Consider the following 72089-nt stretch of genomic DNA (forward strand, 5'->3'; position numbering starts at 1 on the left):
TTGAACATTTTTAACGTTAATTTTTGAAAAACCCGCACAAATTTAAATGTACAGCCGTTAGCGGAAAAGAACCTCCCCATTTGGCGAGCTGAGCCGCAGCCAACACCCAAGTAACGGATCCGCTTAACAAAGGTGCACAATGAGGTTGTTACAAGGAATACGGAATTATTTAAACATACTGTGAACTATTGGAACTTCTGGGGTTGCCCTTCGGTTTCTTCATCCACCACATATCATAAAAAGTAACTACCGCGCACTTAAAAAGAAAAACAAGAATTATAACCCTCATAACACCATTACATTGTTTTTTGCCATAAAAAAAGGGGCAACTAAAATAAACAACAATCCATGGATGCAAGAATTCAGAAGACATGTGAGCAGTTCATATATAATCCGCGCCACCAAAGCCACACAGTCATGCGTGCAGGCTATGGCGCAGAGCTGTATCGAGGGTTCAGGCGCCCACAACAATTCACTACATCACAGCTCGAATTACGAGGGTCCTCTCTTGACACATAAAAGAACCCTTTTCTATATGTCCGTCTGTCCGATAAAGCAAGAAACAAACAAAATTCTCAAATCTTTAACTAGCAGCCCTTAGGGCATGGACAAAGAAATCTTGTTAATCACCTATGAAGCTATAGACAAATCATTGCTAAAATACGCATCTCCAGTGTGGTACGCAGTAAAGAAACTTGCACACCTACTAAAATGCACCGCTTAAGGAGATCAAAGGCTGTCCTCCAAAATCCTTAAAGTTAAGGATCGTTGTGAGTTTCCTTCTAAACAATTTCTTCTTGACTGTCATTGAAGAGATCACAGAAATTCCAAACACATCGGGAAATTCCCTCTGTCCCGGCACGGGATAACTATGAGAACCACACAGACTGTAACTATAAGCTCCGATCTTAATTGTTATCACGAGAAGCTTACCTGCGCAGGTTGTGGATAGTGGAATGAATGACATATAAGGAGTAGCTGCTTTTAGCGGCATCGAGCATAAATACTGAGTGCCTACGATGCTGATATGACAACAAGGCGAGTTATTAGGACCTTTCAATAACCAATGGTCACCCTGTCGCCGCGGCGATCGGTCCTTCCTCACCTATAGGAGCTAGACGAGGATCGTCACCTCCACAAATAGATATGTGGCTACAAAAACAACAACAACTCCTTCCTTTGTTTAGAAAAGCCATCCTCACCGATTGATTAAGAACCTTCTCAAACCAACAGGCTTGCAGGATATTTCAAACGCACCGAATTAGAACCCCCCCCCCCCCGAGGCATACCCTGGAAAATATTTGGATGTTTAGAGACGCGATTTGACAACACCTCACTGATCCATTCACAAACTCCACATACCGAACAGACCTGCAGCATATTCACCAATGCGATTTCATCCCACCAATGGATTATACTCTTCGTGGACGACAGTCATCCATTGCAGACGATAAAAAAGACCACCGGCAATTTAAAATTTTTGAGCTGAACGAGAGTAACTAGACAAAAAACTAGTGACCCCAACATGGAGTGCATGGGGATAGCAGTCAAGTCCGATACTGCCGAGATAGAGCTATACAACGTGTACATACCGCAGGTGGGTAGTTGTGGCCCAGTTAATGGCCAAGTATACATACCCAATATTAGTGACTTACTGTCGTGCCATAATCGCCTGGTTCGAGGAGACTTTAATGCGCATCACGTTTCACGCCATTCTCCAGTGGATAACAACCAGTGGGGCATAGCTTTGGCACAACAAAGCTCCCACTAGGATTACGAGGAGGTGCAGCTGTCTGTCAGAAATTTCCATTGCATACTCTCATCTCCTGAGTGACGTATCCTGGCAAGCCGTCATTTCTCTGGGATCAGACGCTGAAGAATCTGTATCTACCTGGAGTCGAGTAAATTACAACTGTCCTCAACCTGTCTTTGAACACTCGTATAGTACCCGACGCCTGGAAGATGGACAGAGTGATCCTGCTACTGAAGCCTGGGAAGGACCCGAGTAAGGGAGATTCGTACAGACCGATCTCCCTTCTCTCACCAGCAGCCAAGACGGGATTACTCCTTCCGAGCTGCTTTGGAGAACTTTCATTCGCCGAGCATTAGCATGAATTTCCAAAACTGTGGCCTGGACCTTTCGAAAGCATTCGCCACGGACAGCAATGACAAACTATTTCAGGACATCGCCAATACGTCCCTCCATCCAGGCCTGAAACACTGGGTAGCGAATTATTTGTGCGATCGCCAGCCACTTATGGAATTTAGGGATAAGAAGTCGAAGCACCGTAGAGTTAATCAGGGAGTTCCGCAAGGGGGGTGATATCTCCAGCACTGTTTAACCTCCTAAAAAACGTGCCAGCGTCAAACGTGACGTCGTAGACTTAACATTGTCATGATCAGTCAGGACTTCTATCAGTAGCCCAGATCATGCGCTGAAACTCCGTCTTCGTACCTAAAAACTTGGCCACAAGGCCTTGATCTCCCTAAAACCCATCGCATCAGTCTACTTGCCATTTGCGGTGTCAGCGTATCCTGCCAAGCAGTTCATACAGTAGAATCATCAATCCACTTCCTGCTAGCTCCTCAGCCGCCTCGTACTCTACCACGCTCCTGATGGCCTGTACCCAGCAAGTCCTGAAAGCTTTTCCCATTATTCGAATGTGTTCTTTGCATCTCCTACCCAATCTCGCATTACGGTGCCTAGAGCTATTACCGCCACTTAACTGTTCATGTATATCGTGGTAGTCCATTTGGGACAGCCGCTTCTGTATCGAAATTGTCTCCAGAGCTTTTGGAATAGCATGGACCTCCACCTGGAAGACTCTTCGCTTTAGAACCTCATTGCTAGAAACTCATTAAATACTTCTGCCCCTGTATCCCTCATCCAACCAGAACCCATTCGTGTATACATAAGGTCCAGAGAATGACGGAATGACCTGTATAGGATGGAAGAATGTCCAGACAGTTTCCCCACTCCCCAACATATCGATGCAAAGGCATTAAATTTCGTGATACGTATGTAATTCTGCTCTTTCAGAGGAGTTGAGTATAGAATTACAATAAGTACAACTTATGGTGTTGTCTTCAGCTGAGATATAGATAACAATCATCTATTGAATCCGACTGAGTGTTCTACAGTAGGTGAAATCTTGACGTACTTTCCTCCTGATAGAAGACCTAAACAAAACCATATAAGTCTGCTACCGGCAAAATACTAACCGACGGCTTGGTCAGTTTCTTCAACCAACGTCGACGTAGGGCGGATAGCTCCTTGAAGAATATTTCTAAATGTGCTACAAAGCTTTTTTTTTAACCGTAATAGATACGTCCTCTGCTTCTTGACATCTAACTTTTGAAGTTACCCTATCATGAATGCTAGAGTCCGAATGTTATTGTTGTTGTAGCCACATTGGTTGTTGTTGTTGTTGTAGCAGTTTGTTGTGTTCGAACCTTCGTCTGCTTGATTCTGTAGAGTGTCAAGACCCAGGAACTCTGCGACTAAGGTTGGGTGCGTCCACAGGGATCTTGGTCTGAGTCGAGTGGGTCTGGCTGGGCAGTTAAACGTGTTTCGTGCGGTCCTTGGTTACAATCGGGACGTACATCGTGCACTTCGGCATCAATCCATGCTCTGTAGGAATTGAGGCCGCTGCATCTGCCGAAACGTAATTGAGCCAAAACTACTCTGGTTTGCAAGGGGGAGGTCAGTTTCTTCAGGTGCAATGGAAGGCGGTCGTTCTCCAAGGAGTACATTCACCCAGTAGTCATTTACCGCATATGCTACCGTGTTTGCATGAATGTTGTCTAGACCTGCTTGATATGCCGCTTGATCTAGGCGGTGGATATCTATTCACATGATGATTTGGATGGTCTCTGCGATAACAGCCCAGAAGGTATTGATAAGACAGCATGTAGATATGTCTTCTCTCTGGTAGGATCTTTGTCTCCTGACGGAGGGGGTCCACATGACAACTGAGGAGACAGCCCGTCGCATTTCGGAGGGCGGCATTCTGACAGATCTGCATATTATTCCACTGCGTGTCACAAAGCTGATGAGACCACACTGGCGCTGCATAACTTACCACAGACCGGCCAACTACTTTGTACGTGGGCAGCAAGGTTTTCTTGTCTGCACCCCAAATGCTGCCAGCATGTGAATTGAGGACCTTGTTTCTACTTTTGACTTTAACGCAAATGGTTGTGGCATGTGGGGAGAATGTGTAAGAGTTGTCAAAAGTGACGCCAAGTGTTTTGGGGCACTTGATGGTCGGAATCCATTGACCATCACAGTGAGGTCAGTATTCACCTCACGCGTATTTGTAGTGAACAATGTGGCTGAAGATTTGGTGGCAGATTTCTTGCAGCGAAATATGACGCAAATTTGTTAAGGTAGACGTTCAACCTATCGCAGATGTCAACAATGGATGGGGGCCTGATACCATGATCGTACATTCGTACGCATATGATACGATTTCTATGCCGTCTGGAGGAGGTGGAATGGAGGATAGGTAGAGATTAAACAGTGCCGGAGATATCCGCCTTGGGAACCCCCTGCTTGACTCTACGGTGCTTCGACTTTCTATACGTAAATTCCACAAATGACTGGCGACCACACAGATAATTCGCAACCCAGCGTTTCAGGCCTGGCTGGAAGGACGTGTTGGCAATGTCCTGAAATAGTTTGGCATGGCTGACCGTGTCACATGACCTGGGTTGATTGTAGACACGGCAAATGTGTGCGGTGATGACATGCAAAGCAGTTGTTGTGCTATGCAGTCTTCGAAATCCATGTTGATGCTCGGCGAATGGAAATTCTCCTACGAGGCTCGAGAAGAGTAATGCCTCAAGCGTCTTTGCTACAGGTGAGAGAAGGGTGATCGGTCTGTACGACTCCCCTAAACTCGAGTCCTTTCCAGGTTTCAGTAGCAGGATAACTCTGCCTATTTTCCAGACATCGGGAAAAGAGTGTTCAAAGACAGGTTGAGGACACGAGTGTCGAGTTTTACGCAGATACCTGCCATCATGGCCCAAATCTGCGAGGCCCAAGGGTAAATATAATGCGTTTACCAACGCCCCCACATGTGGTTACCCACACATGAGTACCAATTTGATCCCACGTATTTGGACGTGTTCACCTCCTTGGTTAGGAGCGGAGCACTACCTAAAGCTCCTTCCGATCTATGGGTCACGGCACCCGTTTGAAAACGCAACTCCACGCCGAGCAGTAGTAAGCTACTCCAGGTAAATCCAAATTCTTCAACATCAATGTAGAGATTCCATCGGGGCCCAACGCCTTGAATGATTTGGCGCCATGTGCGAAATTCGTAACTTCGCCCACGGTAAATTGTGATGGCCCTCCATCGGCTCGGAGACCACGGATACGGCGAATGACCCTGTCACTCTCGGGATGCACAATAAATCGACGGTTGAACAACCTGGCGCATCTCTTCGGATCAGTCACGGTTACTTCGCCAAAAGTGAATGAGGTCCTGCCATCCCGTCTACCGGGGTTCGAGAGTGACTTAACAGTAGACCTCAGCTTACCTTAACCGGTGCCTAAGTTACATTCCTCCAAGTGTTCCAGCCACATATTCCGCTTATGTTCGTTGACTACCATGTTTATTTCCAGATTCGGCTCGCTGATTCTGTTAGTGGGGTCCATACAACGCATCTGGCGCATCTCTTCGGATCAGTCACGGTTACTTCGCCAAAAGTGAATGAGGTCCTGCCATCCCGTCTACCGGGGTTCGAGAGTGACTTAACAGTACACCTCAGCTTACCTTAACCGGTGCCTAAGTTACATTCCTCCAAGTGTTCCAGCCACATATTCCGCTTATGTTCGTTGACTACCTTGTTTATTTCCAGATTCGGCTCACTGATTCTGTTAGTGGGGTCCATACAACGAATCCCATCACACTCGTCTGCGAGTGCAACTGCCTGTGCTGGAAAATTGGGCCGCACTTGGGGTATTCGACCGTCTGGTATGAAGCGAGCGGCTGCTGTGTTAATGATGTCTCGAAATTTCCTCTCGGCAACTAGCACATCCGGTGGGGGGTGGCAGTTCACTGAAGCGGCGATTGGTATACTCTCTGAAGCCAGCCCAATCGGCCTTCTTTTGTTTGATAAACATCCGGCGCTCAGAGATTATAAAGTCGATGGTGAAAATTATGGGGAAGTCTTCTGACCCCAAAGAGATGACGGCTTGCCAGGATACGACACTCAGGAGATCAGGGGCGAGTCACATAGTCCGACGACGATGACGCTTGTGACCTACTGCTGGCTATGTTCGGCTATCAGAAATGTACCCTCACCGACACCGACCGATGATGGAGGCGGTTCTGGCAAACCGAACAGAACCAGGGTTCGGGGTCTTTTCAATCCCGGCACGGACCAGAAGGCACTCCGGGATGTGTCTCTCCCATGTGTGGAACTACCGGGAAGCTCTTAGCTGAGGCTTCCAATCAATGCTAATAGCTATTGCCCATGTAATAACAATATTTCACAAAACCTCAGTATGAATCCTCGAATGAGAATAGCCTAGAATGGAAGAAGTGAAAATGATATAATGAGGTATGTTTTCTCATTATACTGTTTCTCTCCCAAGATTACACTTGACCAACTAAGGATATTTAATCAAGTCCTGAAGCGAGACACGGGATTCGTCAGATCTTAGGTCCTTGAAAAGTATTTTTTTTCTTTTTATTTCTCTTTACTCTTATTCACAATTATCTTAAATCTCGAATGAAGATTGCTGGCTAAATGTTCCAATACGTTCAAGAAATACGTTTCCCTAGAAGAAAAACTTAAAGAAATATTATTTTACTATACTTTGTTAAATTAAAAAGACTTTATTTACATAAAAAGAAAGGACAAAAATAAGTTTTTTTTTTCATTTTGGAAGAAAAGAATTAGCAAGAAATCAATTTGGCTACATTGATACCAATAACTTGATTAACTTCATCGTACAGTTGTAAAAAATGCCAAAAATATATATCTATGTAATATGGATAAATATGCGAATAAATTAGGCGATGAAACAAAAACGAAAAAAAAAATATGTAGTAAGAGAAGGGGACGAAGGGAGAACTTATCCTGACTGGTATAAAATATGATTTTTTTGTTTTTCATTTAATGGGAGCCAAAGTATCAATGATTTCTCCTACAATTTCCAGATTTACGAAAAAACAAATATAATTTTCTTTTAATTTCCATGTAAAAGTAGCATTTAAATATTAGGTGGTAATCGTTTTCGAACAAAAGAAAGTCTTTGAGATGTTTACTTAGAAAAAAATGATATTTTACCATGTTTTTTTTTTCTCTTCTATAATTTCCACTTTTCTTAAGATTTTAAAGGCCTTACTTTTCAAGAGTTCTTCATTGTTTTCTTTTTTTTTTTTTTTTTGGTACAGATGAATGAGTAAATATGTGGGAATCGCAGGGGATGGGGGGAGATTGATTGGTCAATGTTTTCGTGTTTTTGTTGTTGATCTACAACATGCCAAAACCTTTGGAGTAATTGATGGCTTTCAAAAGTCTTTCTTCTAATTTCTCTTTGCTACTATACTCAGGCAGCAAAAGCACATTGAAACATGTATGAGAAGTGGGTAAGCGATCGCTGTCGGGACCATGTCGTGTAATCAATAGCTTGAGACGGCTAAGACCGCCCACGGGTACACGATCCGAACCTGTGGTAAATTCCAAAAGTTTACGCTTTGATTCTTCGGGAAGGCTGTGAACAATGCTCCAGAAATCTTGAATAATTTGAGTGTCTTTGGTATAGCCACCTTCATACTCAGTAGATTTTTCCAATTCCACAAAATCGAATTTCTAAAAATGTTACAAGTTTACGTCAGAGTTCTTTTCCATTTGTCATTAATAAATTATACTAACCCTGCTGCCACAAACTAGCAACTCAATTTCTTCTGGTCTAAAAAGTAATTTCAAAGGAGACTCATCAGTTACCATGTCAAAACCTTTTTTGAAGGCCTTAAATTGTCTCTCTATGCTGGTATTGAGCAAAAAGTCGCTGTATAAATCAACAAATTCCTGTTTGTTGTGTTGTCCCACGGCTATATCGCCCCCACCGGGTTTCAATTCGTGTTCTACCACCTCATCGAAAACATTTTTGTAGCTTATCTTGAAGGTTTGCATAAAGACTTCCTCCATATCAGGTTCTTGATAGTCCAACATGGATTTAAGACTTCGATATAGAGTGGGATTCCAATCTTTTAGATCATAGAAAGACCCATGACCACCCATCAGCTTGCGGTAGACTACCATGGGAAAATTCACAGCCAAAATAACATTGTTGTAAATAGCTAAACCTATAATAATGCCGATCAAAGCAAATTGGGCTCCATTCTCAAAAGGTGCTGTGTTGAACCTGCAAAATTAAAATATTATAAGATTTTGGTCAAGGCTTAGAGGGGAAAGAAACATCTAGATTGGTCAGATACCCGTTGCCCATTGGGAAAATACATTTATGGGTCGATTATGGATTGCAACCTAACTTGCAATGGTCAAATTTGTAAGAGAAATTTTAAATGTTATACCCTACACCACTACTGTGGTACAGGGTATTATAACTTAGTGCATTTTTATGAACACCCAGAAGGAAGAAAGATAGACCCATTGACCCATTACCGACCCACTCAGAACAGCTTTCTGATTCGATTTAGCTATGTCCGTCTGTCTGTCCATGTTAATTTGTGTACAAAGTACAGGTCGCCGGCATGTTTTTCGGCCTAGAGATGAAGCCTATTGAAATTGGAAAAAATAGGTTCAGATTTGGATATAGCTTAGCCATATATATGTTCGTCCGATTTGCAATAAAATGGTCATTTGTTAACCGATTGCCCATTGGGAAAATACATTTATGGGTCGATTAGGGATTGCAACCTAACTTGCAATGGTCAAATTTGTAAGAGAAATTTTAATTGTTATACCCTACACCACTACTGTGGTACAGGAAATTATAACTTAGTGCATTTTTTTGTAACACCCAGAAGGAAGAAAGATAGATGAAGCCTATTGAAATTGGAAAAAATAGGTTCAGATTTGGATATAGCTTCCATATATATGTTCGTCCGATTTGCAATAAAATGGTCATTTGTTAACCGATTGCCCATTGGGAAAATACATTTATGGGTCGATTATGGATTGCAACCTAACTTGCAATGGTCAAATTTGTAAGCGAAATTTTAATTGTTATATCCTTCACCACTACTGCGGTACAGGGTATTATAACTTAGTGCATTTTTTGTAAAACCCAGAAGGAAGAAAGATAGACCCATTGATAAGTATACCGATCGACTCAGAATAGCTTTCTGATTCGATTTAGCTATGTCCGTCTGTCTGTCGATCTGTCCATGTTAATTTGTGTACAAAGTACAGGTCGCAGGCATGCTTTTCGGGCTAAAGACGAAGCCTATTGAAATTGGAAAAAATCGGTTCAGATTTGGATATAGCTTAGCCATATATATGTTCGTCCGATTTGCAATAAAATGGTCATTTATTAACCGATACTATCGAAATTTGGCAGGAAGGATTTTCTCGTCTCTCTCTGCCTTGTTGGTGAATTTCATTAAAATCGTTTCAGATATAGATTTAGCTCTCATATATAAATGTCGCGCGATTTTAACTTCTTGAGTCACAGCAAGCGCATTTATTGACCAATCTTGCCAAAATTTTGCATAATTCTTTCCTCGACAATCTTAGACCCGGCACGGGATAGCTACGAGCACGACATAAGCTGGTTCACTGAGGTCCGATCTGTGTGGTGTTCATTGCTGTCACGAGAAGCTTAGCTGCGAGCTACCGGTCGCGTTCACAGATTGCGGATAGTGAAATGCTCCATCTGGAGTAGCTGTAACTGCAGTCGCGGACATTCAGCGGTATCGAGTGGAGAGTCTCAGTGAGATGTCGAGTGGCACCGGTTCTTGCACAAATACTGGATGCCTGTGATGCTCTATATGACAAGGTGAGTTATTGGCGCATTTAAATAACCAATGGCCACCCTGTTCTCGCGACGATCGGTCCTTTGGACCGGAACGAGCTTGCTCACCTACCACATAAAAATATGGGTACAACAACAACAACAATCTGAGAAGTTTGCTCGATATCGGTTCAGATTAAGATATATCTCACATATGTATGTTCATGACATTTTGGGGTAATTTGCAATAAAGTTTTTATTTGTCAACCGTAGTTAGTACAGTTTAAACATATTTGCTTTGCTCGAAATTTAATACGGGTTGTTTAATAACCCATCTGAAAACATGCGACGAGGTTCATCAAAATTGGCTCAGAATTTGATATAGCTCCCACATTGTACTTATAGGGTAGGTGTAGGGTATTATACAGTCGGCACCACCCGACTTTTGCCTTTCCTTACTGGTTTACAATTTACTTTGTAGCTGAACGTTCGAAACACTGATATTGAATCAAACTGAGAAAAAAATGTAACTTTGCAAAAAATCTTTTTGTGTTTCTCTTTCAAGACGAGCTCAATGATCGCAGATACAAATGGAAAAGGAAAACCAAAGACAGCAACACACACCAACCACTATGGGACGCGTTTCTTCTTTGGTTAGAAGACTTTTCAATGTGATGGCTTCAAGGGCCGTGCGTTGGTATGTTGTATTTGAATCGTATTAATAGCGAAAACGCATCTATGATACAATTACCACATTAACCAAGCTCGACAACCCTGCTTATTAGCTGTACTTTTCCCAATGCATGTATTTTAGTGTAACGACAGACATTCTTTCTGTGACAAATTACACTTCTTCTGTGCTACACATTTTTATTTTATGATTATATCTTCTGGCAACTCAACTATAGTTGAAATACTATCCATTATCGACCCGTTCGTTTAGTTTTCTACTTACCACATGGTATTAGTATCTTCCTGAAAAATGAACATGCCAAAATCTGGATTAAAGATCTCCTCCACTATCAGCTGAAAGAATTCCTTGGAAACACCACCCTCATCTATGCCTTGTTCACCCACAAATTCTACGACCAACTGCTTCTTTAAGTCTTTTGGGTTACTCATGGCCACCAATTCCAGCTGAAAAACTCCAAATCGTTAATTTTCTTCAAAGGATATCGCTCCAAACTTACCCCTATTAAAGCATCATTAACAATATTATCACGTCGTACTTTTAGTTTTAAATCTGGACGTACACCCGCATCATTGCCATCCCCAAAATAGTTTAACAATGAATACAGGGAAGAATTGCGTTCGCTGTACATGCGTATGCGACTGTCATAGTAAAGGGCAATTACTTTGGTGGCAGGGGTCAATATGAAAGAGTATAACATAAAGGAAAAATGGTTGTCTAGAAAATGGAAAATGGAAAATGTTTTGTATTAGACATTGGATACATGGAGGAAAATATTTAAAAACCTTTACCTTCTCCCGTTGGATCTAGTGATAAATTTTTATATGACAGATAATCTCTATCCATTTGTATGGCATCACTTAGGGGCTCATTATAGAACTCCTCGTAGGGCACTAAAGGAACACGACAATCCATACATGATATATTTAATTCCTTTTCCAATTTATCTTCGGAAAACGAATTGTAAGGAAAATAAAGGAACATGCCATCGTCATAAATATTAGCGGCAGACCCCGATGCAGCCGAGCTAGATGCTGCATCGGAGTCTTCGGATTGTTCCTTGGCTGCTGCAGCCAAACCGGCAGCAGAAGTACTATAATTATCGATTTCTCCAGCCAAAATATTAGCATAGAAGGCAATCTATTAATTAATAAAAAAAAAATATATATATTTAAATTGTCAAGTGTGCTTTTGCAGTTCCTTTCTTTTTACTTACCTTTAAAACTTTGGTTACTGCTATGACATCACTATTTTCTTGAACTGTATCCTCATCTTGTATTACCTGCAGTGTTATCAATTGTTGGCAACACTGCACAAAAGATTGCAACTGATCCTTGCAAAGCACCGACCATATGCGAGCTAAACGACCTTGAGCTTGCACTGGCATAGTTTGGGCTGCCTGGCAAAGTTTAGGCATACTCCTTTCCAGATATTCCAAATCAGCAAAACGATTGGAGGCTAAGCACATAAAAAACGGAATTTTGAAATGTCATTTTGAAGTCCATTAACGAAGTTTAGGATAAGAATTTTGGGAAAAGTTGCAGCGTTGGAAGGATAGTGCTAGCGATCTCCGCTAGACGACAACGTCAGACATCATAGTGGTGTCGAATAAGACGGTATCGACAGTGGTTTATGGGCAACAACGATAATAATGATAAAGTAATAAGAAACGAGGTAGGTCGGTCAAACAAGGACAGGAAGTTAATGCATAGTGATGAGTATTTATTTATTTAACCAATACTACAAAAGCCTCACGGCCAGGATACCGTATTATTTTGTAACAATAATATGCCTAACATCGTATCGTATATGCCCTCCACAATAGATCTCATTTGTCGAGGATAAAAGAAAAGAATTGCCATAATATTGGAGCTATATGAATTGAATGTTGGAGACCATATTAGAAGGCATTGTGTACAATTTCAGACAATACGAGTAAGAATTGCGCTCTTTAGGGGCTCAAGAAGTAAAATAGAGAGATCGGTTTATATGGGAGCTGTATCAAGCTATAGATTGGGACCGATTCCGACCATATTTAACACGTATGTTGAAGGTCATGGGAGAAGCCGTTGTACAAAATGTCAGCCAAATCGGGTCATAATTACGCCCTCTGGAGGCTCAAGAATGCAAGATCCCGGATCGGTTTATATGGCAGCTACATTAGGTTATGGATCGAATTTGAACCATATTTGGCACAGCTGTTAGAAGTCATAACAAAGCACGCCATGCGAAATTTCAGCCAAATCGGATAATAACTGCTCAAGAAGTCAAGATAAAAGATCGGTTTATATGGCAGCTATATCAGATTATGGACCAATTTCAACCATACTTAGCACAGTTGTTGGAAGTCATAACTCAACACGTCGTGCAAAATTCCAGCCAAATCGGATAGCAATTGCGCCCTCTAGACGTTCAAGAAGTCAAGACCTCAGATAGGTTTGTATGACAGCTATATAAGATTATGGACCAATTTCAAACATACTCAACAACAAATCATAAAAAAAACTCCTCATGCAAAATTTCAGCCAAATCGGATAAGAGTTGTGCCCTCTTGTGGCTAAAGATCCAACATATGGCAACTATATCAAAACATGGACCGATATAGCCCATTTACAATCCCAACCGACCTACACTATTAAGAAGAACTTGTGGAAAATTTCAAGTGGCTAGTTTTACTCCTTCAAAAATTTGCGTGCTTTCGACAGACAGATCGACGGACAAGGATAGATCGACTTAAAATGTCATGACGATCAAGAATATATATACTTTATGGGATCTTACATAAATATTTTGTGGAGTTACAAACAGAATGACGAAATTAGTATACCCCCATCCTATGGTGAAGGGTAAAAAAATATCTATTAATCTACATTTGGATATCATTAATTATAAAGATGAATGTACACTCAAACATATCTAGCAAAAAAATTTTTTCTTGGTTCCCCAACCATAATGCACATAAATTTTCAATATGAGCATAATTATTATAGAAGAACAAAAAGAGAGTAGGTCCAGATTAGTGACAAAATAATAAACTTGTTCTCTTTATGGAATGCTTTACATAATACTAAAGATATAACTTTTAAAGTGTTCCAACAATTTCAGACGAAATACATTATTAGAATGCGAAAATATACGAAATGCTAAAGGCTAAATGTTTCAACACTTAGCAATCCTTACAAGATAGATCACATTTCGGATTCTTGAAATCAATATTTGTGGGATCCGCGTTTATCTACTGAAAACAGATCTTCAAACTAGGGTACACAGAGAGAATTTTCTTTCATGAATGTAATGATCGGGTTTCATAACCTTTTGGTCATAAATATTATGAAAAGTTTTATTATATTAATGAAAACATCATAAATATTATGAAAATTCCTAATGAAAGAAAATGTATGAATATGATCGTTTATAAAAAAAAGTTCTTATATTTATGAAACTTTGTTTCATACATGTAAAGAAACTTTTCATAATACTAATCATTTTGATGGGGGAACTTTCCAAGTCAAGTTCAAGTAAACAACTTAATGTATACTTGGAAGAGGTTCACCATTTTGCCACTTTTTCTCGCGTACCTTTATGCATGTTTTACATTACAACAATGCACACACAGCATGCACAGTTAGATTTCTGCGTCATTTATTGTACGTAAAATATTGAAGGTATTTAGTGTTTTTAACTTTGCAGTGAAGTGAAATGTGTAATAAGTAAGTACTTGTCTTTGTGCACAGCGTCAGCTTTATGTAACGGATCGATCCAGCCTTCCCAGAGGCTGGTCAAGAATCGCTACCCCCCTTCCACATGCAAGGGTGACTACAACAACAACAACACAGTACCTAGATTTATGTATAAATTTTATCTCAATATACGTAACTAAATATTCAAGCTTTTGGTTTCATTTTTCTTTTTTATAGATGTAATGAAATCATTTTATAAGCAGAACAGGGTTCCATGAATATAATAAATACTATTATAAATTTTTCTTAAATGTTGTGAAAGTTTTTCATAAATGCTATGACAATTTTTCATAAACTATATGTTTGATTTTCAGAAATATTATGACATGTTTCATCGAATTGAGATTTATGAAACGTCTTTCATAAATGTAATGAAAGGTTTCATTTTTTTCATAAATGTTATGACAAAAGCATTAATATCATGAACATTTTTCTTTCTGTGTAGTAGGTGTGCCCCTCTTGATAATGTTATAGAAGACACGCAATAAACGAATCTTCACAAAGTCAGAAAAAAAAGAACATCCAAGGAAGTCCCTCACATACTCCGAAATATGATCACGATGATGAACGTTACAAACAAACGTATTCAGTATTCGCCTAATTGCGGTAACATTTTCCTCAATAGTAGCTGAAAATACCTCTTGACCACACAACACAATCAAATGCTTTCGATATGACAAGTGATATAAGCGTACACAAGCCATTCCCATTATGTCTCTCTCTCTCTCTCTCTCTCTGATAGAATAGTTCATCTCCAAAAGCAACGAAGTCGTATTATATCCCTGGTGAAAGGGATACTGATATCAGATATCCTAACCTTCCCAGATTCAAGGATCTGATCTGATCTTCATCAAGTGTTCCATTACCTTGGACAACACCGGAATAGATATCGGTCTGTAATCAGATGATTCACGGGGCACTCTCGTCTTCGGAATTGGTACTACCCGTACAATTTGCCAAGCTGATGGATACTACGAAGCCGTAAACAAGGAACTAAAAAAGTCCAAAATGACATCTGAGACTTATGGAAATATCAGTTTTAGAAAATGCTCAGGTATACCATCCACGCCTTTCGATTTCGATTTGACCCTTTACAATGCGTCAGTCACTTCAGTCACATCAACAGTCCGAAAAGAAAATTGATCGTCCGATTCCTCTAACACATTGAAATTGACATCCATATCTGCATTAAGATCCCCAACCACGAACTTATTCAGTGTCAGTATAATCGTCAGTCATACATTCAGATGCTCTCAGTATCCTCCACATACCACCTGAATCTAACCCCGAAAAAAGTCTAGTAAAATGACTCTTCTTCGCTCTACGCACAACACTCTTGGCTCTATTTCGAAGTTTACAATAAGCTTTCCAAAGCCCAGGACAACGATCATTACGAAAAGCAACAAAAGCCAAATCTCCTATTGATCTGGCACATACAATTTCATTCGATTTCTTCCAAGAGTCATTGTTATTTCGAATTCTCTTGCAAACCAACGGAAAAAATGAAAATAAGTCATCAAAAATGGAACAACTTAAATCACACTTTAAATCTGCATAATAATATAATTTTATAATAAAATTTTTTGAAAAATTATAGTTCTGTAAATATAAAAATAAGCCATCTCAATCAATGTTGTTAAAATCCCTAAACTCAATAATTTCATCAAAACGAAAGGATCCAAATATCAATGAGCGGCCAGAAATAGAAGATGATTGAACCTGGTCAGTGTAGAGTACAATATCAAAAGAACTTAAAAAGACAATAAAAATCTTAGAAAATATATTTGAATAAGAGTTCCTAGCAACGTCATCATATGTGGGTAGAAGGTTGTGCAAGATTGACAGCCCATACCTGATTGGAAGAGATCCCATTGTACAAGATTTAGATAACGGATGAAGTATTTTAGTATCCAAATCACCAAATTGCAAAGTGCAAATTTTGCCCATTAACATTCAACTAAGGAAAAGGGGCAAACATCTCACATATCAATGAGTGCAGTCCGATTCAAGTTTAAGCTCAATGATAAGGGACATTCTTTTTATAGCCGAGTCCGAACGGCGTGCCGCAGTGCGACACCTCTTTGGAGAGAAATTTTACATGCCACAGTACCTCACAAATGTTGCCAGCATTAGGAGGGGAAAACCACCGCTGAAATTTTTTTTCTGATGGTCTCGCCAGGATTCGAACCCAGGCGTTCGGCGACATAGGCGGACATGCTAAGCTCTGCACTACGGTGGCCTCCTCCTTCAAATCACCAACCACTACCACATTCATATTACCATCACGGTGAAGTTCTTCAAAGGAGTCAAGGTCACCGTGGAGCAAGTAAACCACACCAAGCAAGAGCTTGGAATTAGTTAATTCCATTTCTATAAAAAGGGTCTCACACGAAATTGCGTTAGAACATTTAAAAACTATCCTTAATCTCATGTTCTTCGACAAATACCAGCAAACACCGCCACCTCTAGAACAGCGATCATTACGGACAATCCTATATCCCGGAATAGCTTCCGCGCTCTCTGAAACGTTTTCAGTTAGCCAAGTTTCAGATACCGCACACTACAATTGAACCTCTATTATCCGGACTTACCCTGTTATGGCTGGTACTATGTTCGTTTTTTACAACATTTTTCGTGATTACTTTTTTTAGATAATAGATTTTGAAGCAAAAAAACTTGCTGATTTTATTCAGTAGGACATTCCATCATTACTTATGAAAAAATCTTCATAAAAGTATTATGGTTTCAATGAGATGTTTGTAGTGTTTCAAAAAAGTAACCGTGAAAAATTTGTGTGTTCCAACTGTGAGAAACGAATATAGTACCAGCCTTTAACCGGCATGCTGTGCTTTTGATTTTGAACCTCTATTATTCGTACTTCAATAATGCTCCCGTGGTTACCTCTATTATCCGTGGTTACCTCTATTATCCGTGGCCCAACAACAATAGAGAAAAGAGGAGAACGTAAAGTTTTTTTCAATTCGGGAACAATTAGAACTGATTAAAGATCACAGTAAATACACATCCCGATTGATTTGCAATCAGAAAAATATGATGTAGGCAAACAAGCTTCACGCGATTTAATAAAAAAGAAGAAAAAAAAAGAAGAAATTTTAAAATATGCCTCTACACGCAAAAAAATATTTCGTTTCACATAAAGGAAATTTTCTTCAAGTAAACTTCTTTTCTGAAAAACGTTAGACTTTATTTACGATGAAAGTACATGTTTCTGCGATAAATTCTTGCAGGAATTTGTGACCAATACTAAATACTAAAAAAATAACCCCGAAAAAGAAAATTTTGAGGAATGCCGTGTTATTTACAAAATCCTTAATTGTTTTCCATACCACTCCCCTAAGTTGGTTCATGCCTGGTATCGTGTCCCCACCTATGAACTGTTGTCTGTTAGCCGCGAAAACCGGGCAATGACATAGGAAATGCTCCAACGTCTCATCAACGGCCCCACAGGCCCTACACATGCCATCACTTGTCGCAAAAGTGAGCTTGTAGTCCTATGTGTCCCATTATGACACCAAAACCTATACTGACCTCCTTCTTACTTCTTACTTTCAGTAAAAGCCTCGACCTCTCACGATCTGGATCACCTACCGATTGTTTCGCTGTTCCAATGTTACATGCGCCCTTAAATCAACCCGAAAGACTTCGGGTTAACCAAGTTTATCGACAGCAGTTTCCGGCCTTCACTGCCAAATCATCTACCCTTTTATTCCCCCTTACTCCGTTATGGCCCGGCACCCAAACGATGCGTATTGTGCGTAAGTCTCTTATTACACTCCAAGACTGTTCGTCATCTTATCGTCCTGGTTGTTATTGCCCTTATGGCATTTTACTGTCCGTTAAGATGTTCACACTCGACGTCCTCGCGTTAGTACCACATCACCTCACGCATTCCGAGATCTCTGCCTGCAGGACCTGCATTATGGTCAGGCAGTCTAAAACAGATCTCAGTCCCTCGGTTCTATGTAGTGTAAACTCCCAAGCCCACTCTTTCCTCTAGCTTTGACCCCTACGTATAACAGACGGAAATACTAGGGTTCCGCCAGTCCAAGACTGTCCCACTGGCAGCAGTGCCTCGCAATCGACCTCAATAGTCGTCTCAGGTATCCGATCGGAAACTTTTCCGATCGTCGCCTCGATTATACCGCGACGGTATGAGTTGCTCCCATCCTCAATCCATTCTCTCATCGCCTTAAGTATATCTAAAATAGTCTCCAGTGCCCTAGTGGGCGATGTCCTCATCGCTCCGCCTAAGCCAAGACAACATGTTCTCTGAAATTGTTGCATGGTCCGAACGTTAAACTTTTTCTCCATAGCAGTCCACCAAACTACTGAGACGTATGTAAGTATTGATCTAATCACGCTTCTGTTGGACCAGTGGACTATACTCGGATTCAGGGCCCATTTCGAGCCTACGGCCCGTCTACGTAGTGCCCAACATCTGTGAGCCTTCTCAGTACGCTCCTGAATGTGACACTCTGACACGCCCACTTTCGTCTTCCTCGCGAACAGGCATATTTCTGTCTTCTCTGGGTTAACATTGAGATCCCTGAGATCATATGCCATATGCAAGACCCTTTAGGCCCTTCTGCATAGCTGGTTCGAATCCTTACCCCTTAGAAGTATTATAAAGGCCGGTTCAAATCCCTCTTCAGTCAGCATCCGTTATAGGTTCAAGGAGTGGCGAAAAAATGCCCCCCTGTGCGTGCCTTGTGCCACTTTCTCCCTTATATTTAGGTCATTGAGCCCGCAATGTATTTAGGTCGTCGTGTTCATATAACTCCCTATGTGTGTCGTTTTCTCGGTTGTGATTTCCCGTCGTATGTTAATTATCGTTTGCTTTTGTTTCTTTTTAAGTTATTGAAATGTCGGTCTCCAATTTTTCTTGTTAATGAATTTAATTTTTGTCATTCTACCAGAACTAATCAGTTGGTTCTTCCGAGGGTAGATAACTTTTTGAGTAGTACTTTTTTTGTAAGGGTTGCACGTTTGTACAACTCCTTGCCTACGGATTTAAAGAATTTCAGTTTTTCAACAAGATCTTTATCAAATCGTCTTCGTCTACACTTTCAGCGCTTTAAATTTTTGTGTCAAATTGTCAACAACTTTAACGGAATGTTTTTATCGTGCGTATTATTGGTAATTTATTTATTTTTTGTTTTAGTATTACTTATTTCTTTCCATTTTGTTTAATTCTTTTTTTTTTGTTAAGTGATCTTTTTTAATTATTTTTTTTTCAAGCTCTTTTGTTTATAATTCTTGATAATTTGTTTTCAAAGCCAAAAGTATTATTGTGATTTTTTTTTGTATATTTTGGTTTGAGTATTACTTTTTTTATTATGCTTTAATCATTTTTTTAATTTATTACGTTGATCTTTTTTGAGTAGGATTTTTTTTTAATCAGTTACTGCTTATAATTTTTAGTAATTTGTTTTTTATTTGTTATTTAGTTTTATCTAGATTCAGAAAGTGTTAAATAGGTTAAAATTTCTTTCCATTTTCTAAGTTTTTGAGTTTTTTATTTTTAATTGAGTAGTTTTTTAACTTATGTTAGAAAAAGTACGTCTTATGCATAGTGTGATTATTTATAGGCCTGATGGCTTCGCATTGCATGAAATGAAATAAATAAAAAAATAAATAAATAAAATTTATCCACCTATTCCTTAGCATACACAATAGTTTATCCAGTCTTTAAGGACTCGGTCCACCCGGTATTGTTCTAAGGATTGGATCAAGGCATCGGTCCGCACATTATTTAACGCCCCCACAATGTCAATGCAAACCGCCAATGTGTACGTCTTGGCATCGCAAAATTCTTCTATTTTATGCGACGACACCACCTTTGCCTCCTTCCAGGCTTTCGGAGTATATGCAAGTCGCAGGCACGCTGTGAAAATAGTTGCCAGATGTGGCGCCAGATAGACGGCCTCCTTCTGTAGTAACTTTGGAAATATTTCGTAGGGTTCGGGTGACTTAAATGATTTGAAGCTCCCCAAGGATTCCTTCACTATAAATTCCGTTATGATAAACCTTCGATCAACCTCATTATTCCAAGATTCCGGGGTCGCTGTGAAAAATGCGTTTTCATCAAAAGCCTCAACATGTCCCCCGTTGTTTCTGCTCTCACTTCCATGTCGTCTACTACTTTTTGAGAAAAACTTTTTCATCTTGGCGGCGTCATTAACGCTATCGACCTGTTCGCAGAAAAGCTTTCAGAAGGCACGTTTTGCTGCTCTGGTAATATTTTTGTATTCATTGAGACGTGTATAATACTCATCCCAATATACTTCCAAATTTTTTACGACGTGCTCTGTTAAAAAGTCTGCGGACCTCTGTCCCAATATTGCGAATCTCCTCGGTCATCCAGGGTTTTTCCAATATTAATATTAATTACCAATATTAAGTTGTTATTGTAGCAGTGTTGTACACTGAGGCGGCAGCCCTTGTCGATGAAGGAATCCATCGGGTCAATCCTGTACGAACAACCGGATGCCATGGGATTGCCAATATTAAGTGTTATTGGGTCGTTAGAATTTAAGAATTCTGCTAGGTCTTGGCCCCGTACTTGGCCTTAATACCTCGTTTCCTGTCCGTTTTGCTTTCCCCACCAACCGTTGCAGCTCCGACGTAGGAGACGGTGTCGAGAGTCGAAAGGCAAATAAAGTGATTCCAGGTATGCTCTGGCGCCTCCCTATCTCATCACTGTTGCATCCGACGTTGACAACTCTGGGGAAAATATATAATTCAAATTATTATGACAAATAACGCAGAAACTTTGTTCTGGGTCCACCATGGCTCCTGAATTAAGGGAATATAAATCTCGCTAAAGCGAGATGTTGGTGACGTTCAATTATACGTCGTTTATGGCTAACGTTTGGTAAGTTGAAGCGAAACGTTACACGGTGTCGTGAAAAACTTCGTGATAAAAGTATTTTGTTTGTCGTAAAAATTTCCCAACTGTTTTATTTTTTTGCGTGTAGAAGTGAATCTATGGATGGTTTGAAAAAGAAAAACCAGAAGCAAGACAAATTCTACAAAACATTGGCTTCGATAAGCAACGCAAAGTGCTTTGGCTTTTAGATGAGGGCACAACCAGATGTAAATGTTTTGATATCTGAAAAAGTTACAGTAATATTTCTTTCACCGAATTCCACATGCTTAATTCAGCCTATGGATCGAGGAGCAATCCGAAGCTTCAAACATCGTAAATTAATCATTCAAAAACTGTTGGCCTCAGAAAGCAGACATAATTTCATCAAGTCTTCGAATATCATGACAGCTTTTTGAATAGCTGGTATATCTTGCGACAATGCTGTACAACAAGTTAAACGTAATGTTTGGAAAAATCTGCTGTCCCAAGAAAACGACAAGGCAAATTATTCTGCTGAAACATTGTACTATCGCCTGGATGTTCAAATAATGATCTCTCAGATTAGAGGGAGAGCGATGATAATGTCACATTCTGTGCTATACGGCTAACAAAAGCGAAGAATACATCCAATTTGGAATTTTGAGGAATCAGGCAAAGGATCCGGAAACTTCGCATTAGCTCAAGCAATAAAGACGTACAGTGTTCTATTTGAATTTTTGCAAACAATTGTAGTCCAGAAATTTCAGAGCCATATATAAACCAGGTACATATATACAAAAAACTGCATAGATAAAGAAACTTAAAAAAAAAAGAAATTTCGATTTTCCGTGCTACGCTCGGTCCCAAGCGAACCGGATAATCGAGGTTCACCTGTATAATTGTCTTGTTTTAATACACATTGAAGGTAGAGATGCTACATTCCTATTCTGACGTTGAATATAATGTTTAAGTATGAAATGAAAGCAAAAAATAAGGCTTGTTCGCGGCCTTGAAGTTTACCCACAGAGCAAGGTCTGTAAATATTAATAACAAACATAAAAAAAACACTTAAAAACTAGATAACAGAAAAAACTGTCAGTATCCATGGCCAACAGCAGTAAACTATTAAAACTATGTTGGTTTTAAATTAAATGTATGAATCGATATGTGAAAAAGTTGTATCGCAATCTTGATTTTAAGAATAGGTAAGTGGATCGAATGTTCATCAGGTATATTATATAACTTTTCTGTTTGAAAACTGAATTGAATAAACGATATGAACAAAGCTCTACTAACAACGGTAAGTGGTTACAAGTTACTATTAGTTACTTTTATCTTAATTCTATTGTCATAATTTTTCTTAACCCCTATGGGGTCAAAACTGGGGAAGTTTTGGCGTAGATTGGTGGTAAGATTAACTGCTCCAAGTCGTTGCCTACGTTTTCATGAATTACACCCACGGGTGAGGGATATCCGGACCATTGTAAATCCCTCTCTCTGTTATAATCCTCGGAAATAGAGACATTCCCGTGTATGGCAAGGTTTTCGATAAACTTCTTTTGAAGGTGCATCACGTACATCAGAAAGGCTGGACTCCTGCGGTGTTGAATATGTAGACTTGACGTAGCCCCACAGGAAATGAACTAACGTCGGAAAATTGCACGAACGAACCATTTCGTGAGATGACACGTTCTCCAAATTTGGTTTCGTATAAATTGATTGTGACATTCGCTGTGCGGTTTGTGGCGCCGTCCTGTTGGAACCACATGTCCTCAGAGTCCATATCATTCAATTGGGGCAAAAATATTCTGATATCATTGAACGGTAGCAATTCCCATTAACAGTAACGTGCAGGTCTTGATCATCACGAAAGAAGTATGGCCCATTGACGCCGCCGGCCCCTAAACCGCACCAAACTCTAATTTTTTCGGGATGCAATGATGACTCATGGAGTACGTGGGGATTGCTCTCTGACCAATAACGCATATTTTGCTTAGTGACGAAGCCATTTAGCCACAAATGATCCTCATCGCTGAAGATGATTATTCGATGAAAATCCAAATAATTTCAAGTTGTTGCTCAGCCCGATTTAGTTCTTGCGTCAATTTAATCTTGTAAGGATGTAGGCCAAGATCTTTTCGCAAAATTCATCTCAACGACGTCACAGAGATGCCAAACGACGTGTGAGCGAAACATTTGGGCTTTCTTCAACGGAAGCCTCAGCGGCTGCAATATTCTCGATACTGCGGGCACTTCTTTGTTTCACTGGCACGGGAACATTTTGTATTGTGCCTTTGGATTCAAATTTTTCTACTAGACGCTTAATTGTTGATCTGGTAGGACGATTATGAAAACCATAAACTGGACATTGAGGCCACTAACTCCGAATTTCGGTAGTAAGTTTAAATAAATATCAAAGACCAAAGACAGGGATGATAAATAGGGTTGGCGAAATGGTATTAAAAGCAAGTTAAAAAGGTACTTTTTGGAGCCAAAAGGGGAGACGATGGCATCGAAACGGGACCCGACAAGCCCTGTGTTGGCGGCTCATCCGGTTGGACTTGGCTCAAGGTGTGCGCCAGAGGGGAAGCACGGAACTCAGAAAGTACTTCGACAGCAGCAGCTAGTGAAGCATCTAAAGAGGAATCGTCCACCCCGCAAGTGTCCAGTGTCCTGAGGAAGAGTGGTTTCACAGCTTTCTCACCTGCCCCTGGATGCGTATGGAAGCCCATCATGACAAGTTCAAACAAATCTCGTGAGGATGAACTCCTGGTGGAATCAGAAGATGAGGCTAACACAACAGTGGTGGAAGTTCTGAATCCTATGGTCCGTGAATCTCATTGTAGGGCCGCTTCGGCAGCACTGAAGATCCTCCTGATGGCAGGGGGATTGGACGTGGTTCTTATCCAAGAACCATGGGTGTGTGGAGGAATGGTTTGTGGACTAAGAATTCCGAGATTGAAATTCCCACGGGTACGGGGAATGGGAGACACAGAACCTGTATTCTTGCAAAGAGTAGTCTGAATGTTTTTATTCTTCCGTCGCTAAGCACTGAAAATTTAGTAGTAGCCAGCTTTGAAATAAACAAGTCTCTTTACTGGCTGGCTTCGCTACATATGGCTGTCCAATTACGAAATATAAAAGGCAACCCTCGTATTCGATAGATCGATCTCGCAATTTAGGGTGCTGAGCATATAAAATTAAAATTTTTTAAGCCGATTTCGCAAAATTCTGAATAAATACGTTGTGAAGAGAGAGAGATGGTGTAATATCTTTTATATTCGCGTCGAGTATTATCCATATCGACCCAATTTGGATACGCCTTCAATATAGATCTACCTCTCGATTAAACTTCTTGGCCTTATGAATAGCTTATTTTCTAACCGATTTGCCTGAAATTGATATAATTGGGTGGTATTGACTTTTCTACATCCATTCCTAATACGGCCCACACCGAATCTTAGTTGAATATAGCTTTTATATATACCGATCTCCAGATGAGATGTATGTCTATGGTTTTTTATGATTTTTTTTTGCTTGTTTTTGCTGGTTTTTTTGTATTAAGTATGCGAGTTAATAAAATAAAATCTGTGTTTTAAAATAAGTCCATCATTAATTTACTTTACTAATTATAATAATTTGTCTTTAGAAAGATTTCATTGAAATTTTGTTTTTTAGCAAAAATGTAAACCACCAACCGCCGATATTTTGGCATTGTGTGTGTTGCTGATGCTACATGTTCTTTTTGAGTTAGAGATATTGGCGGTTGGTGGTTTACCTTTCTTATTGCGCTTGAAGAAATATGCCCGGATATGATCCAATGTTCGTCTCAAGAAGACATGCTTCTACCATTGCACAGCTCACTAATGAGTGGTGGAAGCGGAAGCATGTAATCTTTTGAGCTTGGTTAGCTTCGAAATCGCGATTCCTGCAGCCTGACCAATGCATTAATCGCAACCGTTTCTTTAGAAATGATCTTATTCCAAGTTCCATTTAGAAAAACGTTGTCTTCAACAACTTTCTTTGAAATATTGCATTGAAAAATGTCCTTGAAATTGAAATGTTTTTTAAAAAAATTTAAACATTTGATTGAACAAAATCCCTCCCCTTTACCCAAATTTTTAGAAACGCCAGATATCAGAGATGGTAGGTGCGATTTAAGCACCATCATTTGGTATCCACGTTTCGGGTGCGGCGCTTGGGGGTCGACCCACTACTATAACCGACCAAATATATGTATAGACCAACCACGTCAATATGGGAATCAAATGAAAGGTATTTAAGAGTAGGACGCTTATCTGATATGCAATAGCGGGACCCCTATATCGGACATATTTACCGACCATGGCGATATGGGGCTCAAATGAAAGGCATTGGGGAGTAGAGTACAAAATTAATACCCACTTTGGGGACCATGTTTCTGGGGGTCTTCCCTTCAAAGGTATTTGAGTGTCGAATCTGATATCCAAGTATTTGGTTCCACCTCCAAAAGAGCATAAGAGCTCAATTGAAAGGTCTATGAGAGTAGATCACAAATCTGATATCAATATTCGGGAAAAAGTGTCTATGGGTCCACCCTACCCCCATAACTTCCCCCAAAAGGACGTTTTTGCTGATCATTGGAATATGGGGCTCAAATAAAAGGTTTTTCAGAGTACAACAGGAAGCTGATATATATATTTCGAGGACCAAGCCACTGAGGGGCCGCCCCAACCTCCAAAACACCCCCCAAACCGAGTATGTTAGCCGACTATAGAAATATGGTGCTCAAATAAAAGATATTTGGGACTAGAGCACGAATCTGATGTTAACATTCGGGACCAACAGTCCACAGGACGTCCAACCCCCATTAGAACCCCTAAATAGTACGTATTTACTCACCATGACAGCTTGGGGCTCAAAGAGAGTGGAGTCCTATGTTGATAGCTTTTGGGGGCCACCCCCAATCCGGACATATTTGCTGACTTTTCAATTCGGGACATATTTGCTGACTTTTGCAATACGTGACTCAAATGAAAGGTATTTGAGATGAGAAAACGGATTTGATATCCAATTTCGGTTCCAATGCCAATATGGGGTTCAAATATATGACATTTGAGAGTAGAGCACGATGATGATACTTTTTCAGGGCTAAATGTTTGGGGACCACCCCACTTTCAATACATCCCTAAATCCATTGTGGGACTCAAATGAAAGGTATTGCGGAGCAGAGTACGAAATTGATACCCACTTTCGGGACCAAGTTTCTGGGGGTCTACCCTTTTCCTAAAACATCCCACAAACCCGAATTATTTACAGGCCATGGCAATTTGTGGCTCAAATAAAAGGTATTTGAGATTAGAAAACTAATTTTATATCAAAATTTGGGGCCAAGTGTTTGGGGGACGCCAATGGCAATATGGGGTTTAAATAAATGGTATTCAAGAGTAGAGCACGAAGCCGATATTTTTTCAGGGCTTAGTATCTGGAGACAACCCCACTCCCAGGTCTCTTGATCTCCTAGCGACCCAAAATGACCCCTCGGAAGGAAACGTGCTCTCTATTGTTGTCAAATGGAAGATACGTAAAAGTAGGGCAAGATTTTGATACACATCTTTTGCGCCTAGTGTCAACGAGGGTCGCCACACCCCCAAAAACACCTACCAAAACACATTTTTAACTGTTTAACTATGCTCAAACATTTTTGTTTAGCTATACAAACTATTTAACTATACTCTACTCCTACATACCTTTCATTTGATACCCATATTGACCAATCGAAAAATGTGATTTGGAGGGTGTTTTTTGGGGTGGGGCGACCCCACTGATACTAGGGGCCAAAATTATGTATCAAAATCTAACCCTACTTTTGCATACCTTTCATTTGATACCTACATTGCCCTAATCGGTAAAAATGTGTTTTTGGAGGTGTGTTTGTGGATGGGGCAACCCTTCTGACATTAACAGCCAAAGTTGTATATCAAAATCGTATCATTCGTTTGTCACTCAGGTTGTGCAATTGGTAAAAATGTCATACGGAGGGCTTTGTGTGGGTGGGGCGACCACCCAGACACTTGGGGCAACCCCTCTGACATTCACAGTTGTATATCAAAATCGTATCATTCGTTTGATACTCAGGTTGTGCAATTGGTAAAAATGTCATACGGAGGGCTTTGTGTGGGTTGGGCGACCACCCAGAAACCTTGGGGCAAATGTGGTTACAACAACAACCTTTCATTTTCTCAGTCCGTTGTTGTTGTCGGCATATACTTTCATGATTTAGCTTTGACTTACCATGGTCAATCAAGTCGAAGAGAAAAAGTTAAAGCGGCAAACAAAAATAATAAAACAACAACTGAATTCAGTCAGTTAAACGATTCGAATCCATTCTTGTGGCTTTGGCTTGGTTTCATGCAAATTAATAAATAGATAAATAGATTGATAAAGATGAATTTTCACTCTCTCAAACAAATGACAACCACGAACATCGATTAGAAATGTGACGTTTCTTTTGTTTTAAAGAATCACTAAAATCAGCAGAAAAATACAAGTTAATCAACAAAAAGAAGCTAACAAGAGCGTTAAAAAATGTTTTATAAAAATAATTTAAAGTCTAAAAGCAAAAAAGTCCCCACAATCCATTGAAAACTCATTCCTTGTTCTCACATAGATATACCATTCCGTGCAGTATAGACCCAATATTAGTGGCCTACTGTCTGGCCATTATCGCCTGATTCTAGGAGACTTTAATGCGAATCACAATTCATGTTGATCACGTACAAAGAAATTGGTCCGTCTGTGGATAGTTATGCTGCGCTAGTGTGGTCTCGTCAGCAATGTGACATACAGTGGAATAATATTCATATTTGTCGGAATGCCGCCCTTCGAATTACGATGGGCTGTCTCCTCAGTTCTCATGTGGCCCATCTACATCAGGAGACAAAGATCCTACCCGTGCGAAGACATAACTTCATGCGGTCTTAGCAATACCTTCTGGGCGGTTATCGCAGGGACCATCCAAATCATCATTTTGTAGATTGTTACCCACCGTCCAGAAGCCACAATGTGGATATTTATGATCTAGAACGAGAGGTTCAGCGCTACAAGAGAGAACCTCTGGATCAAACGGCATAGGAATCGGGTCTTGACAACATCCATGCAGACACGGTTACAGATGCGGTGAATAGCTGCCGGGTGAATGTGGTCCTTGGAGAACCACTTCCTGTCATTGCACCTGAAGAAATTGAACTCCCCCGGCAAATCAGAGTAGTTCTGCCTCAATTACGATCTTGCAGATGCAGCCGCCTCAATCCCTACGGAGCAAGGATTGATGCCAACGTGCAGGATGTATGTCCCGATTGTGACCAGCGACCACACGACACACATCACCTGTTTAACTGCCCAGCCAGACCCACTCGTCTCAGACCCAGATCACTCTGGACGCACCCCTCCTAAGTCGCAGAATTCCTGGATCTGGATATTCAACAGAATCAGGCAGACGAAAGATAGAATACAACACACTGCTTCAGCGACAACAATCAGCAATCAGCGGTATCGGCATGGAGAGACTCAGTGAGAGGCCAGCCGGCTCTTGCTAAAACCTTAATTGTCTGTACTGCTCGATATGCCAAGGCGATTTTTTGGAGACTTTAACTAACCAATCGCCATAACGTTCTGGCGGAGATCGATCCCATTTACCGGAACAAAATTGGTCACCTATGGAGCAACTACAGTTCTACTCTGTCCAGGATTGGTTCTTAGAAAATCGCAATACCCAGACTTAAAATACTGAACCTTTACGGCCGTTGCCAAATGGCCCAGAACAAGCAGGTACCCAGCATTCATACGGTTTTATGTATATGTAGTGTATTTCGAGCTGTCTGGGGCAATTACCAACCGCCATGGTTCAGCTATGGAGATATATACGAATTTTTCGTATTCAGTCTAAAGATCTTTGATCTAAAATTCATGATAACTGTTCACTGCAGATAGAAACCACAATTTTTTAAAAATGGTTACTCTTAATTCTATTTTGTTTAAGCATAAAATAGCTTTCTCTCAAAATGGTGTGACCACAAATCTTGATTCTGTCACCGCTACTAAAATTTTATCAAAAAAATTTAATTTTCTAAGAACGCAAACATCAAAAACTTACTTGTTGTAGCCATATCGAAGCATATGACAAAGCAATGCAGAATCTTCTCCCAATCATAGAAACGTCCATATTTTATACTCTCTGCCAGCAGTATGATATTGTTGTTCAATGCCTCACCCACATCATTGTTATTCAGTCCATATAATTTCTTTTTCACTCGACGCAAACTTTCCAAATCCACTTGGGTATCACAGCTTTGCGCAATCACAATTATGTCATCCAAATCAACAGAGACATCATCCTCATCCATGGGTTCAATGATATCTTGGACACCTTGCACAGTATCGCCGGTACTGCCACCACCTTCACTTTCATTGCCACCAGCAATGGAGGAGGCTAGACGTATATCGTCCATTGACTCCACCTCCCCGCTCAAAACCTCGCCATTGTCAGCGATATCATCGTCATCCTCATCGATACATGTACTATCCTCGTCTTTGTCATGCTCTCCCTCTAAGGTGCGTAGGTCTTCCTTTTTTAACTGTTGGGGAGATTTCCCCAGAATCTCTTGTAATTTTGAAGCTTGAGCAGCAGATGTTGAAGCCAATTTAACCAATGGTGGACGTTTAAAACTCCTACTCAGTTTCTTAACGGAGCAATACACCTCATTGATGGCGTGTATCAGACGATCATACGAATTGAATTTGGCGCATTCCTCAATGAGTTCATCGAGTATTTGTTCATTTAAATACTCCACTGAGGCTAGGGTGGGTGTTGTCGGAGGACTAGCTGATTTTGCCTTCGCCGATATATTCGGTGTTCCCACTTCTCCGAGAGCCTCCAAAAGGGGCAATTCTTCAGTGGCACAGCTGGAAATATTTGTATTGCTGCTGCCTGTAGAGCTGGACGAGGACGAGCCTGAGGTTATGGTACTATTCGAACTACTGCTACCGCTGCTGTGGTCTTGACTAGCCGAGCACATTTCCATATCAGTGATATTCAAAGAGGTGGTATTGCTAACTGATCGTGAACTGGAAGGTGATTCATGTTGGGGTCCTGTTTTGGGCACTTTTGGCTGTTGCTGTGTATAATGGTCACACAATTCGGCGTCTTGTGAAAACAGCGATATAGCCTTTGCCGCAATTTCGTTGGGAGTCATGGGCGCCACTTTGCCACTGGAGGCACAATAGGGGTTGTGACATTTTGGATTCCCACAACCTCGTTGCAGCTGATAAAAATATCGTTCTATGAGTTTCTTAACTGCTGATCTTTTCATGTCTGTTTGTGTAGGTGGTGGTGGTTGTAGTTGAGATTGTTGCTGCGGTTGTTGTTGTTGTTGTTGCTCGTTTTCGTTTTGTGCTGTGTCAGAGTTGGCTCTTTGTCCTACAGCAGACAAATCTTGTGGCACACTGCTGTTATTGCTTTGACAAGCATACAGGGGGTGGGGGGGGGGAAGAGTTCAGTTTTTTTAACAAAAAATATTAGTGATTTTATCAATGATAAAATATCGTTGGTATATTTTACCTTGTATTTTCTACAATTTCCTCATCATCTGACATTCTGTTTTCCTCAATAGATGGTGGTGCCTTCAGCAACTTGTCGTCGTCGGCAGGGTTCATGTGTTTTTATTGGATTTTTCTCCTCTCCAATAGAGATTTTTTTCCACTGTGAACCTTGTTCTGTGGATTTACCTTTAATATTTCGCCTTTTCGAACTGCTTTGCGGAGTTTTTCTGAAGTTTGGAAAAGATGTTATATGGTTTTCTAGCTTAGAATTGTCCTTTCCGATTGTTTTTTCGATTGTTTTTTAAGTCAAATAAAAAAATCAAATCATCCTGTCGAATATCTAGTTGATTACCAATTACCCAAACCAAATACCCAATGGAGGTTGCCGTTTGAAATTTCCTATTCTTATTCTGAAATCGTAAGTTACCACATACTTTATCAATGGCGTAGTCGTCCATACATGTCATTTAGGGTGGCAACATTGGTTTGGTTCGAAGGGGAAACGTAGGATCAAATGAAGTCGAGTTAGAGATGTGAGCGTGAATGATTTCCACCCACGCTAACGAGGAAAAAACGTTATTCTCGCATCACACTCACGAGACAAAAATTGTACTTACAAGACAATCACGACTCATGAAGAACTAACGAGTTATGGCTAGTTCTATGTTTGCTTTTCACAGTTTTCACACATGTTTTTCGCGATTACTTTTTTGAAACCCTACAAAAATCTCAATGATACTTTTATAAAAAAATCTATTTAAAATCTATTACCTACAAAAGTGAACACGAAAACATGTTGTGAAAACCGAATATTGTTGTTGTTGTAACCACATTTGTATGTGGAGGTGGCGATCTTCGTCAAGCTCCATATGTGAGCAAGCTCTTTCCGGCCACTGGACCGATCACTCCAGGAATGCTATGGCCATTGGTTATTTAAAGGCGCCAATAACTCGCCTTGTCGTATCAAGCATCATAGGCACTCAGTATTTAAACAAGAGCCGGTGCCGGACCGCGTCTCACTGAGATTCTCCACTCGATGCGAATGTAGCGAATATAGTACCAGCCTTTAGGTTAAGCAAATAATTCCCCATTAAATTTTTCACGGTCGAACTCAATATAAAAAAAATGAGTGGAAAATATTGATGAAAAATGTTCATTTCGCAATAACTTGTTTTTTCATCTAGGGGAAATTAAAATTTCACGACGCCCAAAAAAGCATACATACTGTCGCTGCGCAACAAGTCTTTTTCGCGATCGCCAAACTTCTAATTGTAACTACGAAATTACTAGTATTAGTGATCTTGCTCACATGTATTAACTCGGGGTGGAAAAACAATATTATTTGTAGATGCATAAATAAACTATTTGTATAAAAATATAAATAAATTGACTTCTTAAATAAATAAAAAATAAATGTTTCTTTCATAACAAGCTATTGCAATAAATCTACGAAGTAACAACGATTGTGAAAGAAAGTTTTGTGCTTTTACTTTACTTTAATTGGCTATGACAATATTTGTTCCACTAGCCGAACGTAGAATAGCGTTCCAAGCGCCTCGATCTTCTGCGCTCATTCTAAAATCTCGGACACCAAGTTTCGAGGTGTCTCCCAAAAATTGATCTTTCCATCGGGCTTTTGGTCTTCCCGGTTTGCGTTTACCACCATGTTTGTCTTCAAAAGACTTCTTTGCTGGAGCTTCTTCATCCATTCTGACAACATGACCTAGCCAACGCAGCTGTTGTATTTTGATGCATGTAACTATGCTTTCGTCGTCATACAGCTCGTAGTTCATACGTCGCCTAATTCTTCATTAACGCAAACTGGTCCATATATTTTACGAAAAAATCTTTCTCTCAAATACTCCAAGCACTGCCTCATCTGCTTCAGAAACATATAACAGCACGGGCAGTATCAGTGTCTTGTGTAATCCTCGTCTGTCAAGTGATGACCTTATTTCTAAACTGCTTACTAAGTCCAAAGCAGCATCTGTTTGCCAGTATTATTATTCGCTTAATCTCAAAACTGGTGTAATTCGTTTCGGTTACGGCGGTGCCGAGGTAGATGAAGTTACTGACTGTCTCAAAGTTGTTGTTCCCAACTTTCTCCATTTTCTTTATCTGCTCGATTGTGCAAAGCTTTTTGGGAGTTGAAACCATCCATTTCGTCTTATATCCATTTACTGCCAGACCCATTTTCACTGACTCCCTTTCGATTTCGATTCTTTCAAAGGATGCAGTTACTTCCGGTGACCGACCTATGATATCGATGTCGTCGGCATAGGTGAGTAGCATGTGTTCTCTTGTGATTAGTGTGCCATATCTATTCACATCTGCATCTCGTGTAATCTTCTCCAACAGGATATTAAAGAGATCTCACGATAGGCTGTCTCCTTGTCTGAAACCTCGTCTGGTATTAAATGGTTCGGAGAGATTCTTTCCTATTCTTACTGAGGAATGCATATCAGCAAGTGTCATCCTGCAGAGTCTTATTAATTTTGCACGGATACCAAACCCAAACATAGCTTGAAATACTTTTGAACGTAAAGGAGTATCGAAGGCGGCTTTATAGTTAACAAAGAAATGGTAGTTGTTGATTTGTCCTTCTCGGGTCTTTTCCAGGATTTGGCGCAGTGTGAATGTCTGGTCCAGGGTGGAATTACCAGGTCTAAAGCCGCATTGATATGGCCCAATTACCTCGTTGACTTCAGGTTTTAATCTTTCACACAGTTGTCACATTCCGTCTTGCCTCCTTTCTTGTGTACGGGACATAGTATGCTGAGGATCCAATCATCGGGAATGCGTTCTTCTAGCCAGATTGCGCAGATAAGCTGATGCATACGCCTAATCAGTGTGTCGCCTCCGTTCTTAAATAGTTCAGCGGGTAACCCGTCGGCTCCTGCTGCCTTGTTGTTCTTTAGTAGGGTCACTGCTACTTAGACCTCATTCTGACTAGGAGGTAAACATTCTATACCATCATCAGGAAATGGTTCTGCGGTATCATCTTCGCCGCCAACGTCGGACACTAGCAGTTGGGTAAAATGTTCTTTCCATATCCTCAGCATGTTATTTGTGTCAGTTACCAGATTTCCTTCTTTGTCTCTGCAGGAGGATGTGCCTGCCATCGGTTTGATGTTTAATTCTTTGGTTGAATTTCCGGACTTCATTCCGACTCCTGTACATCTTAATTCGCTCACACTCACGTCTTTCCATTTCCTTTTTCTTTCTGCGGAATAGACGTTTCTCCTCTCTTCTTTTCTCCCGATACCTCTCCTTCATCTGGTGCGTTGTTACTGATTGAAGGGTTGCTCTATAAGCTGCATTCTTGGCTTCAGTAGCATCTCGACACTCTTGGTCCTACCATGGCTTTCTTGGAGGAGGCTTCCGGTACCAAGTACGGATTTCGCGGCGTTTTCCATGGAGTGGGCAATATTTTGCCACTGCCGCATTATATATTCGAAACAAGGAGTGCTTTCATCAAGCAGTTCGGTCAGTCGAGTGGAGTATGCCGCTGCCATTTGTTGTGTTTGCGGCTTTTTAATGCCCAGCTTCCGTGCAGTGTCAGATCGTACTTTCCTCGCCATGTTCAAACGGGTGCGAACCTTTGCTGCAACAAGGTAATGATCCGAATCTATATTAGCTACCATGTTTTTTGCCGCGGCGAAATCAATCATCCTCAACCCATTACTAGACGTTATCTCGTGGAGGCTAAACTTTCCGACTGTTGGACCAAAAATGTCTTCCTTCCCAATCTTCGCATTAAAATCTCTCAGAACGATTTTAATATCATGGGCGGGGCAGCGGCATATTCTCTCTCTAGGCGCTCGTAGAAAATATGCTTGGTCTGCTCGTCTGTCAAAATTTGCAATTTTGCCCATGAACATTCCACTAAGAATCAGGGGCAAACTTCTCACATTCAAGTTTAAGTTCAATAATTAGGGGCCTCCTTTTTATAGCCGAGTCCGAATGGCGTGGCGCAGTGCGACACCTCTGTGGTGAGAAGTTTTATATGGCACAGTACCTCACAAATGTTGCCGGCATTCGGAGGGGAAAAGCACCGCTAAAATTTTTTTCGGATGGTCTCGCCAGGATTCGAACCCAGGCGTTCGGCGTCATAGGCGGATATGCTAACCTCTGCGCTACGGTGGCCTCCGTTGGGGTATGGGCACAAATAAGGCTGATGTTGAGAAATTTGGCTTTTATGCGGATTGTGGCTAGCCTCTCATCCACCGGAGTAAAGCTGGAGACAAAGTGTTTCAGTCTTCGACAAACCACAAATCCACAGCCGAATTCATGCCTCGTGTTATGGCAGCTATAGTATAGTTCGTCACCGTTTGGTGTTGTAGATACATCATTCCCAGTCCATCGCACTTCCTGTAAGGCGGTAATATCTGCCTTGTACTTCTCTAATACATCCGAAAGCGCGTATACTGCACATTCTTTATAAAGAGTACGGACATTCTAGGTGCAGATCCGCAAATCATGGTCCTTTTTTCGTTTGCGTGGGTCGTCAACGTTAGGGGGGTCCGTTTTTACTATTCCTTTGTTTCTCATAGTAGTTCTCATAGTTTTCCGGGGGCGGGTTACTTGCCCAGCGCCCCAACCGCATGGGTTTTGTGGGATTGCACATGTATCCCCCGTTGCGGCGAGCCGCTTGTTCCAAGATCCGACGCTCGTCTCCAGCAGCCCCTAACCTGGGAACAGACGCCGATGTTGGCCATTGATTATTTGAAGGCGCCAATAACTCGCCTTGTTATCTTGAGTATCATTGGCACTCAGTATTTAATTAAGAGCCAGTGCCACCTGACTCCTCACTGAGACTCTCTTTTCGAAAATCGCTGACTGCCCGCGGCCGCACCTACTCCGCATTAAAACGGAGCTATCCACCATCCGCAACCTGCTATCCACCATCCTATCCAACCCGGCTAAGCTAAGCTTCCCGTGATAGCGATGGACACCACAAAAGTCGGAGCTCAAAGTTCCAGCCTGTATGGTGCTCAAAGTTATCCCGTGCCGGCCGGGAGTGTTGTGCTTTTGGTCTTGCTATTACAAACATTAAACAAGTGGAAGATGCTGGTTATTTAACTAATACATACGAAAATACTACAAATTCTAATTATTTTCACAAATAAAACCTGAACGCTTTTCTTTTTAAATAGTTTTGTGTTTCATTATTTATAAATTGCGAAGGGGTGAGTTTTGGTTGAAATTACAATAAAATATATGAATTTGAGTACGGTCCACACACTTACATTTGTGTGTAAGCACCTAACCAGCTGATAAATTGGTTAGTGCCATATTATTTTTTATATGTTAATGGCAACATTTTGGCCAAAGAAACCTAAAAAAAAAATAAAAGGTGGTAACCTTGTCAAACAACTGAAAGAAAGATTTAGGGAAATTTTTCCCCCAAAAAAGACGTAGTACCAGGTACTCTTTCAAGATAGTTTGTAGAGATTTCATGATTTAAAATAACAAAATACATTACTATCGACATTCCATCCTTCATGTTTCGCTAATTAGTTTCATATCATTGTCGGGTTGAATCATTGCAAAAAAACTTCGACCATTAAGATCGAAAAGAGCAGAGAAATAAATAAATATAAATAAAAATAATATTCGCCCTAACAGCCGAAAAAACTTGAATAAAAGAGAATGTACTCTTTTTTTTAATCACGCACTTGATCACAACAACATTTTGTAGTCCCTTTTTAGTCTATCGCATGTCATAATTACCAGGTAGTGTACCGTAAACAGCTGAGTACAATTTTTTCTCGCTAAGTGCGCTATCTGTCAACGAGTTTTGGTTGTGTGTGTGTATTATAGTTAGGAACTATAACACACACAAACAATGAAAAATAGCGCGAACTTCAATAGTAACATACACAAAATCAGAGTTGCTTTGATTTTGACAGATAGTGTACTCAATATTTTGTTGTTGGGCAGCTGCCACCTGTAAATAAATACACATAGCCCATAAAGTCTACGTTCACCTGACAAACTTTTATGATTAGTTAAAGAACACAAAATAAAATTATAAATCAAATCAACACTTTTACATATATTTTTTCTTCATATTCCTATCATTAAAAAGTTTAGGTAAGCACTTTCACTCTAGAGCGGTTTAAATATGATAACAATCAAATATAAGCACCACAAAGTCTGCGTTCAGTTATTAAAAATAAAGAAAAGAGTTATTTAAACACAAAATAAAAACATATTAATACATTCCTAGTATTTGGTAGGATAGCCACGTTGTTTTGAGACTGCACTTAGTCTATTTGGCATGGAGTTTACCAACTTCTCTGTTTCCTCAGATGTTATTTTCGCCCATTCTGCCTGCATGACACTTCGTAACATCTCCTTGTTGGTTATAACGTGCTGACGAATTTTTTTCTCCAATAGATCCCAAAGATGCTCAATGTGGTTGAGATCTGGGGATTGGGGTGGTGTTTTAAGCTGCTTTGGAGTGTTATATAGAAGCCAAAGCCTAACAACCTCCGATGTATGCTTTGGATCGTTATCTTGTTGGAACCAAAATGTCGTTGCTAACCCTAGTTTAGCAGCACTTGGTTTCAATTTTTTTTTTTCAAAATATTGAGATAACCCCATTTATCCATTTTGGACTCAATAAATTCTAATTGACTTACTCCACTAGCCATACACTCCACTAGCCATACACCCCCAAACCATAACTCCACCACCACCGTGCTTCACCGTTCCAAATCATGAGGCTTTTTGATGAAAGTATGCAATCCGCTTTTGTCTGTTTATGACTGAAATATACGGCTTTCTTCGAGCAACTCTTCCATGAAATCCAGCTCTATGTAATATTTTTCTGGCAGTTTCGGCACAGATGCTTTTTTTAAACATTGTTTTAATATTTTCAACAATTTAGATTGATGTTATACGAGGGTTGTTGCTTACCATATTAATCACTTTGCGCTCTTCTCTAACGGATAATTTTTTTAAGACGCCCAGGCCGAGGCTCTGAAGTTATAATGCCTATTTCTTTGTAATTAATAATTACGCGCTGGACAGAAGTATACGTTATTCCAACTGTTCCACCAATATTTCTAAAGCTTTGTCCTTCTTTCCACAATTTAATAATTATTTTTCTTTCAGATATGCATATTTCCTTTCTTTAGTTTCCATGTTTCTAAATTTATTAATCTTTTAAAAAACACGTGTAACTATCATTTGTTTTGATAATGAACTGAAACTGATCAAAAATAAGAACAAGCATCATAAAAAGTAATGGTACTTTCGAAGTAAACAAAGTGAACGCAGAGTTTTTGGTTGTCATAATTTCTTCTTATGAGACAAAAGTACCGTTAGAACAAAAAAGCAAAAGCAAAGTTATATTTTTGTTTTTGTTTTCTAATTTAAGAAATATAAAGAAACAACATATACAACAAAATTTAACTTTATTTATTTTTTACATTGTTTTTTAATCATTAAAAAAGAAATTGTCATATGAACGCAGACTTTATGGACTATGTGTATACCTTAAATACATGTGAGCAAGATCACTAACACTAACAAACACTTAGTTACAATTAGAAGTTTGGCGATCGCGTTTGTTTTACGTAAGATATGACTTGTTGCCCAGCGACAGTGGTTATGCTCCTTTCGTCGTCGTTTAATGTAAATTTCCCCTAGGTGAATAACAAGTTTTAGCGAAACGAACACATTTCATCAATATTTTTGGCTCATTTTTTTATATGGAGTTGATAGCAATTAATGTTGTTAGGCGCGTACCACTATATAACCTAATTTAAGGAACCAAAACAGCAGCAAAAACAAAAATATTCATTCTGAAGTCTATATTTTTATAAGGCGAATTCAAAAATTTATTGACATATCAAGTTCCATCAGCTGTGATGATGCGGCCACCTTATTAAATAGGCCTTGATCCACACACTCACATTTGTATGTAAACATGTACGTAAGCAGCTGATAAACTGGTTGGTGCCATATGAATTTTTATATGTAAATGGCAACATTTTGGCCAAAGAAACCCAAAATAGCTAATGTGGAAACCTTGTCAAGCCACCGAAAGAACGATCAAGGGAAACTTTTCCACCAAAAAACATAGTACTAGCCTTACTACTATAATCGCTTTTAGCAATATTTTTCGTCGATTTCTTTTTTTAGATAATAGATTTAAATGTAAAACAACTTGCAGTTTTCATTTAGTAGGACATTCCCTCATTACTTTGGTAAAATTTTAATAAAATTGTACCAACCATTAAACGAATGATAATTTTTTCCCATGCGTCCCAAATCATACAGAATTTGAATGTACGAATATCAATGTACAAATTGTATCAGTCCTGCATAACCAATTATTAGCTCTTTTAATTTTTATGCATCTGTAGACAGATTTGGACGTTAAAATACGGTATGGTTTGAGAGCATGGAAAAAATTCCGCTTTTCGTTATATTTGAATGCCCATATTTACAAAATTTAATGCGGCTTTATGGCTGGTACTAGTTCGTTTTTCATCCTTGAAAATCCATGTTTTTCGCGATTACTTTTCGAAACTCTACACAAATAACAATTTTATTAAAAATTTACCATAAGTAATGAGGGAATGTCATACTGAGTGAAATTAGAAGGTTTTTGCTTTAAAATCTATTATCAAAAAAAAAAGTAATTGGCGAAAAATAGCGCGAAAAGCGAATATAGTACCAACCATGACATAATTACCAGGTAGAGTACCGTAAACAGCTGAAAACAATTTTTTCTCGCGAAGTGCACAGGCAGCTGTTAAAAACCGACCAGGTTTGACGGTGTTAAGATGTCCGATTTTTGTTTGCATTCTCTTTGTTGTTATCTTCTTTCTCGCATATTCTCTACTCATGTACGCACACGTATACACAAATTTGCTTACGTGGGTTGGCAAAACGGCGATCGGCTTGATGACAAGATGGCGGATTTAACCATATGATTTGTGGTTGTTCTACAGATGAGACCACCTTTAATTGTTTCATCATGCCTAAGAACATGGTTTTATGCGACCATATGCCGTTTGAACATCTAAGGTTTGTAGTTAGGGGTTTCGAACGAAGCTTTGATGATACCTGGGGCTATAGAGTTTTATCCAATTTAAAGGATATTTACATCGTACGATTGATTATGATAAATGCTTTGGTACACCCCCTGTTTTCTACACTAGTGGGACCGAAATGAGGTATGAGATGGTATTAGGAAGGAATCAACCAAAAACCATTTATCGAAGATGGTCTCATTGTTATTACCCTGTCAGTCGGTACAGAATACTATTGTCTAACCAGGATGCACTTATAAGGTGAGGTATGCGCACAGCTGAGTACAATTTTTTTATTTTTGTTTTGATTTCCTGCAAATTTAAATGCCAAAAGCTTGATAACACAGCTGTGATTTATTTCTAAAATCTTGAGGGGATGTTCTATTTGATCCGATATTGAAAATAAACAAATATAAAATACATTTGAAGAAGATCAGTTGTATGACAAAGTTTATTTCTAAAACCACTTTGACATTTCAATTTACGGCATTTGCCATTCAAGGTAGTTTTGTTGGGGGTCGATTTTTGTTGTTGTGCTAATGATTCTACCTCTTAGTTGTACCATGTTGTCTAACGTGCTTTGGGTTGATAGAAACAGTTCAGCGCCTTTGAATTTCACGTTGAATGAGATACAAAGAGGAAATTCACCTATGCTGAAAGACATAGACATACATACTGAAGACGGTTAAGGCCAAAACAAAATGAGGGCGTTGTGCGTTGTTTTTGAGAGTCGCGTTGAAAAATACTCTGCAAACAAATACAACAAGAGCAGAGGTAGCGAATGGTGGTTCATGCAATGGATTACGCCAGGGAAGTGTTCTGACACAACGAGGGTCTGGAAATCACTTGGGCATACACGGAGAATTCGCCATTGTGTCATCAAACTAATTTACAAAATCGACGCTGTGGTCAACACACATAAACATAAGCATTCATGATATTAATGATTTTGTCATAATATTTATGAAAATTATGTTTAAATACGTCCCAATGAAACTTTTCATAACATTTATGAAAACGTTTCATAAATCTTAATTAAATGAAACATGTTATAATCAGTATTGCCGTTTCTGGTAGGTTTCTACCAAAATTGGTAGGATTTTATGCCATTGGTAGGTTGGTTGGCTGACCTTAATTTTTGGTAGGTTTTTGCAACATATACGATACAAAGTTAATTATTCAAAAAATTGCAGGGGACAACCCAAAATATTTCACTTCTTGTAATTTCTGTGTATTCGTTAAGAGTGCAAAATAAAACCGAGGATGTCGAGGGGCAAAATAATGCCATAAGGAGTCTTACTGCTTTAAATTTCAAAAAAAAAAGGAAGAAAGTTTTGATATTGACTATAATTGGTACAGCATTACGGGATCTCTTACAAATTTCGTAAATTGTGGTTAAAAAATGTGAGGCTATACGACAGCTGCATACAAATATGTTCAGATCTTGTCCATATTCAGATGTTAAGTGGTCCACGTAATTTACTGTAACATAGGTTGATACAGCGCGTTTCTTGGCTCAAGCCCTTTATACCAAGATCGGTACAAAGGGTGATATATCAAGATATGGGTCATCTTTGAACTTTTGACTGCAGAGTGATTAAAAAAAAAAAACAGACAGGCGGACATGTCTAGATCGTCTATGAATATAACTACGATCTACTGTACCGATGGCTTAATATAAAAAAGGCCTAGCTTGTTGGTAAAGGCCTTTGGGGCTCTTTACTTCTGTCAGAAGCTTATAACATGTGAGTGGGGTCTACGACCTAGGTTAATGCACTGGATGTACTCGGCGGTGGTTAGGCCAGTTCTGACGTATGGCTGTCATGTTTGGAGGCCGGGACAAATGTGCGCGATCTAGACAGGGTTGCCTCGCGATTCTTGACTGGAGCTATGGGCACAACTGCGACAAGGTTATGATGGGAATCCAGCCGATCGACTTGTTTATACAGAAGTCGCCAGAGAGGACTCTGCTTAGACTGTCACAGCTTAACTTGCTTAGGAAAACTCCAGGTAGCCATTCCCGAGCGCCGACTATATATTAGGATACCGACTCTGACGGAATGCGTGATGATCGCATCATTTTCCAGGCAGATGTCTTTGCGATAACTAGGGCGGTAAAGATTGTGCTATCCAGAGGTAAAGATCGATCTAACATTTGTATCTTCAGCGATAGTCTAGAAGCATTGAAAGTTTTAGTTGGCACGAGTATAACATCTAAAGTTTTGGGTCGCAGTCGAGAGGTCTTAAATTGTCTTCAGAGGAATCATAATTATGCAGGGTTCCCGGACATAAGGGTATCATTGGAAATGAGAAGGCAGACAGGCTTGCGAGATCGGGTGCAAGCCTTGCGCTTGTGTCAATATTGGATGTATGCCTACCACTATCGAAAATTTTGATGGCTCTGGTAAGATTTTTCTTTAATTTTGGTAGGAAATAATTTTCTTGAGTCGCAACACTGGTCATAATATTTATGAAAATCAAACATATAGTTTATGAAAAGTTGTCAAATATTTATGAAAAACTTTTATAACATTAATGATAATTTTTCAAAAGATTAAAGAATAATTTTCATAAAATTAATAATATTGTTTTATTATGAAATGTTTTCATTCCATTTATAAAAAAGAAAAATAAAACCAAAAGCTTGGGTATTTAGTTATATTAATTGAAATAAAATTTGTACATAAATTTATGTACTTTGTTGTTGTCACATTTGCATGTGGAAGGGGGTAGCGATCCTTGACGAGCCTCTGGGATGGCCAGATCGTTTTGATACGTGAAACCGACGCTGTACAAGAACACAAATGTTCCATAGTTGAAAAAATAATATTGTTTTACAATTCCAGCGAAGTCATACAATAAATGCGCATTTTATTGGCCCAAGACTTTAAATCGAGAGATCGGTCTATATGGCAGATCTGGACCGATCTGGGCAAAATTGAAGAAAGACGTCGAGTAGTCTAGCACAACTCACTGTTTCAAATTTCAGCGAAATGCCCTATTATATTCGCTTAATCCACTGTGGTAGGTATCCAAGATTCGGCTTGGCCAAACTTAGCACGTTTTTACTTGTTCACAGTCCTTTCTTACACTCACTACCGAAGGCTGGGTGTATATATCCGAAATATCCGTTTCCGAACCTATGAAGTATACGAATATATATTCTTGATCGTCGTAAAAATCTAAAACGATCTAGCCATGCCCGTCAGTTGAAATCATGATACAGTCTTAAAAAATAGAGATATTGATCTGAAACTTTGCACAGATTGTTTTTTTTTTGTCCATAGGCTGGTTCAGTTAGAGGATGGGCTATATCTTGATACAGCCCCATATAATCCGATCTGCCGATTTAAGATCTTAGGCCCATAAAAGCAACATTTATTATCCGATTTTGCTAAATTTGAGGCAGTGAGTTGTGTAAGATCATTCGACGTCTTTTTTCAATTTGGCCCAGATCGATCCAGACTTTGATATAGCTGCCATATAGACTTATCTCTCGTGTAAGGCCCTTTGACAACTTTATTTAATTCAGCCCAAATCGGTCCAGATTTGGATATAGCCGCCATATAGTCCGATCTCTATTTAAGTTCTAGGCCCCATAAAATGCGCATTTATTTTCCGATTCCTTTAAAATTTGACACAGAGACAGAGACTATGTTAGGCTTTTCGGCATTCGTGTCCTATATGGTTCAGATTGGTCTATATTTAGAAATAGGTGAAAAATTTAACAGTAACTTGTTCTTATAAGACCACTCAATGTCCGTGCCCAATTTGGTCTAAATCGAACCATATTTGGATATAGCTGCTATGGGTGCATAAATAATGAATTTTTCCTCGGATTATGACAAAGGGTGGTTTACATATATACCCGAGGTGGTGGGTATCCAAAGTTCGGCCCGGCGAACTTAATGCCTTTTTACTTGTTGATTCAGAGAAAAACTGTAGAGTGTTAAAAGTGTTAAGTATAGATACATGGTTTTATTTTTAGTCCAATACTTACCAGGATTCACTAATAGAAGATTAGGTCACTTGCGAAAACATAAAGTGGATAGGCCCCATGAACATCATTAAGGATGTCAAACCTGCTGATTAAAAATGTCATAAAATAGGAGAAAACGTAAACAAAGAATGAATGTAAAAACGGAACAAGTTGATATCCTCAATGCCAAGTATTGCCAAAAATTAAAAAAATGTATGTCGGCTGATCGCTTGGCATAACCTTATTTAGTGAATCTTGAATACTTACCAAAAATTTGTGTCAGGCTGTTATTATTGGTTGTTGTTGTAGCAGTGTGTAGTACACTGAGGCGGCAGCCCTTGTCGATGAAGGACTCAATCGCGTCAATTCGGTATGTACCACCGGCTGCCATGGGATTGTATAGTTATTGGCATAAATCCTTTGTGAAAACATCTGCGTTAACATATTCCATAGCAGCACAAAATGTAGTTCGCATTTCAATTTAAAAAGTTCCTGCAACAAAGTTAAATAACTTTCATAACCTTTTGTTCATAAATATTATGGAAAGATTTATTATATTAATGAAAAAATCATAAATATTATGAAAATTCTTAATGAGAGAAAATGTATGAATATGATCGTTTATGAAAAAAAGTTCTTACATTAATGAAACTTTCTTTCATAGATGTTGAAAAACTCTTCATAATATTAATAATTTTTATAGTAAATATAAAAATTATGTTATTGAAATATGTTTATCAGGATTCACTAATAGAAGGTTAGGTCACATGCTTGGCTTAACCTTATTCAGTGAATCCTGTATGTTTATGTAGGTTTACAATAAAAATTGTCTCATTTATGAAAATTTGATGGGGGAAATTTCCAAGTCAAGTTCAAGTACTTAATGTATACTTGGAGGAGGTACAGCATTTTACCACTATTTCTCGTTTTTTTGTTTGTTATCCTTTTTTGCTCACATGCTTTCGTTGCGTGCAAAAGAAAGAATGAAAAAAAAAACACACATGCACGCATGTTTTACATTACAACAATGCACGACAAGTTAGGTCTCTGCGTCACTCATTCTACGTAAAATCTTCAATTGGGTGTTTTTAACTTTGCAGTGAAGTTAAAAGGGTAAAAAGTAAGTACTGTGGCTAATGTACTGTTTTTTGTGCCAAAAAACACATCTTAAAATTTTTAGAAGCATCCTGAACTGACTATCACCTGTGCGAGGAATTCAAGCGTAAAAACAAACAAAATTTACACAAAAAAGGTAACCGTGGAATAATATTTTGTCAACTGTGGAACACTTTTTTTTTCGTGTATAGCGTCGGTTTTACGTATCGAAACGATCCAGCTTTCCCAGAGACTGGTCAAGAATCGCTACCCGCTTCCACATGCAAGTGTGACTATTTTATCTTATTATTATTAACAATCCTATGGCAGCCGGTTGTATGCACCGGATTGACCCGATGGAATCCTCATCGGCAAGGGCTGCCGCCTTAGTGTACGTGTTCGTCTTTTTTTTCGTCATCGGAGCGGCACATTCCGGAGTGTCTTCTCCGCACGCTTTTGGTCCGTGCCGGGATTGAAAAGAGCCCCGGACCCTGGTTCTGTTCGGTTTTCCAGAACCGCCTTCATCATCGGTCGGTGTCGGTGAAGTGTAACCGGTGCATGGAGTGGGTACATTTCCGATCTTGCTCTGGCCTCACTTCACTACGGGAGTATAGTCATACTGGCTATGTCGCAAGGTGCTGTGTGAACATAGCCAGCAGTGGGTCACAAGCGTGACCCGACCTCTCCCGTACGGCAATTTACTCAACGGCAGCATCCCAGCCGAAATATTGCCAGGCCAGTGCCGGAAAGTGTATCGTTTTTGCAGTTAAACTGCAACGGACTTCGTGGCAAGATCGATGAGATTGTGGACTTTATGAGTCGGAAGAGCATATTGGTCGCAGCGATTCAGGAGACAAAGCTGACTAACCCCTGCAGCTTGTACAGTTGTCACGGTTGCAATGTGCTACGTAAGGATCGCTCAAGGAATGGAGTTGGGGGATAAGCCTTCGTCATACTCCGTGCAATATAGACCTATCTCGTCTGCGCATGGCGCTAGTGACTTCTACATGGTGTGCATGGGGATAGCAGTCAGGTCCGGTACTGCCGAGATAGAGCTATATAACGTGTACATATCGCCGGTTGGTAGCTGTGTCCCGATTATTGGCCAGGCTTACAACCCCGACATAAGTGGGTTACTATCTGGCCATAATCGTTCTAGGTGACTTTAATACGCATCACACGTCATGGCATTCTCCCCTATGTAACGACCAGCGTGGCGTAGCTTTGTCAGAGCAGATTGAAAGCTCCACGTTTTGCACGGTGAATGAGGATGCCCCCACTAGGATTACGAGGAGGTGTAGAAGCTCGCCAGACATCTCCATTGCATCCCCCAATCTCCTGAGTGACGTATCCTGGCAAGCCGTCATCTCTTTGGGGTCAGACCACCTCCCCATAATTCTCACCATCGACCGACCACCCGACTTCATAACCTCTGAGCGCCGGACGTTTATCAATTATAAGAAGGCCGATTGGGCTAGCTTCAGAGAGTATACCAATTGCGGCTTCAGTGAACTGCCACCCCCCTCTGATGTGCTAGTGGCCGAGAGGAAATTCCAAGACATCACTAACGCAGTAGCCGCTCGCTTTATACCAGACTGTCGATTACCCCAAGTGCGGCACAATTTCCTGGGGCAAACAGTGGTACTCGCAGACGAGCGTGATAGGATTTGTAGTATGGACCCCACTAACCCCAGAATCAGCGAGCTGAATCTGGAAATAAACAGGGTAGTCAACAAACATAAGCGGAATTTGTGGCTGGAACACTTGGAGCAATGTAACTTAGGCACCGGTGTAGGCAAACTGTGGTCTACTGTTAAGTCACTCTCGAACCCCGGGATGACAGGACCTCAGTCACTTTTGGCGAAATAACCGTGACTGATCCGAAGAGATGCGCCAGGTTGTTCAACCGTCAATTTATTGTGCATCCCAAGAGAGACTGGGCAAGGAGGAGAGCCATTCGCCGTATTCGTGGTCTCCGAGACGATGAACAGCCATCACAATTTACCGTGGGCGAAGTTACGAATGTCATCCGTGGCGCCAAATCATCTAAGGCGTTGGGCCCCGACGGAATCTCTATATTGATGTTGAATAATCTGGATTCACCTGGAGTTGAGTACCTTACCACTGTCCTAAACCTGTCTTTGAACACTCTTTTAGTTCCCGATGGAAGTTCTGGAAAATGGGCAGAGTCATCGTAGGAGAATTTCCATTCGCCGAAATCAACAAGGATTTCGAAAACTACATAGCACAACAACAGCTTTGCATGCCATCAACGCACACATTTGCCGTGGCTTCAATCAGCCCAGGCCATGTGATCGGATGGTCCTCGTGGCGCTGGACCTATCGTAGGCATTCGACACGGTCAGCCATGCCAAATTATTTGAGGACATCGCCAACACGTCCCTCCAGCCAGGCCTGAAATTGGGTCGCGTATTATCTGTGTGGTCGCCAGTCATTTGTGGAATTTAGGGTTAAAAAGTCGAAGCACCGTAGAGTAAAACAGGGAGTTCCCCAAGGTGGTGTGATATCTCCAGCACTGTTTAACCCGTACCTATCCTCAATTCCACCCCTTCCAGACGACATAGAGATCGTATCATATGCGGACGATTGTACGATCATGGCATCAGGCCCCCACCCATTGATGACATCTGTGATAGGTTGAACGTCTAACTCAACGAACTTGCCTTATATTTCCCTGCAAGAAATCTGAAGATATCCGCCACCAAATCTTCAGCCACATTGTTCACTACAAATACGCGTGAGGTGAATACTGAGTTGACTGTAATGGTTGATGGAGAAATGATTCCGACCATCAAGTGTCCCAAAATACTTGGCGTCACATTTGACAGCTCTTACACTTTCTTCCCACATGTCACAGCAGTCTGCGATAAAGTCAAAAGTAGAAAAAAGGTCCTCAAGTCACTTGCTGGCAGCACTTGGGGTGCAGATAAAGAAACCATGTTGACCACTTACAAAGCAATTGGCCGGTCTGTGGTAAGTTATGCAGCGCCAGTGTGGTCTCGGCAACTTTATGACACGCAGTGGAATAATTTTCAGATCTGTCAGAATGCCGCCCTCCGAACTGCGACGGGCTGCCTCCTCAGTTCTCATGTGGACCACCTCCATCAGGAGACAAAGATCCTACGAGTGCGAAGACATAACTACATGTTGTCTAAGCAATACCTTTTGGGCTGTTATCGCAGAGACCATCCAAATCATCATCTTGTAGATAGATATCCACCGCCCAGAAGCCTTAATGTAGATCTACATGATCTAGAGCGTGAGGTTCAGCGCTACAAGAGAGAACCTCTAGATCAAGCAGGTCTAAACAACATTCATGCAGACACGGTAAATGACTACCGAGTGAATGTAGTCCTTGGAGAACGACCACCACCGATTGCACCTGAAGAAATCGACCTCCCCCGGCAAACCAGAGTAATTCTGGCTCAATTACGTTCCGGCAGATGCAGCCGCCCCAATTCCTACAGAGCTAAGATTGATGCCGACGTGCAAGATGTATGTCCCGATTGTAACCAGGGACCGCACGATACACGTCACCTGTTTAACTGCCCGGCCAGACCCACTCGATTTAGACCCAGATCCCTGTGGATGCACCCCATCTTAGTCGCAGAGGTCCTGAGTCTTAACAATCAACAGAATCAATCATACGAAAGATAGAACACAATAAACTGCTACAACAACAACTATTTTATCTCAATAAATTTAACTAAATACCCAAACTTTATTTTTCTTTTCTTTATAAAAGTAATAAATAATAATAATAAATATTAATAAATAATTATTATAAATTTTATGAAATTTTTTCCTAAATCTTATGAAAAATCTTCATTATTGTTATGAAAGTTTTTCATTAATGTTATGACAAAATCATTAATATAATGGCAATCGCTGCAGTTGACACATAATGAATTTCTTCCCATAATTTTATTCAGGGTAGAAAAATAAAAACATTATATCCACAGAAACAACAGATGGAATCCATTTCTCTCGTTTTTGCTTATTAGCGTACACGATTTTGTTTGTAGAATACGTACATCACACGCCACGGTATTCGGGATGTTGTTTCTTAAAGGCTGATTTTGCTTTTGAAATAAGAATTTGTATCAGTCATAAATCCTTAAGGTTTTTAAAAAGCATTTCATTTTGGGTTTCTAACATGGATCTATCATCCTATACAAAATGAAGTCAATGGTGGTTGTATTATGATATTCTAAGTTTTTAATCGAGTGATGATTGCACAAACACTTGTTTAAAACGCATCTTTATAAGTGCATTAAGACTAGGCTTGTATTACTGAGAAGTTAATGGATTTAATCATCTCTGTTAAAACAAATCTGTCAACCTAAGTTTAAAACTTATATTTGAATTAAATTTATACAAAACTACTCAAATTTGGGATATTCGTAAACTATTTTGAACGAATATTTATTCAATTTGAAGAATATAGGTTTGTGATATATTTGAACTCACAATAACGACATGTTTATATTGGGTAAATAAAAACGTTGTTTGCTGTCGGAAAATTTAACTTGTTGAGAAGAAACTTGATTAAGTAAAATGACTTCCCAAACCCAAGTTTATGAACTATTTGCCACTTATTACAGATGAATAAAACTTACTAAAATTGGGCAACTTTTCCTTGTTTTAATCAAAATTTAACCAAAATTGCAAACCAATTTGAACTAGGTTTTTTACTTCACTCTATGCGCACCATTTTTCTGAGTGTAGGTACGCGTGTGTGTGTTTTTTCATTCTTCTTTTGCATCCAAAAAAGCATGTGAGCAAAAATGGAAAACAAACAAGAAATGACCACAAAATGCTGAACTTCTTCCAAATATACATTAAGTTGTTTACTAGTTTACTTGGACTTGACTTGAAAAATTCCCCAATGAAATTTTCATAAATGAGACAATTTTCATTGTCACGTGGACGTATTTCAATTACATAATTTATATATATATGATAAAAATTATTAATATTATGAAAAATTTTCTTTATATGTATTAAACAAAGTTTCATAAAAATAATAAACATTTTTTCATAAACGATCATATTCATACATTTTTATTCATTAAGAATTTTCATTTATGATTTTTTCATTAATGTAATAAAACTTTTCATAATATTTATGAACGAAAGGTTATGAAACCCGATAATTACATTTATGAAGGTAAATACTCTCTGTGTATGTAAAAACTTCTCCCCAAAGAGGGGTCGTACTATTGTGAGGTCCAGAAGTCGTGACGCTCGTTTCTGGCCACACAATCACCACAAGCGTTAAACCTCAATGAAGTCCTTTGTTTTGTTTATTTTTGCCATTGAATTCTTTTGTTTTATTATATTAACCATAATTAAATAACTTATTTGAAAATTATATTTAACTGAATTCATATTTCTCGGCCTTAGTCATCGACCCTCGTCATATTCCAGTTTAAATGCCCTCATGACAGGTTACAACTTATGAAAATAGTTCGTAAACGAGACACCGTACGATGTTAGCAACAAATATCATAGCAAGTGGATGTGATGATCATAGCAAATGCATACACATTGCGTGTCGTGGAGTTGATTCCAACTATTGGAAAATAGTTCGTAAGCAACATACCGTTGGGCGACAGTAACAATCATAAATGTTGTATGCGAGTAGCAACAAACATCATAGCAAGTGGCTGTGATGATCATATCCAATGCATACACATTGAGGTAGCGGTGATGAATGTGACGAAACCTCGTGTCTGTCCTTGATTTACCTCGTGTCTTCGATTATTCTTACGTGGTGGCGTGCCCGTAAGCAATGTAAACTTTCGTTTCTCTCGTGTCTCCGAGCTTTCTTCGAGTCTTCTAACGTGGCGAAGTTCCCGTAAGCAACGTAACCTTAGATTCTTCTCGAGTCTCCGACTCTTCTTGCGTGGTGACGTTCCCATAAGCAACGTAAACGTTGATTCTTCCCGTATCTCCGACCCTTCTTACGTGGTGGCGTACTCGTAAGCAACATAAACTTAGATTCTTCTCGAGTCTCCGAGGCTTTTTACTTGGTGGCGTACCCGTAAGCAACGTAAACTTAGATTCTTCTCGTTTCTCCGAGCCTTGGTGTACGTGTTCGTCTTTTTTCGTCATGGGAGAGGCACATCCCGGAGTGCCTTCTCCGTATGCTTCTGGTCCGTGCCGGGATTGAAAAGAACCCCGGACCCTGGTTCTGTTCCGTTTGCCAGATCCGCCTTCATCATCGGTCAGTGTCGGTGAGGTGTAACCGGTGCTTGGAGTGGGTACATTTCCGTTCTTGCTCTGGCCTAACCTCGCTACGGGAGTATAGTCATACTGGCTATGTCGCTAGGTGCTGTGCGAACATAGCCAGCAGTGGGTCACAAGCGTCGCCGTCGTCGCCTTCGGCGTCCTCGTCGTCGGACTATGTGACCCCCCCGACCTCTCCCGTACGGCAATTTATGCAACGACAGCACCCTAGCCCTACTATTGCCAGGCCAGTGTCGGGAAATGTATCGTTCTTGCAGTTAAACTGCAATGGACTGCGAGGCAAGATTGATGAGATTGTAGATTTTATGAGTCGGAAGAGCATATCGGTCGCAGCGATCCAGGAGACAAAGCTGACTAACACCTGCAGCCTGCACAGTTGTCACGGCTACAATGTGCTACGTAAGGATCGCTCAAGGAATGGAGGTGGGGGATTGGCCTTCGTTATACACCATTCCGTGCAGTATAGACCAATCTCACCTGCGCTTGACGCTAGTGACCCATACATGGAATGTATGGGGGTAGCAGTCAGGTCTGGTACTGCCGAGATAGAGATATACAACGTGTATATACCGCCGGTTGGTAGCTGTGTCCCGATTAATGGCCAGGCCTACAGCCCCGACATAAGTGGGTTGCTATCTGGCCATAGTCGTCTGGTTCTGGGGGATTTTAATGCACATCACTCGTCATGGCATTCTCCCCTAGGTAACGACCAGCGTGGCATAGCTTTGGCAGAGCAGATAGATAGCTCCACGTTTTACACGGTGAATGAGGATGCCCCCACTAGGATTACGAGGAGGTGCAGCAGCTCGCCAGACATCTCAATCGCATCCCCTGATCTCCTGAGTGACGTATCCTGGCAAGCCGTCATCTCTTTGGGGTCACACCACCTCCCCATAATCCTCACCATCGACCGACCACCCGACTTCATAACCTCTGAGCGCCGGACGTTCATCAATTACAAGAAGGCCAATTGGACTGGCTTCAGAGAGTATACCAATCGCCGCTTCAATGAACTGCCACCCCCCTCTGATGTGCTTGTGGCCGAGAGGAAATTCCGAGACATCATCAACGCTTTATACCAGCCGGTCGAATACCGCAAGTGCGACCCAATTTCCCGGCGCAAGCAGTGGTACTCGCAGACGAGCGTGATGGGATTCGTGCTATGGACCCCGCTAACCCCAGAATCAGCGAGCTGAATCTGGAAATAAACAGGGTAGTCAACGAACATAAGCGGAATTTGTGGCTGGAACACTTGGAGCAATGTAACTTAGGCACCGGTGCAGGCAAAGTGTGGGCCACTGTTAAATCTCTCTCGAACCCCGGTAGACGGGACGACAGGACCTCAGTCACTTTTGGCGAAATAACCGTGACTGATCCGAAGAGATGCGCCAGGTTGTTCAACCGTCAATTTATTGTGCATCCCGAGAGAGACAGGGCAAGGAGGAGAGCCATTCGCCGTATTCGTGGTCTCCGAGCCGATGAACAGCCATCACAATTTACCGTGGGCGAAGTTACGAATATCATCCGTGGCGCCAAACCTTCCAAGGCGTTGGGCCCCGACGGAATCTCTACATTGATGCTGAAGAATCTGGATTTACCTGGAGTTGAGTACCTTACCACAGTCCTTAACCTGTCATTGAACACTCTTATAGTTCTCGATGTCTGGAAAATGGGCAGAGTGATCCCGCTACTGAAGCCTGGTAAGGACCCGAGTTTGGGGGAGTCGTACAGACCGATCTCCCTTCTCTCACCAGTGGCTAAGACGCTTGAGGCATTACTCCTCCCGAGCCTCATAGGAGAATTTCCATTCGCCGAGCATCAACACGGATTTCGGAGACTGCACAGCACAACAACAGCTTTGCATGCCATCACCACACACATTTGCCGTGGCTTCAATCAACGCAGGCCATGTGACAGGACGGTCCTCGTGGCACTGGACCTATCGAAGGCATTCGACTTGGTCAGCCATGCCAAATTATTTGAGGACATCGCCAACACGTCCCTCCAGCCAGGCCTGAAACGTTGGGTCGCGTATTATCTGTGTGGCCGCCAGTCATTTGTGGAATTTAGGGATAAGAAGTCAAAACACCGTAGAGTGAAACAGGGAGTTCCCCAAGGTGGGGTGATATCTCCGGCTCTGTTTAACCTCTACCTATCCTCCATCCCACCTCCTCCAGACGACATAGAGATCGTATCATATGCGGACGACTGTACGATCATGGCATCAGGCCCCCCACCCATTGATGACATCTGCGATAGGTTGAACGTCTACCTCAACGAGCTTGCCTCATATTTCGCTGCATGAAATCTGAAGATATCCGCCACCAAATCTTCAGCCACACTGTTCACTACAAATACGCGTGAGGTGAATTCTGAGCTGACTGTGATGGTCGATGGAGAAATGATTCCGACCATCAAGTGTCCCAAAATACTTGGCGTCACATTTGACAGCTCTTACACTTTCTCCCCACATGCCACAGCAATCTGCGATAAAGTCAAAAGTAGAAACAAGGTCCTCAAGTCACTCGCTGGCAGCACTTGGGGTGCAGACAAAGAAGCCTTGTTGACCACGTACAAAGCAATTGGCCGGTCTGTGGTAAGTTATGCAGCGCCAGTGTGGTCACGTCAACTTTGTGACACGCAGTGGAATAATATTCAGATCTGTCAGAATGCCGCCCTCCGAACTGCGACGGGCTGTCTCCTTAGTTCTCATGTGGACCACCTCCATCAGGAGACAAAGATCCTACCAGTGCGAAGACATAACTACATGCTGTCTAAGCAATACCTTCTGGGCTGTTATCGCAGAAATCATCCAACTCATCATCTTGTGGATAGATACCCACCGCCCAGAAGCCTTAAGGTAGATCTACACGATCTAGAGCGTGAGGTCCAGCGCTACAAGAGAGAACCTCTAGATCAAGCAGCATATCAAGCGGGTCTGAACAACATTCATGCAGACACGGTAGCAGACGCGTTAATTGGCTACCGGGTGAATGTAGTCCTTGGAGAACGACCACCACCCATTGCACCCGAAGAAATCGACCTCCCCCGGCAAACCAGAGTGGTTCTGGCTACGTTCCGGCAGATGCAGCCGCCTCAATTCCCACAGAGCTAGGATTGATGCCGACGTGCAAGATGTATGTCCCGATTGTTACCAGGGACCGCACGATACACGTCACCTGTTTAACTGCCCGGCCAGACCCACTCGACTCAGACCCAGATCCCTGTGGACGCACCCCATCTTAGTCGCGGAGTTCCTGGGTCTTGACACTCAACAGAATCAAGCAGACGAAAGATACACAATAAACTGCTACAACAACAACAACAACAGCACTCATTAATATGTGAGACATTGACAAATTTGCATTTGGAGTTTGGCGAGTATCACTACCTCCATATACAAATGTGGCTATAACGAGAACAAGAACAAGAAAGTATTTAATAGCGTTGAAACTTAGGACAACAATTTTCTAAAAGAGAATTTGAATAATTGAGAATAATGATTCAAACAGTAATTGGGTAAAAATTTTGATTTTCAATGCGAAAAGGAACATAGTATCAGCCTTGAAGTGACGCAATTAGAATACTCCCCAGGGTGGTGGCTTTAAAAACGGCGTTTTATTTAGGTTAATACCTAATACCATTTAGGATAGCTGCAACCTTATTTTAATAACCTTGTTGTTGTTGTTGCCCCATTTTCATGTGGAGGTGGTGATCCTCGTTAAGCTCATGTAGGTTAGCAAACTTGTTCCGGTCCAAAGGACCGATCGCCGCGGGAATATGGTGGCCATTGTTTATTTTAATGCGCCAAAAACCTGCCTTGTTATATCGAGCATCATAGGCACTCAGTATTTGTGCAAGAGCCGGTGCCGCCCGACCTCCCACTGAGACTCTCCGCTCTGATGGTACGCGACCGCCGTGTTGGAATATTGTTCTACTTGTTATAAATCACTTTATAAAATAGAAATAATTTTCAGTCACATTATCTATGAAATTGTTTTTGTCTGTTGTTTTGACATCTTTTCTGTTGTCTGACATCTTATTTTAAACATTCAAATATAATTTTCCTGTTAAATATTATTTACAAATTGCACTGCTTTATTATTAACCCAAAAGGATAATAATAAATTTCCAATACGCCGTTGCAGCTACTCCATATGGAGCATTCCACTATTCGCAACCTGTGGACCCGGTAGCTCTCAGATAAGCTTCTCGTGACAGTAATGAACACTACACTGATCGGACTCAATGTTCCAGCCTATGTGGTGCTCATAGCTATCTCGTGCCCGGTCGGGCTAATAAACTTAAGTAGATATTTTACAGCTCTCTCTAACAGTCGCTTTAATCACCCAAATCGTCGCCGCTATCAATGAATTCCTTCTCTTGCAGTTTAAACTAATAATGTGGCAACATTATGAGTCACCTGAATATCTCATCTGTCATTCGAAACAGCTGTGTTTTGTCAATACCACGTAAAAATAAAAATTGGAAATTCTTAAGAAAAAAATAAAAATTTGAAAATTTGGAAGCGTTTTTCGCAAAAAGTGAATATAGCTTAGAGTGCATCATGAAAATAGCTTGAACGCTAAGCGTTAGCTAGGAATATTTTTCAAAAATACTGTATGAAGTCACCACTCTCATCTCGAAACATGAGCAGTGAAAAAATTGCTGAAGATATTGCCAATAGCGTACGCAAAGGCGTAGCATGGAATAATCTACCCGTCCATTTGAGCAACAGATTCCATAATAATCAGCGTGACTACGAGAAGTACGTTTTCAATTACAGTCTCAAGAACCAATTAAGGTTCCGTGGAAATTTGGTTAACAAAATCTTTCGCAAGGAGCAACGTTACTATGAGTTGTTGGTGCAAAAGTCCATAAACACTTTGGGCCTGTTTCCTTACCATTTGGCCGATATAGTGACCAAAGGGTTACGAGTGACCCCATTCAATTATTATCTGGATGTGCTGTCGCAGTTGTTGAAAAATGACAAGAGCTATGATACTCTACCAAATTTTACCGCCGCCGATTGTTTGAGGGTACTGGGTATAGGAAGAAATGAATATTTGTCTTTGATCAGCGAGCTAAAGACAAACACAACACGGGCTTTGCTATTCACTGCAAAACCTAATCCCTTGGAATATTTACCAAAGTTTCCCCAACGTATCCGCATAGAGCCCTGGTGGCGTGTGGAAGTGGGCTTTGTCTTGGAGGCTGATATAAGATATGTAACGGCGGCAGAGAGAAGCCTGATCGATGATTTAATTGACTTTGGCTCGCAAACTGCAGGAAAATGCGACTACCATGTTGTACATAGCCTGTACCGCAAGGGTTTGATTTATTTGGATGTGCCCATTTCGGGAGAAGATAAGATCTCCATACCACCTTTGCGGAATTTTGTTATGAATCGAGTGAGTGGCGACTATTTTGAGAATCTTTTGTACAAAATCTTTGTTAGTGCTGACGAACACATGACCATTTTGGAATTGTCCCAAATGTTGCAATTGGAGTTGGATTTGGTTAAGCAAGCCGTTAGCCTTTTCTGCCGTTTGGGTTTTGCTCAACTCAAAGAGTCGGCTTTGGATAGCCCTTTGGCAGAGACAAAGTATCATGAGTCCTGGGATGAATATAAACGGGAACAGGCTTTGGCCAAAGAGGCTCCCCAAATAACGCCCTTAAACTATAATAACTTCATTAACAATGATGTTGATGGTGGTGCTTCCTCGGTTGAGCCGTTAAAAGCAAGACAGGAAGTAAAAGATATCAAAGAGAAGGATAAAGACAAGGACAAGGATAAAGACAAAGATTCCAGCTCAATTGGCTATTTGTCGTCAGATGGCAATACCAGTGATTTCAGCTTTGCCAATATGCCCACACCTTCTCCACAGCCGGCGACCAAAGACTCACCACAACAGAATTCCGATGATCCTGATTTGTCATCAGAGGTTGATGACCTATCAGAGACCACCACAAAACCCAGTTTAAAAGAGCCCATTACGCCCACAGATAGTTTCCCTAAAACTGGCAAACGTGTGGGCTTCCTATTCGACTCGACACTGACGGCCTTTTTGATGATGGGAAATCTTTCGCCGGGCTTGAAAAATCATGCCGTTACTATGTTTGAGGTGGGCAAGCTGTGCGAAGAAAGTATGGATACATTTTTGGCCGAACTGGAGAAGGTCTCCTTGCTGGATGCCGAGGGAGAGGGTGATGTGTCAAGATATTTTGCTCACGCCGTAATTTTACGATCGACCATTTGCTCATTGCGCCATTTATTGCCGGGCGGCTTGGATCTTCTGAGGCTGGAATGCTTGGAATGTCTAGACCAAAAGACCAGAGATCGGCTGCTGGAGAAGAAATACAAATTTATAATATCATCAACTCCCCTAACTGCCTCTATGTCGCATTTGTTTTCCATACCCTTTTTTGGGCAATTTTATCGCTCATCGGATAATTCCCATATGTGGACCAAGTTGTTCTATAATCATATCACAGGTAGGTAACATGAGAGAGGGTATTTCAAAGGATTTTCTTTGACTTGGATATCTTTTGTTGTAGGCTATGGCCCGCCTTCTTTATTCCTTTGCCGTGGAACGGTTTTAAAGGCATTACCCCGAATTTTCTTGGGTTATGGCAAGCTATTGGTGAATATATTACATTCCGACTCTTATGTGATTAACAGTGAAAATTTCCGCAATCTAAATGATCAACTGAAAAATGGTTGCATCCTTCTGCAAGGCTATGGCATACGTACTCCTGGCGAGTTACGCTATGAAGCCTTTCCCTTTAACACCAAGGACAAGGAGCAAAACAAATGGGCAACTCACAAAGCTGTGCTGAAGCTACAGGAACATCTGGATTTGCAACATCATTGTGGCTATGTGACATTTGTCAACACAGGAGTACCCGACATAGGATGTGAACAATACGAATTGGAGGTTCGTCTAAGACATCCACGTAGCAAATTAAAAGCTGTGAAAAAAGAAAATAGTCCTAAAGAAATTGTGCCAAATAAAGTAAAATTGGAGGAGGAGAAATCTGAGCCCAAAGACCTACTGTCGCCCGATCAAACGGAGGTATGTAGTTTTACCAGACCCTCTAATTCTCCCCAGCATAATCTAAAGACACCGGATGAAAACTATTTCGCCAGCAACACACATAATAGCAACGAACCATCGGCAGTTTATACTTCCGAGGATTGCAATGAGCTGTTGGCTTCTGAGTTGGCCAATTGTAATATGAAAATGGAATTGGTATCACAGGGTTCGGTGGAAATACCCTTGGATCGTGAGACCATTCAGCAAATGCAACAGACCATAGAGGAAGAAGACACGGCCGAGGAATGGACCCTGTTGGATGTCAATTTTGGTGTGCCGCTCTTTGATGTAGACACCAATACAAGAATTTGCGAGCAAATTGTTAGAAATTTATCTTCAGAAGATAACCTAAAGGAATTGCCACGCATGTCCTCGGAAATGTCTGAGAAATTTTATAATTTCCTAAAACAATGCTTGTACTTTGAGGATGAACATGTAGAGCAATTGAAAATTGGCAAACATCTACCACATCCACGTATTAATTTGGCCTTTGAAAATGGTAAGGTTTGCTATTGGAATGGCAGATAAAGCAGTGGCGCGCAAACACAGTCACAATGAAAGTGAGAGAGTAAGAATGAGTTTAATCACAGTTTTTTGTTTATTTTTTTCCCCCTTTTCTGTTGTTGTTGAGAAAAACGCATTTTTAAGTTTTTCTAAGGTAGCAATAAAGTATGATGATACAAAAATGAAAGCAAAGATGAAAGGTTAGTTTTTTCCGAGGGATTGCTTGCGGTTTGAAGTGTTTAGGAGAGGCAAAAGTATTGTTGCAATTTGATAGTAAGATTTTTTTCTGAAAATTTCGTGAAAACCTTTTAGGAAAATAATAATACTTTAGCTGTCTTGCAGAATATGTTTTCCCATTAAACATTTGTAAAAATCAATGGACAGTGAAGGAAAACAAAAGACAAAAAGAAAATCGTGTAAAATAAAAAGAAATAATAAAACGGAAAAAGAGAAAATAATATTACGAAAAATTTTAATTCTAAATTATAATAATTTAAAAAATAAAAAAAAAATTGCACACTTCGCAAACTCAAAAATATTTAAATAAAAAAAAAAATAAATAATGATAAATTTAAAAATATAATAATTTAATTTTAACCAGTAAGAAAAGGCAAAAGTGGGGTGTTTGCAGTGGCTCTAGACGTGAAAATCGGGCGATATACATATATGGCAGCTATATCTAAATCTGAACCGATTTCTATGAATTTTTCCAGTAATATTAAGAGTCATAAGAAAATCTTTCTTGCCAACTCTAAGAGAATTGGTTAACAAATGAACACTGGATTTTTCTCATAATCGGACGAACATATATATGGGAGATATATCTAAATCTGAACCAATTTCGACCAAACTTCTTAGATATTGTGGTAGTCATCGAGGAAAGCGCTATACCAATTTTTGGGAAGATTGGTTATTAAATGCGCTTGCAGTGACCATAGATGGCAGCTATATCTAAATCTGGATCGATTTCTATAAAATTCACCAATAATGTCGAAAGTCATAAGAAAATCTTTTCTACCGAATTTCTAGAGAACCGGTTAACAAATGAGCACTTTATTGCAATATTTTTTAAAATCGTACGAACATATATAAGGGAGTTATATCTAAATCTGAACCGATTTTGAGCAACTTTAGGAAGTCGTCGAGAAAAGCGTTGTACAAAGTTTTGGGAAGATTAGGCAATAAATGAGCTGGCAGTAGCTCTAGGAGTAAAAATCGGGAGATATTAGTATATACACTGTCGGACAAAATAAAGTGTGATTTTAAATATTTGTAATTTTTTGATTGAAACATATATTTGTTGTTTTCAAATGTTTAAAAATTATAGTTTTATTTTTAATTCGGTTAATATTTTATCTAAAAATGAACTTAACATTGAATTCTCACTTTATATTTTCTATTTATAATACAAATGAGATGGCACATAAGGAATTTCAAGTGACAAAATAAAGTAACACTTCTCTAATAAATATTGTAAAAAATTAAATAACTTTAACATTTAGTACGAAGTTGCTTCTCCTTTGTTATTTATGACTTCTCTCAATCTTTTCGGCATACTTAAAGCAAGGTTCTTCAAAGTATTTGTTGGAATTGCCCTCCATTCACTTTGGATTTTTTCCCAAAATATTTGAAGATTTAATCTGGATTCCATCGGGGTTTTGTCATCTAGGATAGCCCAAAGATGCTCTATGGGGTTTAGATCAGGGCTTTGAGCAGACCATTCCAATTTTTCAACGTTATATTTTCTTCAAAATATTTATATAGTGCTCTCCAGTCATTAGAGTACATTTTTACGAGCCTACCAACTCCTGAAGAGGAAAAACATCCCCACACCATGAGGCTTCCTCCACTTCCTTCCTGTTTTACGGTATGTATAAGGTTTTTCGATTTTAGTCTTTGTGTTGGTTCACTCACACCGCACTCTTTTCCGATTTTTGCAATTTTTTAGTTCATATTTTGACTCGTCTGTCCAAAAAACTTTACTCCAAAATGATTCAGGCATATTTATATAGTTTTTTGCAAAAGCCAATCGTTTTTTTTTCTATTGGCTACTCGTAGGAGAGGTTTTTTTTCTAAACGAAGGCACTTTTTAAACCCCTTTCATTATGTCTATTTTGGACAGTTAGAGTAGTCGAAATATTTAATTCTAACTTATCTTTTGTATCTCTGGCTGTAGTAAAAGAATTTCTCTTTGCTAGAACTGCAATATGATCATCCCCAAGCTTCGTCGCCTTACGATTTCTGCCACATGATATTTTCAAACTTTTATATGGCTTCCTTATTTTATACAAAGCAATAATTTTTCTGACCCCAGATTCTGATATTTTATACTAAGATCTCAAAGCTTTCAATTTCATCCCATTTTCGCGATCTGGTACCAACATATCTTTTTGAGTTTCGGTTAAGGGCTTCATTTCGAAAAAGTAACGGTCTATGCTTGTTTTCTATATATTTAAGTAATATTGAACGACAAATTTAGGTACTTTGCTACAAATTATTCCTTTTTAATAACTTGGCACAAGTTTTTGTAAAGAAATCAGGAATTTCACGATTTGTAAAAAACGCACTTTATTATGTCGCGAAGACTTTTTTACCCTGCAATACTTTTACATCAGAAACGATTTTTTCCAATTTCAAAAGGCTTCGTCTCTAGGTTCAAGATTATGCTTGCGCCAAATTTCAAGACGATCGGATGAAAATTGTGACCTGTACTTTGTACATAAATTAACACGGACAGACAGACATAGCTAAATCGAATCAGAAAGCGATTCTGAGTCTATCGGTATACTTTTCAGTGGGTCTATCTCTCTTCCTTCTGGGTGTTACAAACAAATACACTAAGTTATAATACCCCGTACCACAGTAGTGGTGTAGGGTATAAAAATTAAAATACAGTCGAACGTCTCTATAACGTGGTAGATGGGGACCGACGAAAAACCACTTTATAGAGAATGTTGGGGAATTGAAAGGTGGACTAATGTGACCCCTGTATTAGTGAAGCGAGCCACATACAGACATTAACGAAAAGGCTATGTCCTCCTCTACAAATATCTAGAGCATACAGATCAATAGATGAAAAGTTTTTGCGTTATAACTTCTGCGGTCCCCAGGGATCTCAATGAATAAATATGACAATCGAAATGTTCGTGTTAAAGGGGTTAATGTGCAATTTAACCAAAATCGTTGTCGGTGTCATTTCATAACAGTACATGGTACTACTCCAATATTTGGAGTGGTGAAGTAATTCGATATCCTCTATTGATATCAATAAAAAAATGTCGCTTACATAATTTTCGCGGGAAGCGCTCGATATGTTCTTTTGTAAATGCCATTTCAATTCAAACCTGAATCTCTCAAATCTGCATCTTGTATTATCTTTCCCAGTAGGACATACAAGAGACATATGATGAGCTGTGTCCCTGTTTGAAGCCTAGCATGGTATGTAACACGTTTCGGAGATGTCCTTTTCCTATCTAACTGAGGAACTGGTACTAGCTAGCGCCGTTCTGCAAAGTCGAATCAATTTTGCAGGGGTGTACAACTCATATATGGCTTTAAAGTTAATACCTTTAAACTTATTAAAAGTGTTGAAAGCGGCTTGTAAGTCGGTGAATGGATTGCAGGTGTTGATCTATCTCTGGGTGGCCTCGAGACTGATCACACCCAGGATCAGTCTCAAGGCTGTAATCTTTCTCTTTTGCGTCTCTTGGAACTTTTCCACGATTACGCGCAGTGTGAATATCTATGATGAGTTATGTAGCATATGATGGATTTACCAGGACTAAAGCCACATTGATAGGGCTCAATTATCGAATTGACCCTCGATTTAGGACTCTTACACAATACGCTCAAAATTAATTTGTGTCCAATAGAAAGGCGACTAATTTTTTGGTGATTGACACATATTGTCTTGTTTTTTTTTTCTTATGTATGGAACATAATATGATAAGGTTCTAATCATCGGGTATGCGTTCTTTTAGTTACATGGTCGAAACGAGCATACGCCTCCTTAGTGCGTCGCCTCCGGTCTTAAAAAAAAGCTTTGCTGGCAATCCATCTGTTTCTGCTGCCTTGTTACTGTTTTTTTGGACGGGTTGCTGCTACCAAGATATACTCATTTAAAGGTAGTAGGAGTTGTCCAACAACAAAATATTGAGTGATAAGTGCAATTCTGATTTTGTGTTTCTTGCAAGTTCCCGCCATTTTTACTTGTTTGTGTGTATTAAGGTTCTTAACTATAATGCACACACACAACCAAAACTCGTTGACAGTTAGTGCACTTCATGAGAAAATATTGTACTCAGCTGTTTGCTGTACACTACCTGGGTAAATATGTCTTGGGTGCTACGTAGATCTCATTTCGACTAAGCGGCATATATTCTATACCATCATCAGCGTATCAATTCCATGGCCGCCGGTTGTACATACCGGGTTGACCCGATGGAGTCCTTCATCGTCAAGGGCTGTCGCCTCATTGTATAAGATACATACATGCTACGACAGGAACATCAGGGTATAGTTAGGTGGTATGCTCTTCGTCGCCACTATCGTCTATCAAGAGCTGTGAAAAATGTTCTTTCCATATTCTTAAGCCACTATTTGTATCTGTACGTTTCTCACTAGGCTTACAAGAGAGCGGATTTTAATGCAACACAGTAGTTGTTGTAGTATCCAGATTTTATTTGAAGGTAGCGATTCTCGTCAAGCTCCTTTTGGTTACGTTAGGTTGGAGGGCACGAACTAGCAAACTCGATTACTAGCTGATTTACTTGTTGTTGTTGTTGTAACAGTGGGTTGTACGCTGAGGCGGAAGCCCTCGCCGATGAAGGAATCCATCGGGTCGATACGGTACTTACAACCGGCTGCCATGGGATTGGATCCATTGTGTTCACCCTAGAAGAATGTAGAAGAGAAGAAAGAAGACAAGAATAAATAAACATACTCCACGATAGAAGACATCAAATAACGACAGAAAAAAGATAAAAATAATTCAAGTAGAAAAACTTACCGCTGAGAGCTTGATCTAGTCATCTAATTCAGACCTCTACAGAACTCCAGAGTGTCAGGAGGGTTCACAGCCTGTAGGGAATCTAGGCTTGGAAAGAGGTTTTCACGCATTATCCAGTGTCTTCTCGCAATTGCGGGGTAGTGGCACTACATGTTGTTGTTGTTGGCACATATTCACGTGGAGGTGGCGATCCTCGTCAAGCTCATGTAGGTGCGCAAGGTCGTTCCGGCCCGATCGTTCCAAAGGACCGATCGCAGTGGGAAAAGATTGGCCATTGGTTACTTAAAGGCACCAATTTATTTATTTAACCAATGATACAAAAACTTCTCGGCCAAGATACTGTATTATTTTGTAACAATAATATGCCTAAAAATATCAATTAATCTAAATTTTGATATCATTAATTATAAAGATGAATGTACATTCAAACATATCTAGCAAAATATTGTTTTCTTGGTTCCCCAACTATCTCTATGTGCTATAGTACGCCTAACGGGAAGAGGTATACCAATTCCAGCTGAATAAATCCTTCTTAATGAGCTCCATATTCTACAAGAAACTGCGTTAATATGTGATCTAAACGTAAGTTTGGAATCAATAAGAAGACCTAAGCATTTCATCCTATCAACAAAGGTTATGCCACTGCTTGTAATGGCGAAATTAATATTCAGATGTTGATCCGGTAACCCAAACATGATTGCCTTAGACTTGGATGAGTTAATCGTCATAGAATTGTCACGTGTCCAACGTAATACGTCTTGCAATGTGCTGTTTATGATATTTTCCAACAACAAAATCGAACTGCGGTTGGAGGAAAATACTAAAAAAAACCATCATCAGCATAAAGGAATGGTTCACACGACCTGAAATCGAGACAACGACAGAGCCCTGAGGCACGCCCGCATGTAGCGAAAGCAATGATGAGTAGGTGCCATTAAAAGCCTCAAATTGAGTTCCACCACTTAAATAGGAGAATACAAGCCTACAAGCAGACACTGGAAATTCAAATTGAGCATTTAGTTTAATTAATAAATTGCGATAATCGACACAATTAAATGCTTTCGATATGTAAGGTGATATAAGCGTACATAAGCCATTCCCATGAAGTCTCTCTCTGATTGAATCTGTCGTCTTCAAAAGCAACGAAGTCGTATTATATCCCTGGCGAAAGGTTTGCTGATTATCAGATATCCTAACCTTCCCAGATTCAAGGATCTGATTCTTCTTCAAGTGTTCCATTACCTTGGACAGCACCGGAAGAAAAGATATAGGTCTGTAATCAGATGAATCACAGGGCACTCTCGTCTTCGGAATTGGTACTACCCGTGAAATTTTTACAAGCTGATGGAAACAAGTCCAAAATGACATCTGAGACATATGGAAAAATTAGTTTTAGAAAATGCACAGGTATACATCCACGCCTTTCGATTTCGATTTGACCCTTAACAATGCGTCGGTCACTTCAGTCAAATCAACAGTCCAAAAAGAAAATTGATCGTCCAATTCCTCTAACACATTAAAATTTACATCCATATCTGCATTAAGATCCCCAACGGAGAAGTTATTCAGGCCTCAATATCAACATCAGTGTCAGTATAATCCTCAGTCATACATCCAGACGTCCTCCACATACCAACCGAATTTAACCCCGAAAAAGTCCAGTAAAATGATTCTTCTTCGCTCTATGCGCAACACTCTTGGCTCTATTTCGAAGTGCAATAAGCTTTTCAACGGGCAGGACAACGATCATTAGCAACAAAAGCCAAATCTCTTAGTGAACGGAACAAATGAAAGTAAGTCATCAAAAATGGAACAAATCTAATCACACTTTAAATCTACATCAGGAACATTAAAAATTTTTGAATAATTACAGTTTTGTAAATATAAAAAATAAGCCATGCCCATCGATCTTGTTAAAATCCCTAAACTCAATAATTTCATCAAAACGAACGGCTTCAAGACGAAATTATCCAAATATCAATGGATGGCCAGTGTAGCGTACAATATCAAGAGAACTTATAAGAAAAAAAACCAATAAGTGCAGTAGAGTTCCTAGCAAAGTCATAAAGTTGTGAGAGATTGACAGCCTATACCTAGTGCAGAGAGATCTCATTCAACTAGGTTTAACTGATCAAGAAGATTAGTATTCAAATCACCAACCACTACCATATTTATATAACTTAGAAAAACGTTAATATTACTTAGAGAAACGTTTTCAGTTAGCCAAGTTTCAGATACAGCAAATGCATCGAGAATATTTTCACCTAAAATAACTTGGATTTCATCTAGTTGTGGAGCAATACATCTACAGTTCCAATAAGCTATGTTAATCTGATGACGTAATGGATGAAGAAAGATTTGAAATAAGCACTGTCACTATGAGACACTGGTAATACATCGATGCATTACCTTAGGGAACCAAGAACAACATAAAAGAAAACAAGTAAGAGTGTGCTAAGTTAGTCCGGGCCGAATCTCCATGGATAGCATTTGTCGAGTTCTTTGCGCGGGATCTCTTTTTAGGCTATTGGAGCCATATCAAGTTACATTCCATTCGAATAAGAATTGCGCCTTGTAGGGGTTCTAGAAGCAAAATCGTGAGATCGGTTTATATGGGAGCTGTATCAAGCTATAGATCGATTCAGACCATATATTGGACACGCATGTTCAAGGTCAGGGGAGAAGCCGTTGCACAAAATTTTGCCAAATCGGATGAGAATTGCGCTCAAGAAGTTGTGAACCCATTTGAACCATACTTAGCACAGTTGTAGGAAATGACAGCAAAACACCACGTACAATTATTACAGCCAAATCGGATAAGAATTACGCCCTATAGAGGCTCAAGAAGTCAAGACCCAAGAGCGGTTTATATGGCAGCTATATCAAAACATGGACCGATTTGGCCCATTTACAATCCCAACCGACCTACACTAATAAAAAATATTTGTGCAAAATTTCAAGCGCCTAGCCTTACTCCTTCGGAAGTAAGCGTGCTTTCGGCAGACAGACGGACAGGCATGGCTAGATCGACGCATATTTCGAGGTGTTACAAACAGAATGTCGAAATTAGTAAGCCCTCATCCTATGGTGGAGGGTATAACAATTATTAAGAATTAAATCCATTAAAAATTACATTTTTAAATTACACACATCGACTGGTCAGACTAATTGAGATCAAAAAAATTTTACAAAACTAATCAGCTAGTTAACGTTAAAGAAAAAAATGCAAAAATCAAATTTGAAAAAAAATATGTAAACAAATTATAAATTTACAAAAGGAGAAAAAAACACATTAAGGGTACACTCCATTAAGTAGTTTCTCGCACTGCTGGTTATCACATTTCGCCTTACTAATAACTTTATCACGGCGCAGCTTTATGCACAGTTTACTCTGCAGTTAACTTGCAAGGGGTGAAAAATGTCCGTTCAAAAATAATCTGTTATTTAAAACTGAGGCAGCAGGGTCAGAGGAACAGTAAGAGGCATTGATTTTATAGAACTGAAGTACTCATTAAATTCCCATTGTTTATATAAGTTTTAGTATTAATATCACTGTGTGAAATCGTAACTCCAAGGTGTTTAGCAAGTTCAACCAACACAATCCGAAAGTGTCAGGGCTTATAATCTTTGCGAAAGGTCACATAACAAATGAAAAAAATGAGACACTGATCATAGAAATCGATGCACATCTCTCGTTTTTATGTACAATTAAGTGTAGGTATCTCATTTTGAATCTAATGTACAGTGGTGGTTATATAAATAGGGACACCGTTTTTAATTTGGAAAAATGTACGTTTTATTGAAATTAAATTAAAAAACTTGATTTTTCATTTGTAATCCCATAAGGCATGATCAGGAAATGTGAATATAAAAAATATAGGCGAAAAAGTTGCTGAGTTATAAAAAAAGGCAAGGAAATATTTAAATATTTCTTCGGTTGTTATTAATGACTTTAGGGCTCCGTAAACTCTAATAACTTGTTGGGTAACCCTTTCATGTAAGCACTGCTCTTTAACTTGGGGGAAGGCTTGCAACAAACTTCTCCGAATTTCAACTTGTTTTCCTTCTACAAGCTTCCGAGAGTTTTTTAATGGGTTTGAATACGGTGCTCGGAGAGGAACAGACCTGAATGCAATAAAACTATGTTTTTATTATAAAAACCAGAGCTTAATAAATAGATTTTTCACTTATGTGAAGTTTTTTTTTTTTTCTACACTTATGTGTATGACTTTATTTATTCAGATGAGTATTATTACTAACATGTTTTCTTAAACAAAAGTGGTATATAGTCAATTGTGAAAAATGCTTATTGTGTACTTTTGATTCTTTGCAACTTTTATTCGTTCTTTTAAATTCTCGGAATTATTTGTCAACAACAGAAGGGTGTTGACAAAAATTAGGTTTTGGTATTCTTCTTATACAATGTTGCTAAAAATGCTTATTAGGAGTTTCATTCTTTTAATTCGCGGAATTATTAAAACAACAAAAGGTTGTTGATAAAAATTAGGTTTCTTAATAATTTTGTCTGGAAAGTTGCAAAGAGGAAACGCGTGTTACCAATTCCTAAGAAAAGTAACCATTCATATTAGTATGCGGTGGGGTGATATCGTAACTCCCCCTCCGTTAGATTGAGGCTCCGACGAAATATGAAGAATGGTTGCTTTTCTTTTACAAAATATGGGTATGGTAATTAATAATATGATCAATATTGAAATCGTAGTGCTATTTGTAGCTATGTTGAAAATTCTGTTTATTTTTTGGGTTTCATTTAAATCAGTAAAATCATTTTCGTATTTAATTTGTTTAATATATAGATTTTCCAAATTTATTTCTGGGAATGTCGTATTTTCTTTTATCTTTTTTAAAAGAGTAGTTTGAATAATTTTTTCTTTTACAATTAGTTTCTCATTCTTAAATGTTAGATTTCCGACATTGATTTGACAATTTTCAAATTTAATTATAAAGTTATGGCTTTTGCCAATATTTTCTTCGTAATTACAATTATTCGTAAAATTATCAAAGAAATTTTTAAATATAACAATTCCTTCTTTTATTTCTTTAATTTCTGTATTTTTTAACTCTTTGAGTGTACAACTTGCTGTTTTACTTTTATTAAATATGCTTAATATACATGGATCATCAATTTGCTTTAGATTCTTAAATAAAGTGGATGAATTTGGGTAATATGCATTTTGATTTTCATCTATTAAAACTCTGTTTTCTTTTAAAAATAATGACTTGTTCATTTTATCAGGTATTGGTTCAAAAATTATTTGTTTAAAGGGTATATTGGAAAATTGGGGAATGGAAAGGATGATAATAATTTGGTCTTTTTCAAAGGAAACAGCAACTTTTGTTCTTGTATATTTCTCAAAGTCATTTATAATTTCAGTTTCTTGTTCATCGAGTAAGTCTGTCGGTATTATTCCTAATTTACTAGTAAATATGACACTTGCAATGTCGTCAATATGGTTTTTGAGTAGATTTATGTCATTATTGATTTGGTAAATGTGTCTTAGAAAAGTTACTTCGTCCTCTAATGTTGATATCTTATTTTCGATCTCATTGTGAAATTTATGAATATATGTTTTTACTATATATTGTTGTCTATTAATATGGGTTGTAACATTTTGAATTTGTTGGGACAATACTTCGCTTATGCGTGCTGTATTTCCTATTCTGATTGAGTTAGCATTTGTAATTGTAGTTAGATTTGCAAGTAATGATTTGATTTCTTGTTCATCATCACTGTCCATATTTCCTGTTATAAATTTCAATCCTTTACCTAGACCATTTATTAAACCACGTCGTATTCTAAAATTTGGTGAAAGGTTGTCTAGTTTAATTTTCAAAAGATTAAAATTATTTAGCGTTGTGTCTAGAAGTGGCATTAAATCTGATACTGAACCATGTAATGAATTGATATTATTGTCTATGATTTCGATAGTATTATAGTAGTGTGTTAGATTAATTAAATGATATATTCTGCGGTAGTGGTCGACGATTCTTATGTCGCTTTCTTTGATTGGGATATAGCCTTCATTCTCCGTTAGGTCTTGTATTTCCATTAGTTGGGGTTGGATGATGTTCACTATTGAAGTGAGCATAAATACGAATATTTGTAGTTTCATCTAGAAAGAATGATTTTATAATCAATTTTTGTTGTCATTGAAGGTCTGAAATTTCTTTTTCCTTTTTATATGAGACTTATAGTATTTAAAATTTCGGTCTGTTACTACATGATCGTCATCTAATTTAGATACTGTTATTTTTCTAAATTTTGAATGATTTTTTCCACCTCGTTCATCCTTTAAATAAATTGGTCCTGTTTGGATGTCGATGTTTTCACGGGTTTCGTTTAACTTATTTATGATTCTTTCTTTTGCCTTTATCATTTTTTCTTTAATCAAAGGGTATTCATCTTGAGTTATTAATCCATTTTTGAAATCAGTTGGTTTTTTACCAGTTGTTGAATGTATTGTATTATTGTAATACATTATTATTCTATACATTTTTTCCTCAACACTTTCTGTGTCTCTGTTAGGGTCATGTTTTAAAATTCGAACGTGTTCGTTGATTGTATTGTGCAGTCTCTCGACATCTGCATTTGAGGTATGATTATTATTTGAGGTATAGTGTATTTCTATTTCTTGTTCTCGTAAGAATTCCCGAAGGGGTAAAGCTTTAAATCCTAATTCATTGTCCATAATTAATTTTTTTATATTTCCGACTGTTGAAAGGTATTGGGTGAGAGCTTTCTTAAACTCGATCCAAGATCTATTTTCTATCTTTATGGTTTGAGCATGTTTTGAAAATTTGTCCAAAAATGTTAAAAATAATGTTTTTTCTAAACTGTAAAAGACATCGGCGTGTATGACTTCTCCGGGTTTATCAGGTGTTTCGGTAATTTTGTATTGTTGTCTTATTGGGTTTCTCTCGTACTTTTCTTTATTACATATATCGCAATTATTAATGTATTGTGTTATGCGTAGTTTTAGTTGTGGGTGGTAATATTCAAGTTTTAGTTCCGCAAAATTCTCATTAATTCCTCTGTGATTGTTTTTTAAATGTTCCTTTTCAATTAGCTCAGTCAACTCGTTTTCATCTGTGATATCCTTAAGAAGGTATTTACATCGTACAATTTTGAAATCTTCGTTTTCACCAAAATATTTATCATAAACATTTTTCAGTTCATTAAAAATAGATTCATCAGTCATGAAAATTGCATTTGTTTTATCAGGGTTAAACTGATTTTTCAATAGAGTTATAAGTGTTTCCTCGTCGAAATTTTTCGCATAAATTGTTTTCCTATTGTTTTTAAAAATTTGTTCATTTTTTATTTTTAATGATCCTGACATCGTTTTATGAATTACAATTTGTCTTCGATAAAAATTAAGTGGGTTATTTGTTTCTGAAATAATGTTAGATAAGTTTCCATCTTCGCTGAAATGTATCTCTATTCTAGATAATGCGTCTGCATTACCGTTCATAATACCCTTTTTATACTTGATATCATAATCGTATTCCTGTAGTCTAAGTCTCCATCTGACTAATTTTGAATTCGGTTCCTTGATAGAAAATAACCAGACTAGTGGTCTGTGATCGGTTTCAATCAAAAATCTTCTTCCAAAGAGGTATGGTCTAAAATATTTCGTAGACCATACTATTGCTAGAAGTTCTTTTTCTATGGTACTATAATTTTGTTCCGCACCATTTAGACTTCGACTTGCATAACAAATGGGATGTCCATTTTGGGATAGGACAGCTCCAAGAGCAAATTTGCTTGCGTCGGTTTGGAGAACGAATTTTTGGTTAAAATCTGGATATGCCAAAACGGGAGAATTTGTCAGTAATCTTTTAAGTGATTCAAATGAGTCGATATATTCCAAATTTTCAAGTTCAACAACGGAGTCCTTTTTTAGATATCTCGTCATTGGCCTAGCTATCTTAGAGTAATCTTGCATGAATTTTCGGTAATATCCCGCTAATCCAAGGAATTGTTTTATTTCCTTTTGCGTCTTTGGTAGGGGAAATTTTTGCACACAGATAATCTTCTCAGGATTTGGCTTAATACCTTCTTCAGATACTACGTGTCCTAGAAATTTGGTTTCTCTTTTCATAAACTCACTTTTGTCTAATTGAATTTTTAAATTGACTTCTTTCAGTCTCTGAAAAACTTTTGTTATAGATTCTACGTGTTCTTGGAGTGAAGTTGAAAATATTATTATGTCGTCCAAATAAACAAGGCAGATTTTGTTAATTAACTCGTCT

General features: G+C 39.4%; 2 protein-coding genes across 3 annotated transcripts; one reads left to right on the top strand and one right to left on the bottom strand.

Annotated features, from left to right (window-relative positions):
- Positions 1–7377: 7377 nt before the first annotated feature.
- LOC106088056 (ubiquitin-protein ligase E3A) lies at positions 7378–31160 on the bottom strand. 2 transcript variants are annotated; one of them, XM_013253353.2, is made up of 8 exons: positions 30832–31160; positions 29368–30719; positions 11842–12083; positions 11417–11765; positions 11125–11342; positions 10890–11071; positions 7891–8383; positions 7378–7827 (listed from the first exon to the last, which is right to left on the bottom strand). In XM_013253353.2, exons 1-8 carry the CDS (start codon positions 30924–30926, stop codon positions 7489–7491), a joined length of 3270 nt encoding a protein of 1089 aa, XP_013108807.2. In that variant the 5' UTR covers positions 30927–31160; the 3' UTR covers positions 7378–7488. The 2 variants fall into 2 exon arrangements, with proteins under 2 accessions (XP_013108807.2, XP_013108806.2); XM_013253352.2 differs by having other exon boundaries at positions 29368–30728.
- Positions 31161–55302: 24142 nt separating this feature from the next.
- Positions 55303–59009, top strand: LOC106088057 (protein FAM91A1). Its single transcript, XM_013253354.2, has 2 exons — positions 55303–57704; positions 57768–59009. Exons 1-2 carry the CDS (start codon positions 55832–55834, stop codon positions 58832–58834), a joined length of 2940 nt encoding a protein of 979 aa, XP_013108808.2. The 5' UTR covers positions 55303–55831; the 3' UTR covers positions 58835–59009.
- The last annotated feature ends 13080 nt before the right edge of the window (positions 59010–72089 follow it).

Source organism: Stomoxys calcitrans, chromosome 1 (assembly GCF_963082655.1).
Source record: "Stomoxys calcitrans chromosome 1, idStoCalc2.1, whole genome shotgun sequence".
NCBI classification, from domain to species: Eukaryota; Metazoa; Arthropoda; class Insecta; order Diptera; family Muscidae; genus Stomoxys; species Stomoxys calcitrans.

Coding starts and splice junctions, on each gene's coding strand:
- LOC106088056 (XM_013253352.2), bottom strand. CDS start 30,926: ATGAACCCTGCCGACGACGACAAGTTGCTGAAGGCACCACCATCTATT. Junction 11,072..11,124: donor TTAATGATGCTTTAATAGGG/GTAAGTTTGGAG, acceptor GGAGTTTTTCAG/CTGGAATTGGTGGCCATGAG. Junction 7,828..7,890: donor TGCTAGTTTGTGGCAGCAGG/GTTAGTATAATT, acceptor TAACATTTTTAG/AAATTCGATTTTGTGGAATT.
- LOC106088057 (XM_013253354.2), top strand. CDS start 55,832: ATGAAGTCACCACTCTCATCTCGAAACATGAGCAGTGAAAAAATTGCT. Junction 57,705..57,767: donor GTTCTATAATCATATCACAG/GTAGGTAACATG, acceptor CTTTTGTTGTAG/GCTATGGCCCGCCTTCTTTA.